Genomic DNA, 72,089 nt, shown 5'->3' with positions numbered 1-72,089 from the left:
GTATTCACACTTGCTTATTGTGTAAGGAACATACAGGTGAGAAAATAGGCAACTGCAATTCTCCTATGATTGCTCTTGATGGGGGAAATAAAAAGGGATCAGGACAATAAATAGGAGGAGTTAGGGGAGGCTCCTTGAAGGAAGGGACCTCAAAGCTCAGACCTGAAAGATGAGTGGAATTTTCCAGAGGAAGAGAGAAGGGGAATGCATTTGTTTTCTACCGCTGGGTGACAAACTACCACAGACTCAGTGGCTTAAAGCAACATTTATTAACTTGCAGTTTCCCTGAATCAGGAGTCAGTCCAACCTAGCTGGCTCCTCTGCTCAGGGTCTCACAAGGCTACAGTCAGGTTAGCTTCGCTGAATTTCATTTCTGGGTTCAGGGTTCTCTTTCCACCTCCTTCAGGCTGTTCGCAGAATTTAGTTCTTGTGGTTTTAGAACAGCCACTTTCTTGTTGGCTGTCAGCCTGGGGCAGCTCTCAGCTCCTAAAGGTCACCTGCAGTTCCTTACCCTCTTAGAGACCCCCTCACAACATGGCCTTCTTCAAGGCCAGCAGGAAAATGCTCCTCTTCAGGAAAGGCCTGATTCCTCTTTATGGGCTTTCTTCTAATTAAATCAGGCCCACCCAAGATAATCTCCTTTTTGGTTAACTCAAAAATCATCCGATTCAGGACCCTTCGTTACACTGACAGAATCCCTTCACCATCTCTATATAGCCTAACCTAACCATGGAGGTGACAGCTCACTGTGCACACAGGTAAGGCTCACAAGTAAGAGGAGGGGATTCCACAGGGACTGTACATAGGGGACTGGAATCTTGGGAGCCATCTAAAATCATGCCTACCATGAGGAAGCATGTTCCAAGCAGGAAGAACCAGGTGGTAAAAGAGGCCTCAACAAAAGTAGAGCAATTTCCAGTGTCCAAGGGAAAGGCTGGAGTGGTGACCAGACCAGACCGTGCACTGCTGGGCTTAATGGCCTTATATTTTCACTATTATGCAACTATTCAAAGACTACTAGAAAGAGTACTTGAAACACTGAAATATGGAAAACCTCATACAATAAAATATTACATGGGAAAAATCAAAATGTATACTTATATATCATAGTTTCAGTTTTGAAAATACATATGCATATTTTAAAAGACTAGAAGTAAATACATCTATTGGTTAGTCGTGGATATCTGAGTGGGAAATTGCAGATGATTTAGAGATTCTTTGTACTTTTTCTTGCTTCTAATACTCTCCACAGTAAATATATATTTCTCCTGTAATAATTAATTAAATATGATTCATGCTACTTGCAAAAACAAATGAACCCTAGTAGAGTTCTCTCTGAAATTGATTGCAAATTTGGTGCTCCAGGTGTTTTGACAGATTAAAAAGCAAGTTCAGGAATTAGTTACACGTGAGCTCTACAAAGATGAGGACCAGTGAGTTGAAATGAAGTCCAGGTTCAGGTGAGAGCGGTAAGGATACCAGACCTAACCAGGTGTGTCTCTTGACCAAACAATGGGTGGGAAACTCAGTCAGTTCCTCTTAATCAGTTCCTCTTTCCAAGTGCCCTCCAGACATGAAGTTCACAGTTAGGGAGAGGTGGCTGGAGGTGCCAAGTGCTGTTTCAGAGGTGGCATCACCTATATGTTCGGAGTTTTAAACATAGGGAACTCACCTATTGCCAAATTCATTGCAACTTTCAGAAGTGTTCACTTGGGAACAGAAGGGAAGAATCCTTTGCAAATCAGAAATAAGTAACATTGACAGCCAAATCCTTCAGGCACATCTTCAAGTTTCAAGAGAGCAGTTAACAGAAAAGAAAATGTATTTTTAGAAATTGTTTGGGAGGTGAAAGGATTTTTCTGGGGGGAGGAGGGCAGGGAATGGGTAGAGGAGATTTTTTTTTTTTTGGCACTGTAATTTCACAGAGATCTTTGAGTCAAAATATAGCGAAATGAGGCTTTTCATCTCTCTTGCTCCAAAAAATGAAAAGCAAGAAAACTAGAAAATGTCAGAGTTGACCACTGAACAGACCACATTTCTAATTCATGGCAATATGGCAAAAATAAAAATTCTTAAAATACACATTTTAAAATTAGGTTTTTGACCTTCGATGGGGCTTATCATACTTATTTATACGGTAGCAGAAGGAGCTGATTTTTCAGTAGTTGTCTCATCAAAGACATGACTCACATTTCCTTAAGCATTTACACCATATGTTTCCTGAGGCAAAAAAAAAAAAAAAAAGATATATTCTTTCCTTACAATTAGTGATATTTGAACAAAAAATTGTAAGAAATCATTTAAAAGAATACTTTTGGAGCATATGGTTTAGGAATGTTGATTTCTAGAAATTAAAATTATGTTAAATATTTGTCTGATGTAGCCATTAGGTACATTTATGAATATAAGTGAGAAGTAATATTGTGATGTTAGTTTCACCATTAATAACAAAAACAGAATTCAAAAAGAATTTAGCAATAAAGCACAGATACTAGTAAAACTCGCTTTATATTCTAAAATGTAAATTTTAGTTTAATAAAAGCTTTAGTTAGACTAACTGAAAAGAATTTGTTTTAACATTGAAAAAGAAAAATATTACTTTAATTGATATTTAGTTACATCGTTTCATGTGTACACGCTGTGACTGCAAGATAATGAGACAAATTATTTTGTAGCCAATAGAAATTAAAATGAATTTATTTTTTATAATTATTAACAATAGGGATCATTTTTATTCAAATATCTTTACATAATACAAAATTATTGTTATAAAATTCTTAGGAAAATTATATTCCATTTAACAAATGGGGAAGTATGTAGAGAGAAAATTATTAATATATGAAAATCAGGATCCCAACTAAGGAATCCCCAGTTTCCCACTTGGTGTTCAAATCACCTGACATTTTATCTCATTACTACTTTTTAAAAAAAACTTTTTTTATGCCGTAGTTGATTGTACGTATCCGTGGGGTACAGACTTGAATATCAATACCTGTGTGCAATGTGTGATGCTCAAATCAGGATAATTAGTATATTCGACATTACATAGTGTAATCATTTTTTGTGGCCCTTTGAAGTGGTAGATTCAGGAATAGAAAACAGGTTCTACATGTAACACATTTGCATTGAGGAGATGTGGTGTTTCTGTAACTCCCTGACCCAGGCTGTCCTTCCCTTTCCTGTTATGTAGCTTTGAAAAAGCATTGCCATCCATCCTGTCACCCAGGTCAGGAGCCTGGCGGCCACTCTGTCATCCCCAAGTCTTTTCACTTCTGCCTTCTCACAGACACACAGACATTCTCTAAGATGCCAGCCCTCATTATCTCTGCCTCCTAACCCACTTCCCTGCCTCCCAGTCTGGAAGCTCCTAACTCTCTTCACCAGTGTGTGCTCCACCTTGCAACCAGGGTGAGCTCTCTGAAATGCTCATCGGATCGGTCACTCCCCTACTTCTGAGCCTTCAATAGCTTCCTAGCACCTATTCCTATATACAGTCCCAACAGATCACCTTGGCAAATAACATCTTTTTCCTCCCTGGCTCTGCTCATCCCTCCAGACTCATGTTTGGGTACCCGCCCCCCATCTTTCTGCAGCCCCCTTCCTGCCAGGCACGCAGGGAGTTTCAAACTCCTTGCCAAACTCCTGGCAGCTTCTTGAGTGGACCTTCCTCTCTAGACTTCAATTCCCTTCTGCCTAGAGACTCTTTTACCTCCCACCCCTCCCCCACCTGGTTAACCTCTACTTTTCATTTAAGTCTCAGCTCTAAGCAGATGTCATCTCCTGAGGATGCCATCTCTGTCTCTCTCCCACTTCGGAACTTGGGCTACTCTGTTGTCCTGGTATCCTGTGTATCCCTTGGTCATACCCCTTATCTCAATGAGTTGTAATCATGTATTCAAGTGTTTCTTTGTTAGCAGAATAGATTTTTGTGTGTCCAGAGACCCCAACAAATTCCCTAGGACCTGGCACTGTGTCTGGAACACTGTAGGCATTTAATAATAGCTGACAAATTAGTAAGGATATCTAATGAAAAATCTACCTGTCTGAGTATTAGGAAATATAAAATTAGTCTCAATTCTGCCACTTCCTATAATATCTGTGCCTCAGTCAGAAATGCTTTTGGCGGCAAGAAAACCATACTAACAGTCTCTTAAACAGGTAAGGAAATCTGAAAAGAGTCATCTGCAGGCCTTGGTTCAGTCAGGGCCAGCATCTCTGGGCTTCTCTTAGTTCTCTTTTAGTGCTCACAAAATGGCAACTGTAGCTCCATCCCTCACATCCATTTTCAGTTCAAGAAGAAGGGGAAAGAAAAGCAACTTCTGTCCCCTTCATCAAGAAAGCAAAGCTATCCTGGAAGTCTCTGCCGTCCTTCACTTAACTTCTCGTTGGCTACAACTATGTGGCCACCCAAACTGCAAGGGAAGCTAGAGAAATTAGTTCCCAGCATTCCTCTACGTTGAATGAGTAGGAGACAATAAGATTGGGAATAAGTGCGGGATTAGTCAGCTACCAGTGTCTGCTACACCTTGGGACAAAGCATGTTACCTCTCTTACCCTTGGGTTCTTCTTTTCAGAATAAAGAAGTGGAATAAATGATCTTTCTTTCAGGATCAACGTTCTCTCATTCTACGATTCCCGTATATTCTCCTGTCCAGAGTGGAATTACCTTCCACACCACATAGTTACCCTAAGTTTTTCCCAAAATACTCCCTGTTTAGAGAAAGCCATATCTTACAAAGAAGCTCATCCTTTTCAAGAGTTCTCGTTGTCATAATGTTCTCCCTAACAAAGGTGGAATCACACACACCCAGATTTCTTGCCTGTGACCTTACCAATTCCTCTTCTGTGTGGCCATCCCTCAGATTGCTTATGACAATCATCATGGCCTCTCTAAATCTCCCCTTTCTCAGGCTCAAATTCCCCTTGCTTCAGTAGTTTTTCAGATAACCCCTTTCTGTTCCCTCACTACCCTGGTCAGCTGGCACCAAACATACTTTCTTCATTTATTTAGGATCCGTTGAACAGATACTTACTGAGTTCTTGCCATGTGCCAGCACTGTTCTAGGGGCTGGGATATAGTGGCGAGCAGGGCAAATAAGGCCCCTCCTGTCACATTGCTTACAGAGGAGTGGAGGAAGGCACATGATAAAGCCACTGCACACACACACACGCACACACACTGGGTCATTTCAGAGTGACTAGCGCCAAGATGAGAGCAACACCGGGACGATGGGAGAGTGACAAGGGGTACATGTGCATACACACGTGTGTGTGTGCATGTGTGTAAAGGTGAAGGACGAGCCTTCAGATTTGGTGTTCAGTGAAGGTCTCCCTAAGTCTTGAATGAGGAGAAATAGGAAGAGGTCTTGAGGCCAGGGGAACTGTAAGCATAAGGTGCTGGGTAGAATGAGCCTGAGCTAGGATCAAAAAAACGCTCAGAGGAGGAGAGTGTTGAGAGATGAGTCTGCTAAAGCACACAAGCAGCCCATTACACGACATCCTGTAGGCCAGGGCAGGGATGCAAATCATATTCTTAAATTCTTAAGATCCATCTTAAAATGTGTCCGGACAAAACTGGACATGTGGATGCCATATAGTCAGACTGGAGCAGTTAGATTTCCAACGTCTCCTTACAATGGGCTCTGTCTTTCTATCAATGCAGGCTACAGTTGCATGACCTTTTTGGAAGCCGTGTCATTCCTCCGGTTCCCACTGTGGTTTCCTATACACTCTTTGATGCACACTGCTCACGTGCCAATATTACTTGCACAAAGAGAGGGCGTAGGTGGACGTAATGCAAGAGTTATTAAACTGATTCACCTCACACTTCCACCATATGAAAAATAATATATCGGCAAAAGCAATACTGCATCGCATCATCGAGCAGCTTGAGGAAGCCTAAATTATATGTTTGAAACTCAGTCAGTCACTGAAATGAGATATCTGGACAGTCCTGAAAATGTATTTCTTGAAACCTTTCCTCCAAAAGCAAAATTGAACGGTAAGGACAAAATGAAGTCTAACAAAAAAAGATAGAAATACACTAAAAAAGAATTATAACTGCAACCAGGCAGAAGTTGGAAGAGAAGAGCCTGTTAGTACTTAACTTGGCATGAGCCAATTAAATGTTCGTTTCCATCTTCTGAAGGCCTTTTTCTGCAGTAGCTGTGGGCCCTGGGTTTATCCTGGATTGTGGAAGTCAGACATCAGAGCTGACAGCTCCGGTGACCATGGGGCTCTATGTTAACGTGGAGCTGGGAGCAGAGCTGGGGGCACAGCTGCTCCCCATGGCTGCCGTGCGAGCTCCTCCCCTCCACTGGCTCCATGGTCACCCTGTAGATGGCATCTGCTGATCAGTCACACAGGCAGCGGGGCTCCTGAGGACTCTCCTGTCCCATATGGCACTGAGTTTGATTTATCCTTTTCCTCTTCTCTATCAGTAGGTATTCTAGAAGACAGCTTTATGGTGACATTCGCAGCTAGCATTAAAACCAGATAAAAATAAAACAGGATGTCAATGAAGAATTAATGATGTGTGTCTGTGTAAATGTATAATAATAATAAAAAGAATAGACATCTGTTTGCAAAGGTAACATTTTAAAGCTACGGGGCTTTAAATGAAGCCACTTTATAAATAGGCTGACATATGTGAATGTTTGCCTATGTCTTTCAGCCATGAAAATTGCCCTGTAGACAGTTGACTTTGAGGTGAAAAGCACTCTGTAGGCACTAAATAGTTTACTAGAACACCTTCTCTAAGTATTAACCTAACTAACTTCATGACGAAAGTTCAGGGGGAACAGCTGGAAGCCAATTAGGGGTCGTGGAAAGAAATTGTTGAACAGGTTGGCAATCTGGCATTTTTTAAAAATTAGATTCAAAAACTAAAGGAAAATAGAGAGAGAAATCAAAGTAAGCCTTGTAGGAGAGAAGTAGGCCTACTTCTGGAGGTCCAGAAATGCCTGAAAAGATTTAGGTGAGAATGCGATTGTCAGCAATGATCTTGGTTTGGGGGCAGGACTGTAGGTGGAAACACTCCTGGGCTGGAGGTCAGGAATTCCTCATGGCCCAGCTACTGCCAAGCTGAGCCATATTTGGAACTCTTCGAAGGTTGTACAGTTTTTTGGTCATTCTGGAAAGACCCATCATTAATGTTAAACACTGAGTTATCTAGGTATTGACTAAAAGCACATAATATGTGTTCAGCATCCCACCAACTTCTGAGGGAGATTCATTCATTCATTCATTCAGCAAATGTTTCCTGGGCACTTACTGTGTAATAGACACATTCCCAGCACTTAGCTTCATCGTTGAACAAAACAACACTCATCCCTACCCTAGTGGAGTGTAAATTCTAGATGATAGATTGAAGACTTAGATATATGCTACATAGCTCATTCTTGCAAGGAGCTTATAGTCCAGTTGAAAAAAATAAAATGGCAACACATGCAAAAACAGAGGCTAAAAGAGCTGGTGTGGATCCTAGGTGCTACAGCAGTTTCAGAGGAGGCAGATAGTTGGACTTGACTAGACCCTGGACAGGGGGTAGACTTGGATAGATAGTTCCTGACTTAGTGCCTGGCACATAGTAGTTGCTCAATAAATAATTTTTTGGGTAAATGAAAAGCTGGGACTGACTGTATAGGCAGTTCATACATTTAACTAAGAAGAAAGTAATTTGGGGAGGTTAGAATGAACATAGGCGAAGAAAGCCTTGAATAATGAGAGACTGATAACTGTCCATGGTAAAGGTTTTGGAGTTGGGAGTAAGGGAGTGAAGGGAGACCCAGCACAGAGAAGCAAGAGTATGAATCCTTCCCAAGATGGCTTGACACCATGATAAATGAGTCTTGAGAGATAGTTTAGGGGGAGATTGATGAGAGGGCAGAAGAGCCTCTGAGAGCAAGAGGACCAAAGAGAAACAAGGATGTACTATGGAAATTCATCATGGAGTTGTACGATGTGACTCCTCTTCCCCATATCAACACAAAACCCTTAGCAAAACTGAATTATTCCATCCTGTTTTGGGTGCATCTATCTCTCTGCCATTCACGTATGTACAGACACACAAACACACACGTTTGTGTATATGTGTATGTGTATATATATATTTTATGCCTCTCACATATAGACACACACACATATGTTTTCTCTCTGTCTCTCTCTCTATAAAATGTTGATACATATATATATGTGCACACAGAGAGAGAATATATATGTGTGTGGGTCTACATGTGAGTGGCATAATATATATATATATATACACATACACATATATACAAGCATGTGTATTTGTGTATATTTATGTGTGTGTGTGTGTGTGTGTGTGTCAGAAGTAGTGGACAATGACAAAATACTGAGTGTGGCCTCAGGATGGATTCATGGTAAGGGAAGAGGCAGAGTTAAGACTTAAACCCAATTCCCCTGTTTACACTCTCCCTATTCCTGTTTATAATATGCTCTGACTCCCCATCTACGTATTCGCATCCTTGATGGAAGAGATTATTTCTGATATCCGTTTGTCTTTATTTCTTAGCACCAAGGTAATTTAAACCATTATTTGACTATTATAACTTCTATATTTTCTCATTCCAAAGAAATACGTATTCATTGCAGAGAATTTAAGCAATGCAGATAAGCTAGGAAAACAATAACATTAGAAATGAGGGCTATTGTTGAGAACACAGTCACATAAATAATAAATAATGTGCTAAGTATTATAATGATGCTGATGCTAGTTGTAATAATAATAATGATGGTTATGATGGTGATGATGATGACCGTGATGACAAACACATGCATCTGACTATGCAAGGCAGTGTTCTAAGCATTTATATAAATTAACACACGTAATCTTCACAACAGCCTCAAGAGGTATTATTCTTTCCCCTCCTATTTATTTTGTATTATTTTTTATATGCGGTATTTGAGACAGAGGGATAAGCGACCTGATCTGGGTGATACGATGGAAAGTGGCAGAGGTGGGATGTGACCCAGGGGTTTAGACTCTAGACTTATGGGCACTGCTGAGTTACAACTCTATAGCAGGCCTAGGGAAAGGGCACTGTTTTCCTCCCTGTTGCCCAGTTATAGAATATTTTCTATAATAAGTCACTCGCATAGATGTCAAGCCCAGGACTATCTACTCTGAACAGGAACTGCAAACCTTAAGGTTCCTAACCAAAACCTGACACCGCTGAAGATAATCAACATTGACCTTTCTGTAGGTGATAAGGAACCCACCTCCGTGGTCACCTACCCTGAGAAAGGTAGTCACCCCGCTCAGTGCCCCGTGGCACTGCTGCAGAGTATTCCTGCTGCTAAAACTGCCCTTCCTGAGGGGTGTGTAGCCCCTCAACAGGGGGCGATGGGAAAGGACAGCCCAGAACGGGGACGGGGAAGGGCTGATTTTCGTAACATTTGAACCCCTGCTATGGCTACTGCCCTGAAGTAGCTGATGAGCTGTGTATATTTAAAAGTAAGTGGACTGAGGAGCTCTTTGCGTTACAGAGCACGCTGTTTGTCTCCTTTGCAATGAAAAAGAGTCCCTTTTGATTTGCAGGATTACAAGGCACCCTGGGACAAATGAAAATTCATAACTGGGTGACATATTGTCAGTCAAGTAAAGACTAAATAAACTGCTTTCCACGTGTCTTGAGCATCATCAAAAGTTATTCAAGCACTCAGCATTATTATCAGGTCCTATCGTGAGTGTTATCTGTGTAGTTTCTAAAATTTTACTTAAAAAATGAAACCCTTCAGTTGTTAAGAATGATAAGAGAATGCTTCTGCGTAGACCAGATGGAACATTTTGGGGTAAACAGGTTAAATACTGCCTGCCGAGCTAATGCTCTTTTAGGAACTGGCCAGCCCAGAAGGAGGAGCCCTACACACCAGGTAACCTTCATCTCTCCTACCCCACCCTGATTGTCCTTTAATCCCCAGCCATGGTGGGTTGGACCAGGGATGAACATAAACTCAAATCTGCAAAGTCTTGTATAAGATGCTGAGGATACAAAATCGCTCTGGTAAATGAATTTAGAACCCGTTTCAGATCCATGACTGGAAAAGAGAGAGGCATTTTTATGCTAGAAAAAGTGGAACAGAGTTTGCCATTGAAATGTTATTAATGCATTTGCTAGAGCTTTCAACAAAGGGTCATTTGTTGTGATTCCAGCATTTGAATTCAGAAAAACCAATTATGCAAACAAATGACTAGAAGAATCAATAGTGCAAATATATATTAAAGGAATATTTCTCTCCCATAATCTCTTCTTATTTGAAATATGTTTTATTCCATGAATTGAGCTGAGCAGGTCTGTTGACAACATTACTGCTGCAAGGTTAGTTTTACCAGGTTTTCTGTCCAGACTCTGATGCTCAACTGGTCATTTGCCTGACAGAAAATTCACAGAGCCAGCCGAGATAATCCTTTCCCATTTACCATGTGTAAATGGAACCTGAATTCAGATGCTATTACATTGAGTGTCATCATTTCTCAACTTAATATTTTTCTTGTCATTAAAAACACTTTATTATTACATCTGATTTATACAATACTGGGTATTACATTTAAAAAATATTAATAGTGTTGAGGACCTTGCTGGGAGGAAGAAAAATAAAAGCAGATCTTGATTTTCATCCTGTGAAACCCTGAGAGCGTTTCTCCGTATTATTCATTCAAAGTTTAGTAGGATACAAATTATAGAAATGTATATGACTTTATATTTGTCTTAGAATTATTTTCAGCTGGTGCAAACCTCCTGCGATTTTGTAAGAATCTTCAGTTTTCTAAAGTTGGCAAATTTCAGCTTGAAATCCTTGAAGTCTCCATTCCACTGAACTAATCATAGTTGTGTGTGTGTGTGTGTGTGTGTGTGTGTGCACCTGCGTGTTTATATTCTTAGCAGATAGCTAAAATTCTTTTATTTTCTCCTTTGTAACATTCTGCAAAATAAGGCTGTTCATGTTCTCCCAGGAAGCAAGCCTTTTGTCCAAGCGCAAGAGTGTGTGGTATAGAAAATGCAAGTGGGTTTGCAGTTCGGTCTTCTCTCCCTGTCTGGTGTCGCCATTCTTCAGTGACAAATATGTACCTACCAGTGAATAATGAGTTGCGAGTAAGGCAGAGGCCCCGAGTACTGGTCTCCACCTGGAAGAGCCCTCAGCACCCCATAGCACTCTGCTGGCAGGAAGGACAGTGTATGTTCTACTTTTCTCTGTGAAGATACGTGTTTTGTCACATTATGGCCTCAAAGTGAATTAACTGTATTCTTAGAATAGAGAAAAATATGCTGACTCTAGTGAGATTTACTACATTGTAAGCATTGGCTAGAACAGACAGAGTTCCTGGGAAAGGGATGTACTCTGTTAAATTCATAACCTTAATTTATTGATTTTCCTTTTGTTCATAGACACAAAGTAGCAGACAAGCAACTGCACATATCTACGTTTTTCTTATGGAATTTTCTGCCAAAATTATCCTGAAGCACACTAGGCAGGACTATGTCTGTGTTCTCTGGTTTACATACATTAAATATATGCAAAATGATTCAGATGATTTAAGTTGGGAATTGCTTTCTCCACAAAACCTCAACATTTTAAATACATTTATTATTATTTACTAATTAATTATTAATATAAATCTATTATTATTTATCCAACTTATTAAGTGAGTGTGTATGCATGTAGGTGTGCGTAATGATGAAATAAAAGCTGGAAGGACGGTAAAAAAAAAGTTTTGAAAAAGTTAGTAGCGTTTGAACCATAGGCCCTGTGTTGTCATGTTCACACATACTATTTCCTTTAATTTTCATTAAAGTCCGTCAAAGTAACTACCGTCAGGGCTGTCATGTACAGTGGTGCTGTCTGTGCACTTAATAGAGGCATTTGGCTGAGGGGGAGAATAGGGTCAAATCCAGGCTGCACTCCTCTTGATAATCCACAGACCCAAGTGGGTGCATCTTCCCACAGGAGAGGCTTTTTCTAATGTGTACAAAGTTCCCACATACGTTAGTGTTGCCTGGGAAAGATGGTCTTTATTTTATAGGTGAGGAAATTAAAGATCAGAGAGATCTGAGTTATTTCTTAAGAACATGTTTCTAGTAAATAACAAAGCAAGGACTCAAATCTAGGCCAATATAGCTGCAAAGACTCCCACCCCTAAACCTTCACCACCTTTTTCAAGTAAACTGCATTGCTTCATTCCCTGATATAAGGCTTGTTGTGCCATTTGAAATGCAAGGACCATCTGGTTCTTTATTATATTTTTAGATCCTTTCCTGAAAGCGGATTTTAATGAAGAGGTAGAAAGGGACAACTGGAAGAGAGTTTTGAGATGGTAGATGGTAAAAAGTGCAAAACTTGCCCCAACGAACTGGGGACATAGACTTTACGTCCTTTAGAATTTTTGAGAGGAGAACCCTAGCACCAAGCTTTTGCTGAAATTTAAAAGTGGCCTGTTTACTTAATAGCCTGTTCCTTGATTACAAATTATTAGTGACAACCAACCTATGAAATTGTATTTACAGTTCACAAAAAAGTATTTGGTTTTCACAAGCCTTACTGGGGAACAACGCTCAATCAACACTTTCTTTGCCAAAAGGGTGTGATCAAAGAGCATGAAGCATGACAAATGAATATTTAGCCTTTGAATTTGGAGTTGACAAAGGATAATAATTCACAGGTTGGTGTATACATCTTCCCCACTGCTCCGCACAGCCTCTGAAATCCATTTACAACTTTGCATGATCAGATGTCAAATTAAAATCTAATCATTCCATTTCAAATGGTTTCCTGTACAATCGCCTCATTTTAAAACTCTCATTAATGTGGTTATCCGGTGTGACTCTCATCATCATTTTATGTATGTAAAAATGTCAATACTGTCCAGCTGATAGTATTGTAGCAAAACACGGTCCCTTCCCACAGAGCATTGCACTTCCGGTGGATAAGAGAGGAGGTGGGAGTAGGGGGAACACAGCAGTACAGGAAGTTGAGTACGATAGATGTTCAATAAAGTCATCATTTTGGGGTATTTATGGCATAGCTTTGTTATTTTGTTTCCTTTTGCACTGGATGGATTTGCTTATACAGGGAAATGTGGCAGAGGAAGACTGAATGTGTATTTGGTCTTTTGGAGAAATTCATCTTGGTATTATGAATCTTTAATTCTGTAGGACAGTCTCCAGATCATTTTGATGTGGAACTTTGTCATGAAAAACTACTGATCCCCCCAATTATAAACACTTGCTGGTTTCTTGTCAGTTAAGAACTGACATAAAGTTTTTTCAGACTACTCACTTAGAGCTCTGTTGTATGTCTCTCTTGACTGAAATTATTGCCTTAATGTATCCATTGGCATATAAAAGAAAAATCAAATTATCTGTATTTATCATATGAATACCGAGTATCTATATTCAGTAGGCTTGGGCATAGTTTCTATAATCCTTCAAGTGATTTTTCTTTAGAAGATTGCATCTGACCTCCTCTACCGTACCCCCGTCCCACCACACATACCCCACCACCACCACCACCACCCTGGCAGTATGCTAAGATTTCTGAACAGTGGAGTCTGACCCAACTATAAATCTTAAACTTGTTGATACTGGACAATGTCTAAAGGAGAAACACAGCTGATGTTTAATAATTCTAGAAAGAATTTCTTCCATAGAATAAACTTCTGTTTATGTCTCCAATGGCTTCTCAGAAAGTTCTCTCTAAATTTTCTGATTTGAAATCTGATACTCATTTGAAGTTTGACTTAACTAAAACTACGTGTCCCTCTTCTAGCTCTCTGGGTGATTACTGTTTACTCTTTCAAATCCCACTCACCTCAGGGTTGGGGGATGGAGTAACCGTCTACTTTGTTGTCATTTCCAGATTATTCCCTCTCCTCCTTTGGGGCTGATGCTAAATTGACCTCCCTCTCTCCCTTCTTGTGCTGTTACTCACTGCCTTTCCAGAATCTTCCACATTAGCGCAGTCTCCCTTTCTAACTTAACTCATCCCACACGTCCACCCATTCATCGCTGGAGCCACTTGGTTTTCTGGGCCCTTCACAGGAAGTGCCTTCTTCTATCCACCACAGCTGCCAGTATTTTTGGTCCTTGCCATAAATGTTGTAATGCAAAACCACTCTGCTTCCAAAATCTCTAGTTCAGACAGCCTGCCCTCCACTTGCCACCCCCTAGTTTCTGGTTGAACTATGCCTCTTCCCACTGAGACTTCTCTTCCACTCATCAAGACCTTCACTAACTTCCCCATTTCCCCAGTGCATCCACCTCGGCCTTCATTTCTTCAGGACCCTACCTTTGTTTCAGTCTAATGGACCCATTTTATCTGTTCTCAGATTTCCTTGGAATTGAGTTCCTTTACAAAAATACTCAGTCTGCCTGTCTCATTTTAGAAGCAAAGAAATAGGTCTGGCCAGTTCACTCAGTTGGTTAGAGATGGCGCTGATAACACCAAGGTCCAGGGTTCAATTCCCTGCACTGGCCAGCTGCTAGGGAAAAAAAAAAAAAAAGTGAAGAAATGGAAACAGAGAATTGAGGTGATCTTTGTTCAATATTAGTGAATGGCAGAAATCTCTTGGTAGCCAATCATAGTAATACAAACTGCCAAACTTTAAAAATGAGATAAGAAGCCATCTTTACATGAATATTTAGGCTTCTGACATTTCAGGCCTGCTTTTGTAAAATGCTAGTTTTAAGAATTATCATTAAATTGTTGAAAATTTCATCAGTTACATGTCTACATCGTGCCTGAGTCTACACATATTCTGTAGAAGCAATGGAGACTCATGGCTATGAAAAGAACACCCAGCTGGTTTAGGTGGTATATCATCCTAGGCGCAGGGAGCTGAGGCTGCTGATGTTTTAATGTGCTTTTAATTCTTTCATCCTGGTGTCATAAAATAGCTTCTTAAAAAAGAAAATTGTAATCATGACTCATTTTCCAATTTCTCTCCTCCATGTTCCAACATCTTTCTGAGAAATTTGCTGTGTGCCTTGGTTTTGAGCAAAAGTAATCTTCGCCACGGCACTAAAGTGCATTCCTTTGAGTCTAGGCAAGTTCAGGAGTTTCTGTTTGAGAAGTAGCCACAAATGACCAGAGCTGACTTCAGGCTTTGTACTTGAACTTCTTAATGTCTTTTGTCACACTTAATGTCATTTCCCACACTTTTCCCTGCCAGATTAATGGTCTTTTCTAGCAGTAAAATCTCTAGAATAGGTAGGCTACCATCACTCTTTGGGCTGCCCCTGTGTTCACTTAGGTTGAAACTCAGGCATATACTTTCTTCTATACGAATGGCTGCCACCAGTGCCATTCCACTGTGCCCATGTTTCTGTTTTTCATTCATCTCTGGCTTGTCTCACAGTGCCCTTACCTGTGCTGATTTATGCTGCCGAGGAAAAGGCTTGCTAATCAAGGGTCTTCTTTTTATCTCATATATTTTGCTGTTTGCTGCACTGCGTTAACTCTACAGAGATAATTTTTTCCTTGAGGCTGTCGGGCAACCTGTGCTTTCTTCTTCCACTGCTTTTTGCAAGTGTTTCTTAAGATTTCACTTTCATTTTAAGTTAGTAGATGGCTCAGAAAATGTGGAACAATATGTAAAACATATCCAGGAGCTTTAGAGTCAAAGGTGAGTTCAAATTCTGTTTCCGACACAGGATGTAACCAAGGTCAAACTATATAACCTTGCTAAGCCTCAGTTTTCCCATATTTAAGAGGAGACTATAATGTTTATAATTCTACCACTACATCAGATTGGTGTGGTGATTACATGAGATAATGTGCATAAAACCCTTGGCACTGAGCCTGGTGCATTTGAAGCATTTAATACGAATTACTGTTGTTGCTGTTATCATTATTAAAAGTAGCCCTTGGCCACAAGGCCTGAAAGGCAGTAATATTGCTCATCTCATTTGTTTAGTTTTTATGACGACTGTGACAACCAGTCTGGCCTCATCTTGACCATTCTATCTGCATGTACTAACTTTTCAGTTTTATTGACCCTGTGAGTTTTCCTCCCAATAAGCTAAAAGTGCTATTTTTCTATTCTAGTGGGGGTTTTTTTGACATAAATAAAATGTCACTTCTAAAACAATTTCTTTAAAAAAAATAGATTATTTCTGTTTCTGACCTTTTCTCATTCCACTTCAGAAACTAAACTTTTCTCTTTCTTTAAGCAAGTTGTAACACCTCCTATTTTTAATATGCTGAGGCTTCTAGTTAAACTATTATTGTTCCAAAAGAAAAGCCCTTTTAGTACGATTCCACTCTTGCTATGTGTGCCCAAACAAAATTGTGCTGCAGGAATGGTTTCTTAATCATTAAAATGATACATGAACACAATTTAATTTTGAAGGATTACTAAGAGATTTTTAAAATTTCTGTAGTTATAAAAGAAAAACTGTTTAGCTGCAATTTGAACCCATCAAAATAAGCAATTCGCACTATTCCACATCTTGTAACACTTTACTATATATAAAAAATGAAAATGTAGGGCCGACCCCGTGGCGCACTTGGGAGAGTGCGGCGCTAGGAGCGCAGCAGTGCTCCCGCCCGCGGGTTCGGATCCTATATAAGGATGGCCGGTGCGCTGCTCACTGGCTGAGCGCGGTGCGGCCGGTCACAAAAAGACAAAAAAAAAAAAAAAAAAAATGAAAATGTACTCTTTACCTTTTTGATCCATATGTTTGATGTTTTTCAGTTCCCTGTATGCTCTTTATGTCTCTGTCAGCGTGGAATATTCTAATTTGCTAGTGCCCAAAGGGCAAAACCTGTCTATTAACGAAATGTGCAAAAAGTATTTGGTAAATGCTACCTGAAGAAGATGATGGTGATAATGACAGAATAACTGTAGATGGTTCAAAGTAATCATATTCGGTAAAGGGACACAAAAATCAGCTACATTGCATATTGATGAAATAAAATTAAATTAAAAAAAAGAAAGTTGCCGCATAGAAAGATGTTTGGAAGGAACACAGCAAACTAATAACTGGTTACTTTAAATAGGTGACCAAGGGAAACATTCCACAAAATAAATAAATAAATAAAGTAATCTTTATCTCTTAACCTTCTGCCAAAATGTCTCCTATTAGATATACATTTTTTAAAAGTTGCAGACATTGCTTCATTGGATGAGGATTGAAAGATCAGTCTGGAATTAATAGATTAATTTTTCTATGATTGATTCATGGATTTTTTAGAAATCACTAATTTTGAAAACCAAAGTTTGTTTTTCAGCCTTTTATTTTGAGCTTTATGTTTCTTTGTTTTAGGTTTAAAAATAACACAGAAGTTACAGAAAACTCAAAAGATATTAATTCTGTTATATCCGTAATGGTAAGGAGTGAAGTAGCTTAAATGATGGGCTGGAACACCAGCAGGAAAGACTTTCTCTCCTCTGATACTTTTTTGGTCCAATCACAGGTGAAAAGATGCTGTCAGCCTGTCATTTAAATTTAAATATAGAAAAGGTCTGTCAGTTCTCTTTTATGTACTTCTTGCCCATAATATGAGAGAGTCCCATACTGACTCTTATATTGATGGTTCTACTAAAGCTTCCTGTACTTGTCAACAGCATACTTGTCAGGTAATGGTACAGGGACAAGCAGGTAATACCGGAGTGACACTGAGCATTTCAGATAGATGTCCTCTTACCTCAGGATTTTAAGAAGAAACAAACACTAAAGGAGATTTTTAAGACTGAAAACAAAAACCATCTTCCCAGGGTATTTTAAAGACAGAATGCATTCCAATTGTATGTGTGTCCATTAGGTATATGTGACACCAGGTTTATTAGTAGACCCTTTTGTCCTATTACTTTTTAATTAATAAGGGAAATGTAAATAATAAATAGAAAACAACTTAAATAGATTGGTCAAAGACTGAGCCATTAAGGATAATTGTGTAATTAGATTATAATAGTGATTTTTGTGAAGGGTTTTAAAATGTCTTAACATAGGCACTGACAAAACGTTTGTAGATATAACTGATGATTTTGGATTCTTTTTCAATGAAAGGTGCATCACAATAAGGTCATTAGTTTTTGTGGTTAACCAGACCTCAAGATTTCTTGCAAAGAAAGTTACTTTTCTTTCTTTGTGGTATCCCTGACGAACTGGAGGATAGTGCTGCTGGAATGGGAGAAAAACAATTGTGATATAACAGGAGGTGCCAGCCCCCCCCCCCCACAGCTGGCTTCAGAGAGAATTAACTGTGAAGAGAGTAAGGAAGTAATCCACATAATTGTGTAACTGTTAGGTCCTTTATATAATTGGGCATATACACAAATGGATTTCTTCCCTAAATTATTCTTTTAGTGTAGAAAAATCGAATCTACCAGCAGTTGACGATTCAATAGAGAACCCGATTTTTAAGTAAGCCAAAAAATGTCTGTGTTTGAATGTGAGCTGTTCTTCAAAATAGTGTTCTTCTGTGATGATGTCCCTCATCCCTTGTTACGGCTGCTTTATGTAGGTGGTATGCGTGTGCAGACATGTGCAGAATGTCTTTCTGGCACTCTCTGCTTCATCTCTTGCTGCAATTGCTTTAGGGTCACTCCATGAACAGCAAGAGAAAATCTCTCTATGTATTCTATATCGGGGTGACAAATACGTGCCAATGTGACTTCTATTAACCCCACATTATAAGTTTATTTATTCCAGTATTTTTTGCCTTTGATCTGAGACTTTGCCTCGGAATCTTTCCCAAAGAAATGCTCCAGACAGCTGCCATGAATGAAGCAGAGCTGGCACTTGAAGCCTCTTTTCCGACCCTTTTACAGACATTACTTACTTCTTACCCCACATGTGTCACTTGGTGCTGTATCTCCTAGGGCTCATGGGATGAAAACTTCATATTGTTTTCTTTCTTTGGAATCCCTATTAGAGTTTTATTCTCTTACTTGTATATAGTAGGAGGTAGGATGGGGTTAGGCCAACGTATTTGGGCTCTTAAGGGACTCTTGCTGAGGTCTGCCAATATCTGCTGATCTGTACCTCCTCCAGCTTTGTGAACAGTGATGTGAGTTTTGAGTCAGCCCCAAGTTTAAAGAACCACACATGTAAAAAATAACATGCAGCAAGCAGACTCTGAAGACAAGTCTTAAGGAGGATTCCATAACTCTTTTCAGGCATAGATACATCCTTAAAATAAGGGTCCACCTTCTTTAGGTCATTACTTTGAAACATTTAAAAAAGGATAATCAAAAAAATTCTCTTTTTATGCCCCATTTTTTTTTAGTCATCTTTAGTTTTGTTTAGGGTATGATTACCCTCCACAACCAGATCCTTAGCTCTTTTATAAAAAGGGAAAAATATTTTCTATAACATATATCTAGAAGTTTTAATTTTAGATTTACAGTTTTACATTTTCATGCTAGTATTTTTCTAGTTCCATTTTGCTCTATTTCTAGATTCTTCCTTTTTATTTTTTCTAACTCTTTTTTCTCTTAGGTTTTGAAATTGTTTTAGAGCTTTAAAGAGCCATCCACCAGATTTCCTTTTTTTTTATTTGGACTGAAATCATTTTTATAAATTGTTTTCTTTGATGCATTTTTTTCTCCTTCCCATTTGTTCTGTTACTTTCCTTTCTACAAACCCTCTACTATCAAGCAAGCATTTATGTTTTCTAAGTATATAGTTTCCTCCAATCTCTATAAACATTATGAGAAAGTGATAAGTTAACAAACACAATAAGACTTCAATTAACTGTCCTAATACAACTGGAAATGGCAGAGTTAATTCCAAGAGCCTAATTTTTATTTTAATGTGTTTTTCATTTGTACGTTTTAATGTGAGTCTTAATAATATGATTTTCCAGTGACAGTATTCCAACAAAACAATGAAGGCATTTTGTGAAGATCAATTTAGGTTGAGCTATTTGGACCCTCAGCTGCCCCAGTTTTTCATCGCGCCCTCATGAGCACCAGCGTCATCTCTCACAATGAGACCCTAACTAGTCCTGACCTGAACTAACTCTTCTGTCCCTGGTCTTCTCTTTGTAAATCATATTTTCCTGATGAGTATTTTATGTTTCGAAATTTGCCTCCTCCTGTTGGGTAGGAAAATTGAATGAGGGTCAGACAGAATTGTGAAATGTGTAAACAGATATTGGATGGCTTAATCAGCAAGATGCTGTGCAGTTGAACTTGAAAGTAAAACGTGTGCATGATAACCCTGAAGATGACTGAAGGTTAGTTTTAGCATCTTGTGATCAGATAAAGACACATTTCAATGATGCTACAATGTTGAACACTTCCAGACTACGGTAATAGAATACCTCTTCAGGATCCTGAAATCATTTTTGTTTTCCAAAACACTGAGTAGTTGAATGCCTTAGGAGACTCTGGCTCACAAACTATCTTTGTTTGTTGACTCATGCCTTCTCTTTTTACAGGATAGGAAAAATTAGGCTCTTGGAATTAACTCTGCCATTTCCACTTGTGTTTTAGTTGTTAGGCTGATATTCAACCAGTCTTAACTATTTTTGCTCACCTTGTTTTCTGTTTACCAGTATGTCTTGGGCCTGCCTGGGCAGCAACTGACCCTTTTTGAAAAAAGGCTAAAAATGAATTTGACCACAGAGGCTATCAAAACCGTTTATCTGACCATAAGTTCAAAGTTCAAATCAGATAATTTACCTTAAACCTGAAGTGGGAATTAACCATCTCCCCAGTTTTGACTTGGGTAACATTCTAGATGTTTTTGTTTGTTTGTTTGTTTGGACTCAGCTCCATTAGTCCTCTCCCTTGTTATCTGTGACCGTCTTGTAGAATATTCCTGTTAAATGGCAGTTGTTCATAAGTTTCATGTCAGAAAGAGCTCTTAGATATCCTATCAGTCCGATTATCCAAGTAATTTCTCCATCGTTTATTCTTCTTTGGCACTAATTGGTAGTAGCTTTTTCTTATGTGGCTATTTTCCCTTTTTCTATTAAAAAAAAAAAAGCTGCAGCTGTTTCATTCATTTTCCCAGTTTCTGCCCCCTTGCTTGGAATTGACTTCCATGTTAAGTGCTATACAGACTTCAAGAAACTGGTCTTTATGATTCCCAAAACATTTGGCTTTTGTGTGAAATTACAAAAATTGAAATAGCCTCTTTAGTACTTGGTACTTTTCAAAATGTTCTCAATCTTCCAACACTAACTATATTTCTGACCTCAGAGACCAATAAGAACATGAGTGAGATTAATTTTGCATGAATCTTTTTTATGTACACAACTTGGAGGTCTTCAGAGGAAAGAAGCAATATAAATCTCATATTATATACATAATTTTTGCATGACTTCTGCTGTAAACTTTAGTAAAGTCTAAAACTTTTTAACAAGATTTGTAGAGTGTAGAAATTGAGGGTTGATGATTGATTGTTGTTCATTTTAAATCCGTTTATTCATTGAAATTATTTCTCCTTGAGTCCTTGGTACTCCACCAACAGCTAGGAATACCGAAGTGAACAAAGGCCTAGACTTCAAGGAGTGAGCATTCTAGTGGAGACAGAGGCACGCTTGCAAAATGTTAGTCGGCCCATGTTCTTTGTTCTCTCTCTTTTAAATTTATGTCAGAGAAACACAAATTCTCTCTACCCCGAGTCAGTCCTCTCTGTGGAAAAAAGATTGATTGATTTAATTGACTGGTAAAGTGGAAAGGATTTGGTAGCCATTGGTTCAAGTATTCCAACTGAGTAAAATTTGTAGCCTCCTCTGGGCTGCTGTGTCTCAGGACCAAGACTTGAGGGTGGGTATTAGACAGCCTGATTCTGGCTGCAGGTTTATGTCCTGATACAGGGTTGTTAGAGTATCAGAGTATGTTTGAGTCACAAACTCACAAGACACAATAAGCTCTAACCTAGTAGTACATTTGCTGAGCTTTATAGAAGGATACAAGACAAGAGACAGAGTTGGTAAAGCATCTTCATGTCATCTGGTGACCCAGAACCTACCCAGGTACATAGCTTCTACTGTCCCCTTATACGGTGTACAGTTGCCATGGACAAAAGCTACATACATGGGGTCACCTGAACACAGAAGAGCTGTCCTCAGTTTCCAGCTAAGCTTTCAGAATGGTCCTGGTTATGGAAGCTCAGGTCTGTAGGCCACCCTGTAGCTTCTCCACCCAGGTGCAGCACCACCAGCAGAGAAGGCAGACCAGCATGCCACATTCATCTTAACTCTGTAGTTTCTAAGCTAAGAGTGCTAAGAAAAGGTCTCTTTGAGATGGTTCTCCCAGGCAGACCTGGATCAGCCCAGATCTGATGTTAACTCTTTACTTACAATGCCCAATCCAGTTTTACCAACAACAAAAATGATATTTTGATCCTTATTTGATGCTTTTGTATGTTTAACATTTCCTAACCAATGCATCACCTGTGGAGGGCTCTGAGGATCCAGTCACACTCCTTTCCCTCTGAGTTCAGGACATTGCACACAATTGACACACACAGACCAGTGTATGTCACACTTTTTCCATCTTGCCAATCAGGTAAATTAAGTGACTTCCTGTCGGGAGGTGTAGTGTTACTGTAATACTATCACCAACCGAAGAGTGGAATCGGAGATCTCCTCACAGAAACTAAGACAAAGACATAGGACGCTTCTCTATTAACAGGACAGGTTTGATGTTATAATAGAGCACCATCCAAAGTGCAGTGGAATCCCAAGGGAAGGTGTGTCTGAGTCTGCCTGCAGGAGACCCTCTTCCCATTGAAATGAGAATAAGCATGCGTAGAATTTTCTAGTGAGAATTTTCTAGCAGAGAGAAGGCATTCAATGTAAGAGTTTAGTAGGTACCAAAGGGGAGCAGGGCAATATCTTGGAGACTGTGAAGAATATAAAAGACTGGGACCTTTCACCCAAATCCATGCTTACATTATTAAATCAGTACCTTTCTCACCCAAGATAACTAATTGATTTATTTAGGTTTTTTTTAAGCCCTTGAAATTGTGTGTAAAGATAGGTATTCAATCTTAAGAATTCTACTAATATCTCAAAATTCTTTAAACTATTCTGTCACTCAACAAATATTTATTGACTGCTTACTATGTGCCAGGCACTGTTCTTTCTATAAATACAAGGACTGCAACAGTGAACAAGACAGGCAAGGTCTGTGCTCGCACGGAGCTTCCATTCTAGAGCTATGCTGTCCAATGCAGTAAACACCAGCCACATGCAGCCAGTAAGCAATCGAAATGTGGCCAGTTCCAATGGAGATGTGAGAGGTGAGCAAAGTCACACCAGATTTCAAAGATTCTGTATGAATGAGAAGAATGTAAAATAGCTCATTAATAAAACGTTAATATTGATTGCATATTAAAATGGTAATATTTTGGTTGTATTGGGTTAAATAAAATACATTATTTATTTTTAATATTTTAGATTTTTATTAGCATATTCATTGTTACAAATCATGCTTATTCTTTATGCCCCTTATCCAGTCTCTCACCTTTCCGCTCCCTCTTCCCCCTCTAATAACCATAGATTTGTTCTCTCCATCTGATAGGTTAACTGTTCCTCTGTTGGTTTGTTGCCTAGATCATCTGTCCAGTACTGAGACAGGCGTGACCACGTCCTCCCCTATTATTGTAAATCAGATGCTTCTTCTATTACCCTGGAGTGTGCTTTGTGAAGAGAGAGGACCTCTTCTTTTTTTTATTCTTTTATTTTTGGTCTCCCCTGGTGCCTATCCTTGTGTCAATGAAGTTGAGAGTCTGGCGTGCCATCTGCACAGTGGCTGTGACTGTTGCTATAGAGACTAGCCGCTTTTGTGGCAGCCGTGGCAATTGTGGTGGCTGTGGAGGGCTACCCGTGTGAAGGTGGTGTTTTTGGTGTGCTCTTTACCTGGTTGAGGCTGGGTTCAGCTCCCCCCGGCTCCATGCCTCAGGGCTCTGTTGGGGCCCTGGGGTGGTTTTATTTGTTTCTTTTACTTTTATATTGTGGTTCCAGAAAATTTACAATCACATAGGTGGCTTGCATTCCTATTGCGCAGTGCTGCTCTCCAGAAAAGAGTCAAAAAATAAACTGGTGCACAAATAAATGAACATCTTGTTCTCCCATAGTGAGAAGTGCTATAAAGAAAATAAAACTGGGGGATGGGATGGAGAGTGGCAGGGACTACATTAAATCAATCAGCCAAGGAAGGCTTGTCTGAAACACAATTTTGCTGACATGGGTGACACGCAAGAGCCAGCCAGGTGAATTTCTGTGGCAAGAGCGGCATTCTAGATAGAGAGATAGCAAAGTCTCAAGGAATGGCTTGTCATCTTAAAAAAAACAGAAGTCCAGTAAGGTGACGTAGTAATGAGCCCGAGGGAGGGTAGTGGGAGATGAGTTCAGGCAGGGAGGCAGGGCCAGTTCCTCCCGGAGCTTACAGACCTGGAAATGGGATGGGATATGCATTCAAAGTGCAGTGGGAAACCACAGAAGGGTTCCTTGAGAATGACATGAACTGATTTACATTTTTAGAAAGACCTCTCTATCTGCTTTGTGCAGAATCAAATGCACATGGGCAAGAAGAGAAGCAGGGAGACCAGAGTCCATTCTGCTAGTGCTGGCAAAAGATACTGGTGGCTTGGACTGAGAGTAGCAGGGTTGATGCTAAAAAGTAAACAGGCAAATATTTTAAACATACTTTCACCTTCTAGCTTTCAGATTCTTGCTGATGGTTTGGATATGGGAAGGAAAGGATGGAGATGGATGAGGGGTTGCTCCTGGGTTTGTGGCTTGAGGTGTAAGTGGGTGTTTTTTTTTTTTTTTTTCACCGAGATGAAGACATTAAGAGAAGAGCAGTTTGGGGAGGGAATAGGTATTCTATTTTGCTCATGTTAAGACCGAAATTCCTGTTGAAAAATTAAGTTACAAGTTGTATTTGTAAGTCTAAAGTTTGCTGTAGAAATCAGAGCAAGAAATATAAATTTGGGAAACAGCTTATGTTACTGGAGTGAAAATAAATCACACCATGATGAGGTAGGGTCAGAAAAGTGCATACATAAGGTCCTAATGTTGAATAGAGAAAGGGATTCAGGAGGCTGCTCAAGGCTTTTGAATGGAGCCCCTGGGGAATATGAGAGGCCACCAAACTGGTTGACGCCTTTCTTGGCTAAAGCTTTGCTGTACAAGTTTGTGTCCTTCCTTCCATTCTTGCTTTCTGCAGACAATTGGGGATAAACTAAAAGCATCATTGTTAATGTTGTTTTTCAAACGATGGAAAAAAAGAAAGCATTTATAAGCAGGAAATCATGAAATGTGGGGGAAATTGCTTTATCGGCTCTTGGCTGGAGTCTACAAATTGGAGAATTACACAGGAAGGCATTAAACAGGGGCGCAAGAGGGACGAGATTGATTTTGTTAGTCTTAGCTGAGAGATGAAACTCTTCTTGAAAGCTCTGAGATCCTGGGGGCCTGAGTCAAGAAAGACACAACCTAGAGCAGGAGAAATCCTCTGAAGCTTCCACTAGTTTTGAAGAGTAGAAGACACAGCAGTTTTATAGCAAAGAAAATCAAGCATGCTTTGTTAAAAACACTTATCTGTAAGGATGGTTGCCCATCCTGTAAACCCAAGGCACAACTATTTTAGGTGACAAGGCCATTAGGAAAAATGGTAACTAGATGAGCCAGGATTTCAGTAGTCTACAGCTAAGGAAAGCATTTTCTGTCCCGAAGGCTGAGTGATGTCTTTTGGGGATCAGGATGATGCTATGAGAGGGCCTTCGTCTCAGACAGTTGCTGTACCTTGACTGTGATAACTTGCAGCTTCCAAGCAGTCAATTGACCAGCGTTTGGGGGGGGGGGGTCTGCATCGCATCAGGCCCTGTAGTAGGTACTGAATAGGACATGCACACGCAGATTGGCTTCCACTCACAGCTAAGCCAGCTATGGCTTCAGTAGTCCTTGTAAAATATCTAACTTGGGAGAAGGATCTTCAAGTTGGGGTGGCAAAAAATAAACCTGTTTAATAGCAACACCTTAGACATCACATTTGATCAGGTATTGAGTATGCTAGAGCTTGGCATTTTATTCAGTCTACTCTTCCCTCCCTATTGTACTCTCACTCCCCCCCACCTCCAAGGGAAATTTTATTGATGGCTTTAGTTTATTCCCTCCCAAAAGACCAACTGTTACCAAATGAAGTGAACATAACCTCAAGATTTTATTGTCTTCACAATAAAACAAATGACGAAGCTTAGAACTGGATCACTTGGCCCTTTCTCTTCTTATCTCCTCCCAGTTCAAAATGCTTGCATCTCTTACTAGCCAGCATTCTCTTAGATCTGCAGTTAGGGTCAATGCTCTCAAGCCTCAGCACAATCTTCTTTGTAGTTTTAGCCTTTTTCTGGAAAATTGGCTTAGTCTGCCCACCATAGCCACTCTGCTTCCTGTCATAACACCACTTTCCCTGAGCATACAGAGAATCCTTGCCCTTCTTGTACTGTGTCACTTTGTGGGGTTGTTGTTTGCCACACTTCTTACAGAAAGTCCGGCGAGTTTTAGGAACATTCGCTATGTTCGCAGGAGTGCTATGGGCATGGAAAGAAAGAGCTCACTTCTTTTTTTAAAAATTGAACATATCACTTTGATTTTTTTTAAAAAGGGGGTGTGATATAAAGTATGAATGAAATGAAATATAACAAATTCTGGTGTAATAAAAATTCTAATACAAAATCATTCCCCTTCATACAATGTGAGATCTACCTACTTCAGTGTGTAATGAATATAGAAAACAAAATAGGAAAATATAATATAATAGTTCTACTCATCCAAGGTCATCAAAGTATGTTTCAATAAAGGGAGTTGTCTGCATTTACGTGGATGATCATAAAAGTGTGTTTCTGTATTTCTGATTCTTTGAATATAAAGGTTAGAAATCCATGCCCTTTCTAATAACATATAAATAACAAAAATAAAGTTAGATCCATTATATTGCATGTGAATGGACCCATTTCTCCTACTCAATATCAGGTTGAATTTAAAAAAACAAACAAACATGCAAATACATAAGGCTGTCACTCTAAAACACATGGGGGCCGAGCCCGTGGCGCCAGGAGAGTGCGGCACTGGGAGCGCGGCGGCGCTCCCGCCGCGGGTTCGGATCCTATATGGGAATGGCCGGTGCACTCACTGGCTGAGTGCCGGTCACGAAAAAAGACGAAATAAATAAATAAATAAATAAATAAATAAATAAAACACATGGGCATGCAAATCACTATATACAATTTATGGGAAACAAACTTAAAATTTATTGATGTAGAATGGAAATAAAGAAATATACAAAGACATGCAAAGCAAATGTGAACCAAAACAATGCAGAAGCAACAATATTAATATTAGACAAGGTAAAATATAAAGTTTAAACACCAACAGGATAAAGAGGAAACTTACATAGTGAAAAAAGATAAAAATCAGGGGTGTTGTGGAGTTGGCTGGTACCAGCTGGTAAGAACCTATTGTCAGCATTTATTCCTAGCTCTGTGTTCAATGACATCACATTGAAATTGGTCACCATGTGATATTATACACCATGGAAATTGAAAATTTACAGAACAGGGCTTTCTTCCTCCCTTCCTCTAAAGCCAATTGCTAACCATTTACCAGCACGCCACTGGAAACAATTGATTAAGTTAAAATTATCCCAAATGGATACGTGCTAAACGATATTGCAACTAAAACTGTAAAACAAAGACCAATAGAAATGTTAGGAAGCTTTATTTAAATATATAATCATGTTGGTACATTTTAGTTCACTACTTCAGAATTGCACAGATCCAAAAAATATAAAGTAACAACACAAAGAAATTAAATTATGTAATCCATAAATGTGATAAATGAAATATATATTTATACAATGCAAATGCGTAAATAGATGTATCCGTTTAAAAGTGCAAACCATAATTGATTCAAAATGTAGCTATTTTAGCATCACTAACTGATGCTAAAATGGTATGATAGAGTAATCATGTAAATTTCCTCCTAAATTTTGTATTTTTGTCAAATATCAATTTTTGTATACATCATTTGCTAAAAATTTGATTCAGTACAAGAGAATGGTGTCTTAGATGTTCTTGGCATATTTTACAAATAACTATAAGCCCTAACTAAATTATGGGTAGTTATCTCTCACTGAGACCTTAAGCAAAAACTGAAACTTAGTATTTCAATGTTAATTTAGTGATCTAATAAAATATATAGACACGTATATTGGCAGTTGAGTACTACTGAGTCAGTAGGAAGAAGCCCATAAAAATGAGTGATTTTTTTTTTCCTTTTTTACAAAGGAACTGCAACATCCCATTAAGACTCTTTGTGGATGTTCCCGTCAGAGGAAGAAAAGCATTTTCCATTGACACCCTTAATTGTTAGCTGGTCCCATGGTTACTCTTCAAGAAACACTAGAGACCCTTCTGAAAGCAGAGTGAGAAGATTTCACGCAGCTTCCTGCTTAGAAACCGAGACTGCTTATAACAAGCTCCATCTGATTCCTTCAACATCTAGCATCCAGGCAGTTTCCTCTCTGTAAACTTCACCTATAGGAGAGAAATGAAAGGAAAGTATGAGAAGAGGGGTCTAAAATACAGAGAATGTTACCCTCATCTGAGCTGACTTGTCCTGATTTGGGGATACCCTGAAGAGAGTGTTCATGCACCTAGCAGAGTAGCCCCTAGTATCCATTCAAATAAATGAATAAATAGATAATAAATGGCAGGAGTGGGAAGAGGGTCGGAATGGAGGATACACATGCTAAGAAATGATAACGTTGTCGTGGAGATTTTAGAAAACAGAAAATGCAAGAAAATGAAATATAGACCTGAGTGCTGGAAAAGATTTTTAAATATTGTTTGATCATTCACAAAGCACTCGCCCACAGCATGCTACCCACCCCTGTGGGACACAAATATTGTTCTCATTATATACACAAGGACAGGCCAAGGGACTGTTCAAGGTCAAGTGACTATTGAAGGTAAAGCCTTTAGCATGCAGCAGTAGCAGAAAATGAACGCATGTCTTCTGATTATAAATCCAATGGTCTTTTCAAATCATCACTGTTATCTCCAGGGAAATTACCTCAAACAGAAATCAACACATTCTAGTGCAGTTCTGATTTGCACACACTTGCTTTAAAACTCTCTAATTCTTAGTTCTCTGTTACCACCTCCACTCCCACCCTTAGTTTTATAGTTATTGAGGGGAAAGCTAGCTACTGTCCAAATATTCTTGCTAAAGAATATCACTTAAACAATGCTTTTCCCCTTTAGGTTTTCATTTGACTCATGGTAACTACATTAGCGAGAAAGATTTTGTACATTTATACCTAATTCCTAACATCAAATTTTCCCTGAAAATGCAAAATAAAATGATGTGTAGACCACCTGGTTTCTACAGATTAGTATAAAAATCAAGGGGGAAAAATTCTGATAATATCGGAATAATGTCAGTATTTATGAGTGATAAACCTATTTGACAGGTAGTGTTGTGATGTGTACAGTTCTGATGACAACGTGTTAAAAGTAAATAATTATCTAGCATAATGGGAAATAAAAAGCAAAAGTCTGTGGAAACTAGTGGGTTTGGAGTCTTAAGGAGAACATGGAAAAAAACTGCTAGAGAACTGCCAGACAGCCAGCTGTTGACCATCCTTGCACCCAGTTTTACCAGGCATTAAGAAGGAGAGAGTAATCAAAAGAAAATCATGTGCATAGATTCTGCTTAGGAAACTTAAAGCTTGGTAGGTTCGAAACAATTTCACTTCATTTTATGCAATTGTAAAAATGCCTCCATAAAAGCAAAGCCTACATGAAAACATTTGTCAATATTATTTACTCATTTTAATGCACTCAAATAAACTTTGTACAAAGTAACTTCTTTAAATGTCTACCAATATGAGACAAGTGTAGATCCAAGTAGACAATGTCTGCCTGTATGATCACTTTTTCCAGCTCCTTTTTCATTGCTTATGCTCACAGTGAAGGCCACAGTAAATTAATAATCATCTTTACGATTTCCCCCATATTTATCTCTTTCTTTTCAGTTTTTCTCTTTCACTCCTGCTTTTCTGTTTCTTATTTTCTTTCTTTTCCATCTGCTTTTTCTCACTCTTCCCCAGGGAAACCGGAGGGAAATTCTTCATGCTGCTAACAGTTTGTGGTGCTGAAAGGATGTTTCATCTGCACTCTGACCTGAATGGAGTGAGAGAACCAGAACAGGTCTCCATGAGTGTTCTGGGATCAACAAGCAGAAAGAATTAGTTCAATCAGGAGAAAGCCTTTGTCACTGATGGCCTTGAAATCATGCAAAAGACTTCCAAGTTCACAACACGTGGGCTTTATCAGTGGTTTGGCTGCTCTGATGGAGCTCGGAGAGACAGACAAGCAAAGTTAGTTTCCCAGAGTTCGTCTGTGCCAACATGCTCAGAGAAGATTGAATCGAAAGATACCATTGCTGAAATTCCTTTTTTAATATTCTGTTTATGGTTTTCCAATAATAGTAGTAGTAGTAGTTGTAATAGTAGCGATAATAATAATATTGGTTGTAATAATAATAGCTACTGTTTATTGAGCACTGACTATGTGTCAGGCATTGGTCCATGCAGTTTACATGTATTAACCATTAAACCTCCCAACAACCCAATGAGGTTAAGATGAATTTTTTAAATTATTTTTTTATTTTATTTATTTACTTAGATGATAGCTATCCCATTTCACAACTGAGAAAACTGGGGTTTAAGGAATTTGCCCAAGCTCACATAGCTAGTCAGTTATCAGTTACACATTTCCTTCCTGCAAGAGAACATTCTATTTCTCAAAAATATCCTGATGGAGCAGTGGTCTAATTTGCTACTGAAGACAAACCCTGCTGTATCCTGATTGTTATCACTTGTAAACCTGAGACCAGGGGTTGCCTTTGAACAAGTGTTGGTTTTATTCAGCTCTCTGCTCAATGTTTCCTCCTCAGAGGGTTCCCTAACCACCTCTACCCCTTTATTGCTCTTGGTTTTACTTCAGAGCACGTATCACTACCTGACTGTATTAGTCAGCTAGGGCTGCCAAGACAAAATAGCAGACTGGATGGCTTAAACAACAGACATTTATTTTCTCACAGTTCTGGAGGCTGGAAGTTCAAGGTCAGGGTGCCAGCCGGGTTGAGTTCTGGGAAGGGCTCTCTTCCTGGCTTGCAGACAGCCACCTTCTCACTGTGTCCTCACATGACCTTTCCTCGTGCGTGTGTGTGTGTGTGTGTGTGTGTGTGTGTGTGTGTGTGTGTGTGTGTGTGTGTGTGTGTGTGTGTGTGTAGAGAGAGAGAGAGAGCCCAGGATCTGGTGACATAAGGGTAACTTCTCCCACCCATGGTACTTATAGACTCAGGCCTCTGTGTAGGAGGGGAGGAGTGTTTGGCAGCAAAACTGGATATTTCTTAGGAAGAAAATCCTTCTAAATGTTATGGAAATCCTAGGGTTTCTTCCCTACCTCTTCGAGTATAGAGCAGAGTATCTATTTACATGATAGTGGTAGTGCTGGCTATGATGCTAGAGTACAGCTTAGGTAACAACCAGAATCTACATTGACTGTCTCCAAGAAGATTGCCAAAGACTCATGAGCCATGTTTATATTGTTAGACATGAGGATCACAGCTTCCATTGATATCCACATATTAATATTAACTACCTGATTTTTATCTTCCAGTTAATGTAAGAGGACAGACTCTTCTCTCATTCACTTCTTCCCAAGAGACTAGCACAAAGTAATAAATACTTGTTGAATGGATGAATGATCCTAAAAATTAAGAGAGAGTATTATTACCATTTTATAGATGAGAAAAAATTGATGAGCTTATCAATTTTGTGTATAGTCAGTGGCAAACCTTAAAATAATACCAAGTTCTCATGATTTATAGAACCTTCTCTTTAGCAAGTGACTCACCTGAATGTAAGTTCCACAAAAGCAGGTTATTTATTTTGTTTACATAATTTTCAATTACCCAGGACAGTGCCTAACATCTAGCATTAATACTGAATAAACGTGAGTGAATGAATAGAATTTTCAAAGGTTGTCTCAAGTTATGCCTCATGTGACACTCTGCCACCCCTTCACTAAGAATCTCTCAGTCTTTATTTGAATATTTTCAGTAAGAAAGAAATTACTTGTGCTTTATTTAAGTATGGCATTGTCATATTTTTGTCAGTTCTAAATGTTAAAAGTTATTTTTGTGTCCTTGGAATATTTCATAATTTTCACAATAAAATAAAGTTATTCCAGCTCTTCTTATTGATGAAAAATGTGGAACAGGACAGGGCTGAAGATAATCCCAGGGCTTGAAATTAGGGAGGTTTCCTCAAGCTGAAGTAAACTACAGATGTGAACTACAGATGTGCAACCAGATATGGGTCTGTTTATCTGCGATCTCCTTCCACCTCCTTTTCAGCCGGTCCTCAGTTATATCATGCGAGAACCTGTGAAATGCTTTGTTGAAGTTCAGTTTCAGCCAGGTCTGTAGCATTCTCCTGGCCACAGGTCTGAGAGTTGTATCGATAATAATAGCTGACAATTACATAACACTAATCTCAGGTCTAAACCCTTTATATTCATTAACTTGTTTAATTCGTACAACCACCCCATTCCATTTTTATGCCCACTTGACAACTGAAAAAACCGAGGGACAGGGAAGTTAAGTAACTTGCCCAAGGTCACACAGCTAGGAAGTGGCAGAGCCAACTCAGACCTCAGCAGTTTAGCTCCTGGTAAACTAACTCCCCCAGTAGTCTAACTCTACACATTTAACCTCTGTGCTACACAGTGCAGTCTATGCTCATGAATCATGCTGGCTCCCAGAGCACAGCTTCACCCTCTAGTGCCCAAAATCCATGTGATAATTAGTCAGATCTGAAATGTTTTCAGGAACCAACATCACCCGTGATATAGTTTCAGAGATTGATCTTTCTCTCCTTTTGGGAAGCAGATTTTTCCCAGCTGAGGTCCTTCATCAGCTCTCTCCTGTTCCCGCAGCCTGAGTCACCTGCTCAGCTTCTGTCCCTTCCCTGGAATGTGACACACATGAAGACCAGGAGACTCCCACCTCTTATTTCTGTCCTTTTCATTATTCTTTATCCACAGATCTCTCCTCTACCACAATTCTCTCTCACATTGACAATTTCCCAACAGCTATTTCCTTCATATATACATACAGCATTATTGTGCGAAAATCGCTCTTGTGTGTTATTAGCCAGACTCTATGCAAAAATCTGTAGATACCTGAGCCTAAATGTATTGTTCTTAGCCACCTTCCCAGTCCTTTCTTATGTAAATTACTAGGGCATTTCCCACCCACGTTTGTTATTATAGTTATTCTCTCCCTTTTTCTTTTTCTGCTATAAAATCCTCCCTCTTACCCATTTATCTGAACGTTTTTCTCTTCCTCACCACATTTGCAGCTTTGAACTCTTGTAATCAGACTGGGAATTCCATCTCTGAACAAATGCAGGCTTTGTGGCATTGTAAAGGGCAGGCTGTCCAGCAGAGAGCCCTAAGCACCCGCCTGAAGCCAAACCCCCTTCTGTGGCAAAAGGTCACGATTATTTTTTTCCTTTGGCATAACTCTCAATTGGAAGCAGAGATGAAAACACCACTTATGTCCCCCCAAGGCTTGTGCCTGGTACTTTATAGTCTCTGGGTATGCTTCCTAGGTTTCTTCTGTTGGTATCGCTTGCCTGCACGTGGCTCATAAGAAATGGCTGGAAGATGGTGATTTCATCACATTCCAGACGTGGGCTTTAGGAAGCTGGCCCCTCTCCTGGCTGGCCAGACACATATTAAGTTCCTTATAACTCCCACTGTCACCTCTGTATCCCTTGTTGAAAATTACTATAGATCTAGTGCAAGGGTTGGCCACTTTGTTCTGAAAGGGCCTGACAGTAAATATTTTAGGCTTTGTGTATCATAACAGTCACTGCTGCAGCTACTCAACTTTGATGCAGCATCAGAACAGCCACAGACAATACCAAGTGGGCATGGTTGTGTTCCAATAAAACTTTACTTACAAAAGCAGACTGCAGGATAGATTTGGTCCTTGGATCCATAGTGTGCCACTCTCTAATGTCAGAAAGGAAGAAGGAGGAAATAAGGAAAAGGCCCAGAGAAGGAGAAACGCGTTCCCAACCACTTTGCCAAGTCCTGTGTGCATTTATTTATTTTAAGAGTCCAGCAACTAAAAAATCTGTTCCTAGAAGCTGTGAATCTCTTGCATCAACTTTGGGCCAGAATATCTAGTTTTATGTTACCTTCTGAGTTATTTATACATTTTGTCATATTTCAGACTTTTAGTGATAATTTGGGGGGGGGGGGGGTGGCCAGTATGGGGATCCAAACCCTTTACCTTGGTATTTCCAGCACCATGCTATACTGAGTAACCTAACCAGCCAGCCCTGAAGGTAATTTTTAAATATTTCAGCTGTGCCTTAGATACATTAAGGGACCTACAGTGCCCCCGTGAGGTTAGGATGATGGTTGCAGTCATAGAGAGTGAACCATCTGAGTCAGAGTTGAGGCTGGGAAGAACAGATCACCCCACCCGGATAGTGATGTACCATCTGCAATTTGATTTTACAGAAAGGTTTCCTTGCACAGGCCTGAGGTTTTTCCACATTGCTTTTATGAGTACAGTATTTTTCTCCCTGTTAGACCCTTCGTCAAATGATCTGGCCGTTGTATAGGAAGAAAATAATAAAAATAATTTCTTATTGACTTAGGAATTCTTTTAATATTTGCCTGTTAACAGCAAAGAAATCTACCTTACTGAATCATTGTTAAAATAGATTTTAATTCCCCAGGCAAAAAGTAACCAATGACAGGTACATTTGTGTGTGTGTGTGTGTGTGTGTGTGTGTACATATGTGTGCATGTGTAAGTTGGACAGCAAAAGGAAATTAGTTGGGGAGGAAAACATTAAAGTTGACAATGGTAGGTAATCATTATCTGACATGGTCTACACACACATATGCCATCCAAGATGTGTAATAAAGAGACACCAACAATTGTTGTTGGCATTAATGTCAATGAAAAGTTGACCCACATAGCAATCTTTGCCAAAACTCTCTGATGGTTCTAAAGAAGACAAGAATGATAGGCTTACTTAACAAGAAGAGCAAGTAGGCATCCAAACAGACTGCCCTTGGATTGCAAATGTTCAGAAAATAGTCACTTGCATATGGAGATGAAATGCCTAGAAACAAATCAGAGAAAGTCTTAGCAGCAAGCCTCACAGGTGTAGAAGAGATAAACAGGCCCATTGGTACCAGAACTTAGGAACATTACTTTGTGTCTCAGTTTAAATGGAACACAGCAACCTGACCTGGCAGAAAATGGGGAAACAGTGTTCCTTTTGCCCTACCTGATTTAGCGCTTGTTCTGTGGCCTCCCTTCTATTGCGTACATTATTGCCAGTGAGAGCCATTGAGCTGCTAATGAGAAGACTGCAAAATAGTATCAGCTTGTGCTTCAGCCTGAAGGTAAAAGATAACATCCCATTGTCTGTAGGAACGGCTTTCCTATAAACTAGATTCTTTCAAAAATTTCTTTCACTTGCTAAAATAGAGGATATCCTAATGTCTTGAGATTGAGTGTAAATTTATAAACAGGGCTACGACTACCCTTCAGGTGTGCCTTCCTAACAGTGAGGAATCAAGACCACCTGAAAGCATCTCACTGCAGGTGTCCAAAAGATGAGAAAAGGTGCCTTCCAGGGTTTGAGACGTGAACCTCATTCATCTTCAAGGTTAAAATGATCACAGTGCATGGGATTATCAAAGAATGGACGTGTAGAGGAGAAGGGAACGCAAAGAACAGAATCCTGGAGAATGTTTGAACTAATGCTCAGGAGAAAAGAGAAGAGCCTAAAAGTGAGAAAGAAATGGTGCTCTCAGAAAAGGTGGCGGTGGTGGGGACATAAGAGAGGGTAAGGTCACGGATTTGGTGATTGGGAAAGTATTGCACTTTCTGGGCTTAAAATTCCTTCAATTTCAAAGTCAATAGGTTGTGATCTAAGGGAATTTATTGTTAAGTAGTATAAAAAGTGCTTTCACAAATAACATATAGGCAATTTCCAAATCATTGCAGTGAGGTTGTATTATTACCGTTTTACAGATGACAAAAAGGATTCTTGGAAAAGTCATGTACCTTGCGCAGGGACACATATGTAGGGAGTAGCAGCATCAGGATTCAAACCCCAAACCTCTGAGTCTAAATTTCACACAGGTTTTGTTCTGTTCTGCTGCCTCCTGTGGCTGGATAGGAGGTAAGCCTGAGACAGGAGGAGGGTCGTCTGGGAGGGAGGAAAGGAGGGGCGTGACTGCCCCCTGGAAATTTGAGCTCAGGGAGAGTGCTGAGGGTCAGGAAAGTAGTTTCCAGAATCATCTAATGAGAGTGAAGGTACAGCCAGGTCAGGGATTTGGAAAGAGTGAAAGGGTTTTGAAACATCATTCTTGAAGAGAGAATAAGGGTGACAAAAATTATGACTAAGGACATAGCTAAAGGGAGACAGAATGTATCTGTAGCAGCTTTGTGTATTTTTGGTGTGTCTTGCAGAAATCAACTGAACAGGGCAGAGCCCGTGGCGCACTCTGGAGAGTGCGGCGCTGGGAGCGCGGCGACGCTCCCGCCGCGGGTACGGATCCTACATAGGAATGGCCGGTGCACTCACTGGCTGAGTGCCGGTCATGAAAAAGACAAAAAAAAAAAAAAAAAAAAAAGAAAGAAAGAAATCAACTGAACAGAAATGGGACATGTAGATTGGTGGCTAACAGGGAAGAGTAGAAAACTGGGAAGACAAGGGCTTAGGAAGCTTTCTGATCAGTCTAAAATTCAGGGGAAAACATGCTTCTTTCCATAGATTAGATATAGTCAATGCCAAAGACTTGTCCCACAGCACAAAGTTTTCAGGACACTCTGGGACAGATTTCCCTGATGTCAATTCCCTTTGCCTCTGTTCTATTACTTTGCCTCTCTCTTCCTTCTCCTCGGGTTACTTGCCCTAGCTCTTCACCTCCAGCCACATTCTGCAGTGTCTATTTAATCACTTTAGACCTTCCTCCAAATTCTTCCTAACTTATTTTACCACTTTCTCATGTCAATCTTTGTCTCATTGTGTATTCAGGAAAAGAGGCCCACACGAAAAGTGAGTCCATTTGCTGGATATGTCCATCTTACAGCTTTCCTTCAAGGTTAATAAACACAGCAGTCATTCTGGTTTTTCCACTCTTGCCCAAACCCACAAGTACACAAATGAAAATGCACTGATTTTTTAAAATATCCAAATAACCATTAAAGTCTGAGTTGTTTTATTTTTTAAATAATCCAGAAAAATGGGAATACGGAGAAAAGAGGGAAATGGCAAAAAGGGCAGGGGCCTCTGCCCACCAGGTGGTCTGGGACAGTGGTGACCCTCAGGCTGGTGGACTTGGAAGGGGATAGGGTGAGCAGGGGTGGAATCCCACAGGGGGAGAGCAAAAGCGTGATCCAAGGTTCTGACGGGCTGAGCAAGACCACAGAGATGCCCCTAGAGGTTTTGTCTTTTTTCTTTTTTTAAAAAAATATTCGTACATATTTATGGGGTACAATGTGTTGTTTCAATATACTGTATATATTGATTCACTTAGAATAGATAGCATAGGTTTGTACCTGTTAATCCATCATCTATCAGGCCACCTTTTCATTATAAGTTCCCAGTAGGAAGGAATCATCATTTTAAATTCAGTGCAGCACTTAACACAATAAAGAATCAATATATGTTAATTTACTTATAGTATTTAAAGAAAAAATAAAAAGTAAAAATGAGCAGGAACCATTCTGTTCCGTAGCGGCTTTACAATTGCCAGCAACTGTATACACTGCTGAACGTCACTGTTCATGTGCATAATGGATGTTTGTAACCCTGTGAAGACCGACTGATCTTTTTTATTCAAAGACGTTTTGGTGTTAGACTGTTCACTTCCCCAATTTTCCGGCATCACGTTTTGATATTTCTAAAAAGTGAGCGCCACCTTTTGGCCGCTGAGAGGATTGCTGAGCAGTCTGATAACGTAGGATGAGTCATTCTTAACCAGGCTGTGGAATTAAAGTTATCTTTCCATTTCTAAAGCATAGCAATTACCTAGTGATCCATGTGACTTCTGGGAAGTCCTTTTCTTGCCTTCCAAGCAGTATACAATTTTTATTCAATATGCGAATTATCCTTATAATAATAAACAATACCCTAAGCACAACCGAGCCATTCCCACATGCTTTTCTAACCCAGGTGGCAGGTTAATAGTTTGCAGGGAATACTAACCCTGGTTCTCTGACTCTGAATCTGAATCTGAGGTGGAACAAAGCTGTACAAAGAAGCCCTGTTGGTAGAATTGAATTTTTTCCCTTTCCTTAATGTGGGAAAATAAAGTACAATTCACATCAATAGGTTAATGACTAAAATCGGGCCCTGATGCAAAATCCAGCATAGGTCCCACCTGCATAGTCGTTAGATGTCCACGTGAGACACACATTCAACCTCTTAGCACATTGTTGTAATCCAGGCAGTACTGTATCCTAAAAGTGCTCCTCTTTGATGAAATTGAGAAAATAGGAATTGCACAGGGTCAATGTGACAAATGGTATAATTTATTGTAGTATTGTCTTTTCTACTTATTTTATTTTATTCTTTACTTTGTACTTGAAAGCTGCTTCAACAATTAAAAAAATAGGAGGCCAGATTTAAAAGTGCTCCCATAACTAATGAAATTTTCTTTAAAAAAATTGTTTTTATTGTCTAGTAACAATAAAGACTTTTAAATCTCAACTTAGGTGAGTTCATATCAGTTGCTTTGGCTTAATTTAGATATGATTTTTTTCCTTATTAATTTTGTAAATGATGGCGCTATATACCAAGTAGCTAGAAAAGGAATTGCCTTGACAGTACCTAACTGATACAAGCATCTCAGATCACTTTCCTTAATGGGTGTGAATGGGACGTCATTAGCAATGATCAACTCTCTAGGCATATAGGCACTTACCAAGTCATTGTATTTTAATTTTATGCACAACTCTTTATCTTCCATAACATACAGGTACACATTAAATTTCTAAATTACAGGGTGTGGACTGAATATGTCACTGGAATGTTTTAGAGCAGTGTTCCCCCCCCACCCCCCGCCCCACCAGCCAATAAAAAGCATGGACACTCTCCTAACCAAGAACTAAGAGGTCCTGGGAGTTTTAACTAAACTCAGCCTTTCAGCCTCCATTTAAAGCTCAGAAGGCAGTGTCAATGCTGTCATGGCCATGAGACATCTTTACAGAAGATCTTGGGGTGCATTTTGGTAGAAGGCCACCCTTATGGGCTGCATTTGCAGATGTTAATAGGATGCACAGACTTAGATGAACTGCGATTATAACCAGTGATTATAACTCTCATAACCAGTGTTTGTTTAATGCTGTAAAAATACTAACAGAATAGTCAAAGATATCTGGATATCTAGCGGAAAAGGATTCTTTGAAATTTTTGATGTGTGAGCAGAATTATGGCAAGTCATCTGTTCCCCATACTTTTATCTCTCTCTCTCTCCCACACACATAAACACACACAAGCATTACATGTCATAGATCAAGATTTAGCTGGTTGGAGTGGGCCCGGGCTTGGGAATTTTTTAAGGTTACCTAGGTGATCCTAATTTGCTAGGGGGATTAACAAACTCTTTGCAAACAAGAGGTATTTCTCACCTGCCAGAAGAGGTTAAAGGGCTCTGGGTTAGACAATTGGCTGCTAAATTAAAAATTCTAGGCACTGAGGAGCAGAGGAGTGAGGGAAAGAATATAGATATTAGGTCAAAGAATTAGCTTCAAGAACCAGTACGAAAGTATTAAAAATTAAAAATTAGAAATCTTAAAAATTAGAAAATTCCATTGATAAGGGAAAATGATCTGATCTGGAGTGACTATTGACAGGGCCATCACAGTTCTCCCCAGAATGTCCTTGGACTGAGAAAACTCAGAATGGAAGCCATAAGCTCATGGGGCTCAGTAAACCTGTTTCCTAATCAGAATGGCGTTGGCTTTGGTATGTACCTCGTGTTCCAGTGAAATCTGTTCTCTTTTTTCTGATTTCACTGCTTGCAGATGAATTATTCAACACTTCTTTGTTGACACACAGACTCAGTATAAAAAAAATGAGAGAGGAGAAAAGGGTCTTGGGTAGTAGCTGGCAAATGAATTGTGGGTATGAATCATGCACGGAGCTTGTAAAAATTCAGATTTACCAGCCTAACCAGAGACATTTTGGCTAGGTTGGGCTTCTGAAATTGATGAGGTTGCGAGGCATGAACACGTGTGGTTGGCTACATAACCACAAGTCTAAATGTTTAAGAGTTGTAAGTCATGCTAACTGTTAAATTAAGGAAGCTCTCACCCCCTTCCTTGACAAATAAGCCTATGCAATCACCTGGAAAGTCAAGTGCAAATGTAAAACTTTAGTGTTTAGGTTCTACCTGATACCTCACTGTCAAAGGTCTGTCCTCCTACCTTGACAAATATGCTTTCATAATAGCCTGGGAGGCCGGATTCCCAACAGCATTTTCGAATCCCTGTGTTGAGGGAAGGAGCCTGTGGCCCCCCACTCTTCTCTTTCCACCTGGCTCCTTCTGGAACCACGAGGCACCTCTGTGCATGCATGGGGCCATGCCCCACCCTCACACCCCTAGCAGCCACCCCTCAGGCCTGGTGCACACTGGTGACACGTTTGTCCCCTAGAGGGCAGATGGGGGACTGGGTGTGCACAAGCCTGGTTCACTGGTTTGGGCCATTTGGGCAGGCAATTCTAAGATCCCAGCTCCCAGTCATGGTCTGAAAGGAGGGTTGGGCTCTGTGTGGCCATATTCCTAGGGTCCCACAGATGCCTCCTTCCAGGGGAAGCCTCTAGGGCTGCCAGGGCAGGAGCTCCTTTGGTCTCATCTAAGGGGAGTATTGAACTCACGTGACTCAGATGCTGAAACCTGGGTCTTAGAACCCAGTGTTGAAAGCATTGATCTCCCAGTGCCAGCAAGACAGAAGCTTGTTGGTTGCCATTAGCAACTCCAGGGGCACTTGGGACAGTCAAGGGAATGCAGCTCAGGAGAGCTCTGCCTTTATGATCTCCCTTCCCACTCCCATAACTTTTCCCATGATATAAAACCAAGGAAAAATGCTTTTTCTCCTACTCCAAATGTTATTTAGAAGCTATGTGGGAATTTTATTTTCTTTTTTAAATGTGTGTATTTATCATATACAATATGTTGTTTTGAAATATGTATACATTGTGGAATTGCTAAATAGAGCTAATTAACATATGCATTACCTCACATACCTATATTTTGTTGTGAAAACTCTTAAAATCAACCCTTAGCAGTTTCCAAGAATACAATACATTCCTTTTAACTACAGCCCAATAACTATTTCCTGTTAACTATGGGAGAGTAGGAATTTTAATAGACATCTTCTTCACTCTTTTCTTGAGTTTTAGAGAATGGGAATAATAAACTTGAATCAGAAAGATTAATTTCACACTAATGCAACACCTCTGTAAAACTTGACACCTTGTCGGCTGAGAACTTTACACATTGTTAAAAATCCATTAGAACAATGACCACACCATTAGCTCTTCAGAATATGCCTTGAAACCTTACTTGTTTATTTTATTTTTTTTCTTTTAAAAAATCTTTTTATTGAAAATAAAATAAAACCTTACTTGTTTAAAAGAAACATTGGTTTTGGCAGGCACTGCTTATGGTTAGTGGAGACTTGCTCCAGTATTAACCACTTCAGGGTCCCCAGAAGGAGGCCCGGGGTGTGTCTGTGACCACAGCTAGGTAGAGGCTGTCAGCCTTGTGCGACCCCTGCCCCACTAGGGAAGCCTGCTCCACAGGGCTGAAGACGGTGTGTTGAGTTAGTCCCTCCTTTCATGAAGCCCCTCAGGCCTCAGGAGAATCCAGGTATGGCTATAGGGAAGTGTATTAGTTCGTTTCTGTTGCTTATAACAAAATACCTGAAACTGGGTGATTTATAAAGAAAAATGAAATTGATTGCTTATAGTTTCTGAGGCTGGGAAGTCCAAAGTCCATTTGGTGGTGGCGACAGTGACCCAGGGGTCTCACATTACAAGATGGTGGAAGCAGAGAGAGAGAGAGAGAGAGAGAGAGACTTTCTTCTCTCTCCTTTTAAAGCCCTCAGAACCACACCCCTGACCACCATTATTAAACCATTCACTAAGGCATGGTCCACAATCCACTCACCTCTTCAAGGCTCCACCTTTCAATTACCATGATAGGGTTTCCCACCCTCTTAACAGTCACAGTGGAGAAGAAGTTTCTAATACACAAAACTTGGGGACACAATTCAAGCTTCAGTGAGTTTTGGGGGGACATAATTCAATCCACTACAGGAGGAATGATTCATGAGTGGTGCTCCCTCAATGCTGTGAGCCAACTAAGAGCTTCTCAACTGTGGCCTGCCTGTCACAGGGCTGGGGGGCTTATGAAAGTACCAAGGAGGTGGTGGGGTGGGAAGAACCTCCAGAGATTCCTGTGTGATTGGTCTGCAGTGGGCTTTTACAGATTTTCAGGGGATAGTAATGTGCAACCAGGAGTGAGGATCACTGGTTTAATGAGCTGACTGATAACAAAGATTCTAATAGAATAAAACAGAGAGCAGGCAGGTTTTGATGAGAAGGAAGGGGCAAAGGAGGAGCGGGGTAGGGACAAACAAGTGGAGATGGGCCAGGGGACATTAAATCAAGATTGAGGGTGTGGCTGGAAATGGTGGCAGAGACTTGATAGGAGTCTAGCCCTGAGAGACTGGGGGACAAATGTGCTTGCAGGCACAGACCACCCAATGCTTATTTAGAGGACAGTCCATAATCTCATCTAGTCCCCAGTTCTGTCTTGTCCTAACATTGAGACCAGAAGGGATTGCTCAGCACTGTTGGAAATTGACCATTCCAGTGGTCCTGTTTTGGATGTTAGAGTCCCAAGGACACAATGTCAGGGGGCTTTGCTCACTGTGGTGGAAGGCATGCCATCAACTGTCCCCAGCACTCACCAAGAGCTCCCCAACAGCCAACAAACACATCTTTAAATGACAAAGGAAAGTGGAGGTGTCCTGGCTTCTTAAATTTCTAACATAGCACCGATCCTATTCTTATGTTTTTAAAAAGTTTGTATCAAAGTATACATAAATAAAAGTGCACAAATTATAAGCATGAAGATCAATGAATTCTCGCAAAGTGAACTTACTGGGGTCACCAGCTCCTAGATCAAGAAACAGGACATTATTATTGCCCCAGAATCCCCCTGGTGTCCCCTTCCAGTTACCAACCCCCCAGGATAATCATTATTGGACTTCTAATGATGAAAACTAGGGAGTTCCCCTGTTTTTAAGCCTTATGAAAATAAAGTCATATTGTATGTTTTCCTTTGTGTCTGGCTTCTTTGTGTACATTGTGCTTGTGAGATTTATCCGTGGTGTTGTATATAGTTATGATTTGTTCATTCTTGAGGTTGGATGATATTTGTAGTTTAAAAATTAAGATGAAATGAAGAGTTAGGGATTAAAGAGAAATGGGGAAATGGTCATGTCAAATGTCTAAAATATTTTAAGCCTTATATGAAATACAAGTTTGTAAATATTTCTTTGTACCTACAGTCACCAAATCTGCGTTAATATCACTGTTCACTCAGTCCTGGTATTTTTTTGAGTAAATAGTTTTCCATTTGCTATTTTAAGAACTTACCTAAGATTGCTTTTTTCCTGAATGGTTCCCAGCAAAAGTGATGTTGTCAGTGTTGAAGTATGAGTGAATATATATCACCCTGTACAGGTATAATATTTCCATTGCAGTAAACGTGGATGATATCATGATTAATTGTATGGAATTCCATTTTAAGGACATCCTAGATCATAGAAGTTTATTCTCTAGAAAAACCTCAGAGCAATAGTTCTCAAAAAACTTGAGAGCATTAGAATCACCTGGAGCCCCAGAACTATCTGGAGTGCTTGTGAAAACTTACTGCTGGGCCTGATCCCCAGAGTTTCTGACTTAGTGGGTCTGTGGTGGGGTCCAACTGTGTTCCTTTCTAACAAGCTCCCAGTTGATGCTGATGCTGCAGCTCTGGGGACCACATTTTGAGGACCACTGTCTTGGAGCTTGCAAATGAAGTTATGTTTATATTCCTTCCCCATATCCCACTGGGAGGATTCCTCTTGTTGTGCTTTTTCAAAATCCTTGGAATCAGCCAGGTAGAGAATGTTGTCATATTTACCTTACTAAATTGTTGACACCTGTTATCTTGCTCTTCCCTACAACTTAACTCTGTTTGTAACCCATTTGGAGCATGTGTCCATTTGTTCTTGGTTTTTGCACAATTGTCAGCTCCTTAAAGGCATCAGGCCACATATTAGTCTATATCTCTACAGTTGTTAGCAGGGAGCACTGCATGAACTACTCAACTAACTCACTGTATTCACTGCTGGTTATTGATTTTAACTATATAGACCCTGCTTCTCACCTTAGGTGCTATAGTCACAGTTTACATACCTATAAAATGAAGCTTTGCTTCTTGCTGTTATAAGAATAGGGAGTTGTAGGGAAAGTGAAGGAAAATGGTCAGGGCCCCACAGATGTTCAGAATCTTGCTGAGCATTTGATGTAAATATGCACCTGCACCCAGGTGTTCCTTGGCTACTGTCTGATGTAGATGTGCATGGGCACTTAGGTGTTCCTGGGTAGTCTGACTCACACCTAGGTGTCCTGGGTTATCAGACTTAAGTATAAAGGATGAGTGGCTCTGATCCACAGGGCCCCCTACCCCCAGGATGACTGTGTCGGGGGGGTAATACCACAGGGAGACTGCTACTGCTGCTGGAGACTGTTGCTGCAAGCTGTTGCTGCCAGGCCTCCCAGGACCCTCTGGGAGGCCACCGCCGCTCCTGCTGGAGGCTGCTGTAAGCTGCTGAAAGCTGCTGCTGCTGCTGCTACTGCTGAGGAAGCTGAGGACTGAGCTCGTGTCATCCCAGATCTTTCCTAATTACCTAGCTCATGGACCTGTATATGGAGGGGTCTGGTGACCCAGCCTGTATATGAGGGGTTTGTGACCCAGTCTTTACAATGGGTTTGAAGGGTCCAAGCCCTAACCCAACAATACAGGAGTTCATAAGAATAATTTGTGATCATATAATGATGGATCAAAAAAAAAAAAAAAAAGCATTGCTTTTATTCTTTAAAGTATGTGTTTCTTAACTAGAGTGAGGTGTTTCTCAGACTTGGCTACACATTGGCATCACCTAGAGAACTTTTTAAAAATATACTGATGTCTCGGTCCCACCCCAGATGTTCTCTTTTAATTGATGTGAGCTGTGAACTGGGCATAGTGGCAGGAGCTCCCAGGTGATTCTAATATCCTGATAAACCCATTGTCAAGTTGAAAAATCATATGGTGAATCATCATAAGCTGAAACCATCTGTATCTTTTTCTCTTTATGAGTTTCAAGAGAGCCACATTTTTTCTGGAGGATTATTTTCAGAAACCTTTTCTGCTTTATTTCTGTGCTTTCTGTAGATGTTTTCCCTTTAAATTTTGTTTTCTGAAGCAAGAAAATGTAATGAACTATTTATGTGTTGTACAAAGCAGTGACTTCATTCTGAGTCTTGGATAAACCTGCTCTAAGCTAGAATGAAAAATAGTGAACTGCTGAGTTTTGCATTTCCTGTTTTAATTTAGCTACTCCATTTGGCAGGTAAGAGTTTGTTCTTGTAATTAATGGCTAAAACAGAGTTGTTTGGAATAAATAATTCATTTTGAAATAGCCCTCTAATTGTGTGGGACATTTTCCCACTACAAAACAATTATACATAAAAGTACCACTTAAATACTAAGATTTAGAACAATGCCATGCCATTTTGAATGCAATGACCTTGTGTCTACTATTCCACTGGTTTGGAAAATAAGCAGATTGATTTCAGTCACTTGCAGCTACTTGAAAATAGGTTACATTTAATCATTTAGAAACTAATTGTTTCTAACCTAACTGATGTGGTAAAAAGAATCAATTGATTTCCACCCCACCCTGTAAGTTAGTAGACAGATACCACCAGATAAAACACAGTTGGTCCCTAGAATATACCTAGGAAATAGCTCTTTCTCAAATAATGCTGGTGTTACTAGGTCTAATCTACTAAAGCCCTCTATTTGACCCTTTCTTCAGAGTCCACCCTTGTATTGCAGAATAATAAAACATGGAATAAAACTTAACTATATGATTTATCCATAGCCATTTTAATTATTTAGATTCATCAGTCTACATTACTTACTAATCCTACTGGCAAAATACAAGATAATAGGATTTCTAGAGTGATAAACTTCAGCACACAAGATCTGATGGTTGTTCCGGGTTCAGTCATTGATTCAATATATAAATTTGAACAAACAATCATCTTTCTTTTGCATCTACAGGTGCAAGATACACTTGAGAATTCAGACAATCACTCAACCCACCTCAAACCTACTTGTCTCAGGAGATGAACAATGGTAGGACAAATGGCTTTTAAAAATATTTTTAAATAAATTTAAATAGTACCTTCAAATATCAGAGTCACCAATGTGATCATCCTCACCTATTAGATTAGACTAATAGCAGCTAATATTGACGTAGCACATTGGCATACACAAAGTACTTTTGTATATATTTCATTATATATTTCCCCAAAACCCAGAGAGACTGGAAGAGCAACAATTTAAATATTTGCATATTTTAAAAAAGTGACTCTCAAGTTAAATGAATAACATAGCACCAAACAGCCAGAAGTCTGTGAAACTAGAGAGCCATCCAGATTTTCTGGCTCTGAATTACCAGCTATCCCAGTTACCTATAGAGCAGCTAGTTGAGAAGGAAGTGAGGGATAGTGAAAAAACATAAAATTCTCAGACTTGTATTTTCATCACTTTTATAAAGGATTTTGCGTCTTACAGCCGATTCATTATTGGGAGAAATGTCCCTGTACTGGTGCTGTAATAAGTTAACAGCAAAACTGGGCATGCATTTGGAACTACCTGCAACCTCCTCCAGGTTTTAAGAGTGATTTAGAGCAGGAACACTTGCCATATGTATCTGCATTTACTATATAGAGCGATCAATTATTTTCCCTGATACTAAGGGAAGATTAAACAGATCTTTTCATTGGATATCACATTTCTTTCACAGTATTTATTCTGCACTTTGCCAATCTTTGTAGTTCTCCCAATTGTCCACTAGAGGGTAGTCTTTAGTTGGCATTGTCACGTATGCTCCATGGTGGGAACTTTGATTCTAATTTGGAAACATTTTGTGTACTGTTTTTGGAGCTGTTTTTCCCAAGTGGGTGAGGCACAGAGAAAAGATTCTACGTGGTTTAAGAGTCTTCTTTTTGTTTTTTTAATGACTAAATCTCCCTTTGTCCTGCACAGACCGTGCTTCCAGGTACTACTTACTGAACAATTCATTTTTGCTCCGTCCTAGCCTTATTTAAGGGATGGAGTGTTATGAGCGGTGCCTTTCGTAGAGGTTTAGTCTAAAGTTCTGAGAGGTAAAGCGGATCTGATGCAAAAATGGTGTATTTTGGTTGGAGAAGTACAAGGACAATAGGTGTAGAGACCTGTGCTGCCAACTTAAGGAACAATTGGGAATTTATATCTAGAAGTAAATTTCAGAGTATTTCTGTACTTTCTTTGATATCCAAATCATACAAGACAATAGGTATAGTTGCCTGGTACTGATACCATGATACCACATTGCCAAACGTTTACAAAGTCACTCCACTGCAGATAATCCAATAGCTCTCTTCTCTCTGCTTTTTCTAAGCTCTCTGATTTCCCTAGCAAAAACAAAACAAACAAAAATTAATTCACACAGGCCTTTTGCATGATATGGTCCAAGGGTCTGCTATATTATATTTGTCATTAGTCACCCAGGCATAGAACCTAAAAGTCACCTACAACCATTTCCTGTTCTTCGTCCTCCCCCCAGTGATTGTTGATTCTTCTAATACCATAAATTTCCTCTACTAATTCACTTTAATAACCAAACCTGCATTTCAGGTTGTCAGTCTTTACACACCCAGTAAAAAATAAGATGTTATTCCTCATTTTATTCAGTAAGTCAAGTCCTTGTACTTCTCACGTTCTCCAGGAATCCTTCCTGTACAATCTCATCGTGTGTTCCTACTTCACTTAAGTTCTCTTATGGGTGAATGTAAGCATTTAAATGACACATCCTTATAAAATCCTTTCCAGTCACTCTGCAAGTAATAGATCTCCAAGATTCAGACTGACTCCAAACTTATCAATTGAACTGTTCACCTGCCCAATGTGGGTGGAGAGAAGGGAGTGGTTACTTGGGTGTGTGAATATGAACTTTCAGTTGCTTGAGGACAACAGGAAGCTCAGTCTCTAGTTGCTATCACATTAAACTTTAGTTAAGGTTTTTATTGTTCGTGGGATATAGAAATTTTCCTCATTAGGGGTAAATTGGGTTCACTCTATTTCCTAAGGTCTAGATAAAATTGGCTCAAATCTCCATCGTACAGATTGTGACAGGTTCTGTGTTCTCTCCAAAGCTTTGAAGAATTCTCAGGGGATGTATAGCCTGTCTCCTGATCATACTAGGCCTCAAGTCTCTGCTTCAGCAGAATTCATTCAGTTTAGGAGTTATCTCAAGGTCACTGTCATGATCTCCCTTTTCCACCCCACAGACGCCAAAGGAGGAATTGAACCGCTCCCTTGATTTTCCCAGCCGCTAGCCTTCCCTCTCCCCCCATAAAAGAAAACTTGTTCACACGTGATATTTATGTATGTATTAGAATTTATTGATAGTTTGAGGAAATGAAAGCAACTAATATTCACAAATGATGTGAAATAGAAAATACTTAGATATTCATATTCTTACACAGGAAGTTACCCAGTCGTTTCTACAATGGAGGAGTTAGCCTATTTTGATTGGCTCTCTTCTGTCATCTCTACCCTTCTATATCTCTCCTCACCCAAAAATTGCTCAAAGGAACTCCAGATTTTTCTCACTTAATGATATTTAGCACTTACTGTCTCTCCTGCTCCATCCACCTTTTAACTCCGAGACCTACACAGGTGCCCAGCAGAATAAAATGGCCTTTCATTTAATAGTGCCCCCCTTTAGAGGAGATAATTTTGGTTCTAAATAGCTTCTTTTTTCCCTTCCCCTCCCCTTTTTGTGTGTGTGTGTGCTTACATGGGAGTAGGACGACCACATTGAATGTTACCATTCAGCTCATATTTGATCTAGAAATATTGAACATCTACTTGCAAAAAGAAATGCAGTTCCCTCCTTGTTGAAGCTGGAGCTGACAGTCTAGTGAATAACCAAAAATCACAACTGTCAGGCTGGCAGGTGAGCTCAGTTAGTTAGAGTGTGGTGCGGATAATATCAAGATCAAGGGTTTGGATACCCATACCAGCCAGCCGCCCGAAACAAAACAAAAGAAAAGAAAACAACACAAGTGTCCATGTATACTTCCAAGCCCTAATAATCCTATGAAGGAAGGGTATGCAGTGCTTTGAGAAACTACAAGTGGAAATGTTTGGTCTGCTTGAGCTGCCATAAGAAAATACCATAGACTAGGTCGCTTCAACAAGAGACATTTATGTCTCCCTGTTCTGGAGGCTGGCAGTCTGAGGTCAGGGTGCCAGCATGCCAGAGTTCTGGCGATAGCTGGCATCCTCTATGTCCTCACTCTTGGAGCTCCCATAGGTGAGTCTGTCTTATTAGCAGTCTCTCTGTCTCTGGATGTCTATCTCTTGGTGCATTATAGGATGTTTCCTCTAAAGTTAAAGAGTGATCCTCAAGAACTCAGCTTTTACGTTGCTAAAAGCCCCATTTAAAAAGGCTATTCAATATTTCATGTAGCAAGGAGGACTTAATGGCTCTAGTACAACAAAATAACTCCTCACACGTTTTCATTTGCCAAAGGAATCCAACTAGCTGCCCTCTTGAGCCTGCAGGTGGTATCCCGTGAGCCGGTTCCTGATGTTTTCTTAGTGCAGAGCAAACAATACTCAGCACATTTCCTTCACTCACCTTTGGCATGTCCATGACCATAATACATCTGATCTAATTTCTAGGTTTTCTCATAACAAAGATTCCATTTCCCACAAGCAACAGGAGCTCCGATTTCCCTGCTTAGAGTGTTTGTCTACTTGACTTTTTTCAGCAGCTTCAGAATTTCTGACTTGGTTGATTTTTTTTTTTTTTTTAATGACAATGCTTCCCCGGCTTTTGCCAAGTACTTTTCTGGGTTTGAGCATGACTAGTCAGCTTAGTGGGATATCCATATTCTCGCATTTCATGTCCACATTTGGTATCTAAGTATTGCACTGCTTCCAAAGGAATGAGATACTCCAGAATAAGAGATGAATCATGTAAAAATTTACCCAAAATAAACATCATCTAAAAAGATAAAAAGCAAACAAATAAAACCATGTTTTTAACTTTTGGGTGTTTGCCTTTGATTTTTTTAAAGAAGATAAAGCAACTACCTGCCGTTAGTCATCATCATAATAGTAAAAATTTAGTTAATAATCACCTTGTATGAAACCCTGCGGGGAGTGCCTCTGTGCATCACCTCCCAGCATCTGTGCAACAATCGTCTTGGAGGAAATCGAGGATCTCTTTTGCTGAAAGTCACACACCCAGCAAGTGGAAGACTCAAACCCTCACACCTGCAACTGAGTTTCTATTGCTGTGCTTCACAATTTCTAGAGCCCTGTTTAGTTTTCCAGACATAAACTCTGCTTAAATTTCTATAAATAGTAATCTAATTTTTTTCTTCTGTAAGACTGTAAGTTTGTATGATTGAATTTCTACAGACTTATGCACTACTGGTAATGTTTGAAACGCATTTGTTTTTCTAAGTGATGATATTGAGTGACTCCTATAATTGAAAAACTCCTCCCAAGAAACCAAACCCTCCTTCCCGATATTTTACTTCATTAAAAAATCAGATTGTCAACTGTATGAGTTTTCTAGGGCTGCCATAACGAAGTACAGCAAACTGAGTGGCTTAGAACAACAGGAATATATTGTTCTCATTGTTGTGGAGGCCAGAAGTCCAAAGTCAAGGCGTCTGCAAGGTTGGTTCCTTCTGAGGACTGTGAGGGAAAGATCTGTTCCGAGCCTCTCTCCTTGCTTTGTGGGTGGCCGTCTTCTCCCTGTCTCTATTCTCAGCATCCCTCCCTCTGTGCATATCTGTGTTCAAATTTCCCCTTTTCATAAGAATGAACACCAGTCATATTGGATTAGGGCCTGCCCTAATGACCTTATTTAAACTTGATTTACCTCTCTGAATACCCTGTTTCCAAGTAAAGTCACATTCTGACTCTAGGGTTAGGGCTTCGACATATTTTGGGTGGCATGAGGAGAGCACGACAATCTGACCCATAACACTAGCTTCTGTACCAGCTTAATGCATGAGCTACAGACCCGGTGCTGTGACGGGGATCCCTTCCAGCAGTGTGGCCTGGGGCTAGTTTCCCTTCTACTAAATAGCAGATTGATTTCTACTCTTAATATTTACATGGAATGTGGGAATTCTACTTTATAGAATGGATGTAGTGTATCGGATAGATGTCCTCCTTGAAGAAATTTCCTAAAAGTTTTTGGAAAGGTGGCTTCGTCTTTTCACCTCCTCACATTTGCCACGGAGGTAAGTGTCTACCCAGGTCTTCTTTCAGAGGGACCAGTTTGGGGGAAAGCATCTTTCTGCTTTTCTTTTCCTTCTGAGACCTCTGCATCTTTCCTGTTCTGTACCTCCTAAGTCTATCTTCTCTGACAGAGCCTCTTGCAAGACAGATGTCCAGGGAAAACAAAAATTGTTAGATTTCAAAGGACCTGCCTATTGTAGACTATAGATGCTTAATCAATATTCACTGCTAAAGAGGTCGACCATATACTTTGGCCTCTGTGACTTCACCGGCTTTTACCAACAGCAAACATTCTTCCCACGCATGTGGCAAAGCCTACCTTACCTGGTCTTGCTTGCATGGCCCCCTAGGATTTGAGCCCTGGTGTTGCACATGAGGAAACTGAGTCTCACAGCCACACTCCTCGGAGTGGACGTAGGGAGTGGGAGGAGATGGATCGGGTCTGAACTCGGGCAGTCTCTCCAGAACCCACCCTTAGCAGTGAAGCGATTCCACTGTGGGCTGTGGGGAGCTGTGCAGCCCCCCAGCTGCACCCATCCAGGTTGTTAACTCATTCTCGGATTTTTCCAGCTGAGGAAATTTATATGAAGGATTAGAAATGACGTCTTTCACATTTTTTGCATCATTAGTCAGTAATGCACTCTAGTTTCAAAAGTATTAATACTAAGAGTTTTAAATGCCTGAAGTACGTCTTGTTTATTTTACCATATGCCTCTCTTGAGGTTTCCACTATAAAGCATAGTGTATTGAAAACAGGATTTTAGAACCTAGAGAAGGGCAAGAGGAGAGGTGAACAAAGCAGGAGGCAGGCGAAAATCGGTGTGCTGACAGCGAACATTTGTAGGTCAGTGGAGCAGGAGCCCTGGGGGGACCGAGCCAGCGGGCTCACAGGAGGCAGGGAGGGACAGAGGCAGGGAGCGCCACGGCAGCCTCGCAGATGGCGGCCCGGAGAGGCGGTCGTTCCCTTGTCCTCTGTTTATGAACATCTTGGAGAAGCACATTTATGTGCCTGTTCCACCTACAAGTTTGTGCCTCGGTGTGACTCCTTTCCTCTCTTCCTCGGATAGGATTGCTCTTCAGGAAAGAGAAAACCAGTTCTGACAATGCAGAGGAGACCTGCTGCAGGGCTTGCTGAATCACCTCGGGGACAGCTAGGGGTGTGTGTGTGCACATCTGTGTGTGTCTCTGTGTGTGTCTGCGTGTGTGTTTGTGTGTATGTCTGTGTGTGTACCTGTGTGTATGTCTCTGTGTTAGTGTGTCTCTGTATCTGTGTGTGTATATATGTGTGTGTATCTGTGGGTGTGTCTGTGTCTGTATTTCTGTGCATGTGTGTGCAGTGTCCGACACTGGCAGACACCATGTGGTAACCCCCTGCACACCACATGAGTTTAGATTCCTGTATTTTCATGTCCACAGGGATAGGGATTAGATCAGATTATATCTAAGCAGTAACATTTTAAAAATATAATTGCTCTCTGTCACCACAGTTTAATCTATGAGCCCCTAAGGAAAAAAAACCCCTCATATATTAAAAAAACTAACCCATGATTAATTGCTAAATAGGCAGATGTTGGCCAGAAGGTGTGGCATCCACACAAAGTGAACAGGTTGAGTGGTTAATTATCTGACTAGAACTTTCCCTTGCCATTAAAGGTACTTGGAATCCATTTCTAAAGACTATTCTTTTATTTTAGGTAATGAGCCATTATGAATGAATCTTCAATCCTTAAAAGGCTAGATGTTCATGCTCAACTGTGTTGGCAACTGACCTAAACCAATAGGATTATGAACATATTTGGGTTTTTTTGGTCAGACATTTGTAACTGCCAGTGAAGTTTGAGTTGGAGTTAGCTACTTGCCTATAATTTCACCACCTGGTTAGAAGGAAAGCGAGCCTCAGATTAAATTCTGATTTACATAAGGCCATTTATTAACTAAACATTTATTATGAAGGAAGCATGAAATAAACAAATCATAAGACTAGTTCTGTTTCTTTAGATGTCTGGGCTCCATTTGCAAGTTTTACTTGAGGCAAAAAAAAAAACAAAACAAAATTCCAGAGTCAATATGTTGTCATCACTAGAGACAAGTTTTCAGTATTCACAGCTGGACACTGGATGTTTCCCAAGGCGTGGCTCTTGCATGGTTCTGTCTCAGAGTGGCCGCTCCCATGGACATTGTGCACGTCCACAGCATTAACCAGGACTCCTCAGAGACTCCAGAGTCTGTAGCCAGATACCTTGTCCTACTCCAGCTGCCTGCTTCTGAGGCGTTCATGTGACTGTCTTGTCACTTTAACTCAATGTGTGTAAGCAGACACTGCTTCCTACAAAGTTAGCACCCTCCTGATTTCCCCATTTCTGTAAATGTGGTCATCACTCTCTCTGCCATCAAAGCTTGAAGCCGACATTCTTGTTGCAACACAGCCACCTCCTTCAATTCCAATTTCAACCAGTCACTACATTTTCTCAGTTCTGCCTTACTACCAGTTCTTTTCCTTTTGTCTCCTCCACCCTAAGCCAGAGCCACATCACTGCACACCAACAGCCCTTCTGTCTCTCTGCCTCTTCCCCATTCAGTTATTTCACATGAGGCCTAAACGTCTTCCTAAAACCACCTGGATTAGATCTCTCCGCATTTAAAGACTTTTAGTGATACCGCATTTCATAGTGGAAAATGTCCAGACTTATTTGCATACTTACTCAGTCCCAATACACCTTTACTTCTTTGTGTCCTCCTTTACTGTGCAAACCTCCATGCCGGATGGACTTTCTATGCATCGCACTCCAAATACGTCACATGCATCAGGCGTCCCTTGTCAGTACTCTTTTCCCCATGATGTTCTTGCTGTCCTTTACTCCATGGTCATTTCTCCAACACACACACACACACACACACACACACACGCACACACACACACGCACACACGCACACACATAGACACACACACGGGCACAGACACACATACAGACACACATAGACACACGCACACACACAGGCACAGACAAACAAACACACACACAGGCACAGACACACATACAGACACACACACAGACTCACACACACACACACAGAGCCTCTTTGGGCCTCAAAGCTTTTTGCTAGTATTTTAAGTGTTTGGACAATGTAATTAAAAAATAAGTAAACTGGTTTTAAATGTAGCTGTTGCCACTTATCGGTTCTAGTGCGGCCCCCGGGCTTGTTATGTAACGTTTCGGAGCTCCAGTTACCACATCAGTACAGTGGGAATAATGCCTACCAGCCTACCGCCCATTGTCAGTTAATCTTAGTTCCCTTTCTCTGCCACCTTTCCTCCCAGGAAAGTCCTGCATGACCTCACCAGTCACAAGTTTCCCTCTCTTCTGAGCCCATAGCACTGATTTCTTGTCTCACTACTTTGGAAAAATCACTGTTTGCTTCTTTGAGGTACCTCTTGTATTTATTTATTTATTTATTTTTATTTGATTGTGTCCTGGGACCATACATTGGAACCTACACTAGATTGTGTAAGTACTTTGGCTGCAGTGCTTTACATTTGTGTAGTCATGGTACCCAGGGCACTCTCTCATGCCTTCTCTCATTTATCCTCACAACATCATGAGAGGTAGATACAATCCCTGTTTTGTAGAAGAGGAGAGTCAGAGGCTTAAGTGAGCCGCCTAAGATCATTGAGAGAGCAAGTGGAAGCACAGGACTTGAATCCAAGTCATGTGACCCTAAGCCCAGGGCTCTCTCTTCCTTCCTAAAGCTGTAAACTTAGGAGCGGGAATTTAGTTTTTATTGCTTATATTTCAGTATTTAATTGTATAATCCTTGTGGGGCTCAGCCCTGTGAATGACTGTAATTGAGAAGGCACTCTATAAATACTGTTGAAGGAGTAAATAAAACGAATACTACAGACCATATTAATAATGCAAAATAACACTGGGAGTTTGAGGGATAATTCTGTGTATATGGGGGAGGGGCGGCGCCTTGTGCCTGGCCTCTCCCCCATCTACCCTGTCCCTATAAGGGTAAGCAGCACAATGTCCTCATTCTAAAACACAAAATCATGAGTTTAAAGGAAACATTCAAGCCATCAGCTGAGAAGATGCAGGATTCACATTGCAGGTTCTCTAAAGTGGCTTTGTGTTGCTCTGAGCACTGTGAACTCACATCATAATGTTCATAGCTTTTTAGCCTTTGGCTAAGATCAAGGAGACTGTTCTTGTGGCTTTTAATAACTGATGTGTTCTTCTTCCAAGGACAACATATTTAGACTGTATGTGCATTACAAAGTATTAAGCTCCTTTTAACAGCAAATTTTTAAACAAGAGATTTATTTGAATTCTCTTGGATGCTGTTCTTCTATTGACACTCTTCCTATAAAATACCATAGAGGCTCATTCTGTGACGCTAGGCTTACTGAAATGACTCTGCGGCTGCACACCAGGAAGTGTTCCTCAGACAGGGGTAAGGAACATGTCTCTTTGTCATGAAAAGTATTAACCGTGCAATCTTGGCCCCCTGTCCCCACCACACGCACACATTCCAGGAGTGGGGGAGGGGGGTCGCTCAGAAGAACCATTGTGTGGAGCACAATGAAAGTAAAATTATTACCAGAGAAAGAAACAGATCGCACCTACCCGGGTTTGGAATGAAGCATAATAGACAGAAGTTTTTCATGATCTATAACAAATTTTCAGATTAGGGTCATATTCGTTTCATAATATGAGTTTCATATTAGGCTCACTTTTAAAAAAGATAAAGGAGGAAGATAAGAGGACAGAAAGCATAGGAGAGGAAGGAGCAGAATTGAGGCACAGGGTGGAATGAAAAACAAGCACAAAGAGAGGAAGAGGAAAGAGAAAGAAAAAGAGAAGTCACGTCAGAGGCTCTGCAGGCTCTGAGGTGAGTTAGCTGGTCATAGGTCAGCAGCTTTAGTCACGCATCCTGTTATTCACTTTGGGCATCAGAACACATTTTCACTACCCTTTGAAATTTCCATACCACTCTGCAACGAGTTTGCAGCAACCTTTCTTTGGGGGGAAATCATTCATCTGCTTTTCTCTTCAATCTTTGAGGTCAATTTTTTAAGACTTTATTTTCACATGAAGTCCTGAATGTTTTGAAAGGAGAAAAAATAATGCATTTGGTCTTAAATGTTTTCATTTTAATCTTAATTTTCAGTCTACTTTAATAATTCCAAAATGAAGTGGAATGGTTTCTTTCTCCGATAACTGACATATAGCATTTAAAAATATTCGTATCATTATTTTGTTAGCTTTGGTTTGCCAGAGCTGTTTTCACCTGGGCTTTACAGCTTACTAAATGACTCTCCCTTGTAAGCCCCTGTTCCCTTGTCTACATGAGAGATACTTGGTGCCTCTCCAGTCCTGCCGAGGACACCCAGGCTCTATGTGCCTCTGGAACAGGTCTGGCATAAAGTAGACAGGAATGGTGTCAGTTCCTCCCCCACCCTCACCCCCACAATGGCACTCCCACCAAGTGAAAAAAAAAATGCATAAAACTCTTCCTGCCTTTTAATTTCCATTGATCACGCCGAATGGAATATCACATTAACCCATAAGGCACAAACTTATTTTCAGGGCCGCAGCTCTGTGTACTCTGAGCTCACAGCAACATAACTTTGGTTCTGGGTGAGATTTAATCTGGATCTGACTCTGCTCCTGGAAGGATGCTGACCCCAAACTCCTGTTTTGCAGAACCCTGAATGACCAGGTAAAGATGCAGCCACTGAATATGAACTTCCAGGGATCTGTAACTGAAGGAACTAAATCAAGGGTTTCAGTTATACCCTAGATTAAAATAGCAGTTATATCTGCTCAGAGCTTGTTTTTTACTCCCATTGGGAATAGATTCATACTTGTAGAAAGCTTAAAATATAATGACTAATTAAATACACTGTATGACTTCAAGGAAGCCAAGAAAATTACAGTAATTCCAGGTAATATTGGTTTTCACTGGACAAAAATTAGAGAATCTTGACTCTTAGCACTAAAAGGAATATAGACGTCATGTAGCCTAATCACTCATCCAGCAGTGAACTTGCCTTGACTGTCTGTCCGATAGCTTCTTCCTGGGAATATAGAATGACATAACACATACTGCCTTTCCAGGAAGCCTGAGCTATCATGAGACAGCTCTGGTCATTTAGAAACAAGTCCTGATAATGAACCATTTGTCTGCCTTTCTGAACTGCCCATCTCTTGCCCTTAATTCTGAGTAAAAGATTTCTATTCATTTTCTTCCTGGAAATGGTCTTTAGTAATGTAACAACCATCTTGCCCATTTTAAGGGTATTCTTCTTTACGTGAGGCTTCCCAGGTTTGGAACCCTCTCTCTCTTTCTAGACTCAGCAACATCCCTGTTCCTATTAAAACTGTGGTTATCTACTTCTGGCAAATCCTAACTGGGCTCAGAGAACAGTAAACTGATTGTCTCCAGTGAAACAGTATTTTTATTGCTGAGGTTAAAGAGGTATAAAATTACATTGTGTTTATTTTGGATTTTGTATTATTATTTTTATTTTTTTTTTACTTTATTATTTTTTGTAAAACCCACATCATTACCTATAACAAGTTTATGATAGATGAATATTCTAAATATTTCTCTCCTATACCCATGGAATAAATTTTTTAAAAGAATTTTTATCTTAACTTTTGCTAGACCTTACCAGCCTATAGTAACAAAGGAGGTTACATTAACTGTAATAATTCAAATTTCACTAGCTGTTCCCTACATTTGATGAAGCAGTTCTCCTATGCAATCCATATAATTATTTCTTAGCATTCCCAAGGGTGTCTCAGAAGAACAAGTCCCCCTTCTTTGGGGTCACTGCTCTTCTACCAGACCCAGCAGCTCCCTGGACTCCCCAAGGCTAAGCAGGTCACATTGTTACCCAGGCAGTCAAGCAACTACCACAAGACGAAGCTTTTACTTTGTAGCCGCTCCAATGGAGGTTAAAATTTCTCCCTTTGTTCCTGATAGTGTACAGAATTAGATGAAACATCTTTTTACTTAAAGCTCTCCAGTCTTTCCAGGACCTAGAGAGTCATCCCTGGGAATGCATTCACGTCATAGCTGCCATGGTCCATTCAGAATGGCTCTTCCCCTCAGACAGCCAAGCCTTTGTTATTGTGCTAAGCTCCATGCACCAACTCCTTCCTCTATACAAGGAGCTCTCTCCAAAGAGACCACTAAGCCTCCTGAAAATAGTCCTTCACTACCTTTTCAAACCCTGTCTTTTTTTTCTTCTTGAAATGAACATTGCACCTTGAACATTTTTACCAAATCATTAAACATTCCTTAAAGCTACCATTTTTAAGTCTTCTGCAATATTCATCTTACAGATATACCATACTAGAATGCATTTCCCCATTTTTCTATTGCTGAGAATGTTGGGTTTTATACATAGCTCATTATTTTAAGCAAATGTAGTACTTTACCTTATACTTTTAATTCAGCTCACTGTTTAACATATGTGGATAATTTCATATCTTAATATGTCTTTCAATATATTAGCATCATTCCAGCTTTTGGCTTTACATATGCATTTTTAAGATGAATCTAAAACTTTTTAACCATTCAATCAGGTTTTAGTTGCTTAAAGATCCAACTTTTATATTTTAGTATATGGAGTTTCTATGGCCCTTGTAGTGAGATGCCTGTATAAAAAGGACACATACATATGCAAGGGGTGAATTAAAATCTCACTTGTAATTTCAAATGTTGCTAAATATTAATTCTAGCTAACTGGTATATTCCTGTACAGTCAGCCCTCTATATCCGGGTTCCACATTTGTGTATTCAACCAACCACAGAGCGAAAATAATTGAAAAATTAAAAAAAAAAATGTACAAAAATAAAAATAATACAAATAGAACAACACAATATAACAACTATTAGCATAGCATTTACATTGTATTAGGTATTATAACTAATTAGGTATTATAAGAGATGATTTAAAGTATGCAGGAGAACTGCATAGGTTATATGCAAACAGGGGTACTCTGCCATTTTATGTAAGGGACTTGAATATCCTCAGATTTTGTTATCCACAAGGGTCCTGGAACTAATCCCCAGCAAATAGCAAGGAACGGCTATAATCACTTCAAACCCTCCTCATTAAAAATAAATCAAATAAAAATAAATTATAGAATTAAAAGAACCTTTAGGTGTATGATCTAGTTCAACGCTCTAATTCCATCCACTCACCCATCCATCTATCCATTTCCTTCAACCAGTCATTCATTACTTTCCTTCTGTATATACAGGCAATATAAACCTTGGGGACAAAGGTAAGTCACAGACCTATCTTTGTGATATGAGTGACACAGGAGTGACTAGAAATGATAGAGGGTGTGGTTCCTTCAGTTTGACAAGTGAAGACAGGATTCCCAAAGCAACTGACATTTAAGCAGCACCTTAAGAAAGTACAAAGAATTCGTTAGAAAGAGACAAGCAATTAGGTAGATTTATTTGGTAATAGGCTTGAAAGGGCACAGCATATTGGGAACTAAATTTCTGTAGCTACAGCATGTATATGATATTCTCCCTTGTACCCTGAGATGAAGTTACAAAGACGTGAGTCTGACAGTGAAGGCCTTGGTATAAAGAATATAAGAAATGTATATATTATCTACCATGAAACAGAAAAAAAAAAAAAAATTAAGGTTATTCAAGTAGGGGAATGACATATTCTAGAAAGACATTTCTGATAACATTATGGAAGATGGATTATAGGCTAGAGGCAAGAGATAAGAATTTTCTTTGTCAATGTGACATTATTTTATGAATAAAACACAACGTACTCAGATCTATGTGAGATGAAACTGGTTCATTTCACCTTGTCCAAGGTTTTTGGAAAAAATGGTAAGATTTTTGTTATTGCTTTTTGTATTTACCTGTGATATAGTAGACTAGCCCTCTGTTTCTCCTGGTGAAATCTTTAAATAGGTAGAAAAAAGAAAAAGTTGAAAAAGGGCATTAACTACCTCCTTTACCTTGGTTTTATCTGCCTTTTGGAAGATAGCTGATCCAAAGCTATGAAACTCAACCTCTCACCAGTCCACTTGGTTGGAAGATGTGTCAAGAGAATGCCTCAGGCCTCCTTTGTCCATTAACAGACCAGTTGTGAGTCACAGTCTGAACATGAGGAAATGTTAATTTACTTTTTCACAGTCATGGCTGTAAGATTTTTTGTGCCCAAAGTACTATCCTTGCCTTAAGAAGGTTATCTTCTGCCCCAGGCAGGGAGCCGAATGTCAAAATACAATTCCAAGTGCTCGATCATCATTCTGATAGCCTCAGGAAGCTGAGCTTTACAGCTGCCTGGGACCCACATGCTTCTTATGATGAAGATCAGCTTTGGTAATGAGCTGTTTCAGGATTCTTAATGCCCCATGGCTTTGGAAACTCTTGTTAACTCACAGAGGGAGAGGAGGAGCTGGAAGCAATTGGACTACAGCCTGAATTTATTATAATCAATTCAATAACCCCCTTATCTTTCCAAATCCCTGTTCAGAATCTGTTGAAAATTATAGTTGATTTAAGCTGTTCTCAGTGATGCATCCTGAGAGAAGAGGGAGAGTGCTGTTCAAGGTTTCTTGAAGCCACAGAAACTGATCGATGGAACTTTACAGACACACGTATGCAATTTTCCAGAGGCTAGAAAACAGATGCCAGGGTGGAGGAGAGGAGAAGCCAGTGGATGTGGAAAGGCTCACACAGAGTGCCCAGGAGCCTGGTTTCTGTTCTCCCGCCAGAAGAAACGTTGCCAGCTCCACCTGCCCACCCCGCCCTTCTTACTGCACCAAGCTGGCGCTCAACACACCCATAATTCTTCTCGGTATCATTCTCATGACATAACCTGACCAACCACATGAAGCCTAATTGTCACTGGCAACCAATGCAGGCGTTGTGTTGTCATTGGCAACCAATGCAGGAGTTGCGTCACAAGTAAAGCACATACTCCACAGACCAGAATGTTAGAGTACAACCTGCAAAAATGTGGCACTAGCCTTTGTTAGGTATGTGATATCATGAACAAGACAAAAAAAAAAAAAAAAAAAAAAAAAACTTTATAAGAAAGTCTACATTAAATTTTTTAAAATGCATGCAAAAATTGATTGTGTTCACATCTTCCCCATAAAAGCTATTGCAAATTATTTTATCTGAAGGTGGCTATACATCTTTGTGGCATTTGCACATACTACATTCCTGGAGTACAGTAGGTGCTCAATAATTGTTTGTTGGATAAATGAGTGAGTGAATCAATGAACTAAGTGCTATTTTATAGAATTTTTTTTTTTTTTTTTTTTTTTTTGGCGGCTGGCCATACGCATACAGGGAACGAAACCCTTGACCTTGGTGTTTCAAGGCTCTGCTCTAACCAACTGAGCTAACCGACCAGCTGGAATATTCTTCTAGCAAGGATTTTACTAGGAGAAATTTGCTGGTAGTCACAAGTGAAAGCTAGATTTACTTAAATTTGGGGACAGCAGTCTTCCCATTTCCTATATGATAGGTATTCTTGTGCTTATAAAATGAGAGAACATGGATTAAGTTATACACTAATATATTTGTACATAGTTTTGCAAAATGCAAACATCATGCTAGTTTTGAGACCAGAATGTCTTTGTAGTGAATAAAATTTACCAAAATATTGTGTCCATTTAAAAGTAGGCTTAACTTAAGACATTAATTTGGTGCTAGAAATATAGAATTTGTATTTTGTTTTAAATATTCAATGACTAAGATCATATAACATTTTTTCCTTTGAAATAGGCTGCCAAAAATACTGCCTAATTTCTATTTTAATAATAACCCAAATGTGCTTCAAATATAAAAGGTGACACCTGGTTTACTACAGTACTTTAAAAGTGCATGTTTCAACATACTCCATACCATGTCCTCCATTACATCACTCTGTCAGGGCCTGTAAGATTTTACACTTTTTTTTTTTACTCTTTTCTTTCAGTCAGAAAGAACTGAGGGGAATTTGAGCCTCCTGCATATTTAGAGTATTATTTGCACTGATTTTGATCTTTAGTTCTTAATCCATGAATGCCTGAGGACTTTGATGATTTACAACCATAAATGTTAAAAAGCACAATCCTTATTTATTTATTTGTTTATTTATTTAATTTGGAAGTTCCTTCTGGGAATCACATTCCTCATTCTCTTGGAGAGTTGTGAGTTGTGGGAGGGAAATCCTCATTCCCTTGCCTGATTTGTAGTCACTTCTCTGTCACATGGATGAGTTCTAAAATCTTTCTGAGCTCAGACAAATTGCCTGGTACTTTTTGACTTATAACATGGAATGTTGGGAATAACTTTCTAACTAGTTCCAAGGTCATTTAAATGCAGCCAAATGTCCAATTGTGTTTTGTAAGTAAACATATATGAATTTCATCCTGCTCCAAATTAGTTAGAAATCGATATCTTCCCTTTTGTATAAAATGAATGTTTTGGACTAGAACCCCACAAATGAATTAGGCTAGCTACAGGAGCCTCTGGAAGGAAGTCTTAAGAGAGAGAAGACATGAGAGAGAAGCCTCAGAAAGAAAAGAATTTTTTAATAGATCTGATTAGCAGACAGCACTTCTTCGTAGTGGTGGAGAACAGAAGCTTATTTCACTCAGTGTAGAATGAATGATCTTCATTTATAGATGTGGGTACTGGTTCATATCAATATTCCTCAACCTGGGGTTACTCTCAAACTTGGAGTTCATATCAAACATTATATGTTTTATATGTGACATATACTGGTAAGGTGGAAGGGACCGATAGGCCTTAAATTCCATTACAATCCCAACAGTCTATGATTCCGAATTTCCAGATCTTGTAACTCTACAAAAGATAGAAATCACTAGGGTAGGCTTATTATGGGCCTATGAGATATGCTACAAAAGTAAAATGATGGACCTCCTCTGAAATGTTTCTATTTAAAAGCGGTATGTAGGGGCTGACCCCGTGGCTCACTCGGGAGAGTGCGGCGCTGGGAGCGCCGAGGCCGCGGGTTCGGATCCTATATAGAGATGGCCGGTGCGCTTACTGGCTGAGCGCGGTGTGGGCAACACCAAGCCAAGGGTTACGATCCCCTTACTGGTCACACACACACACACAAAAAAAGGGGGTGTGTAGTTTAATGATCTGGTAGCCCACTGAAATCTTTATATGTCAGTATCTCTTTTGGGGACTTATTTAATCAAACATTTATTGAACAGTTATTATGTGCTACACTAAAACCTCAGATTTGTCAAGTTGTGAGAAAGATATTAGCAATATATATATCTGATAAAGGCCTCATATTTAGAAAGTATAAGAAAAACTTCTAAAAATCAATCAAAACGACACAGTTTTTAGAAAATCACGAAAGAATAGGCACTTCAAATTAGATGTCCAAATGGCCAGTAAGCAGCAGTGCTCTAGAGCTGGCCTGTACTGGCTCACAAGTACCTATTTCTAAATGTTCAGGAATTTGGTAAGCTAATTGTTAAACCCATCGATTATTTATAATTTAATTACATAAACTTTCAGTTAAGTAAATTATATTAAAAGCAAGGGTAATACATACTCAAAACTCATCACTTAATTATTTTAGTACCTTCTGTTATCTATGTTCTTGAAGTTTGTTTATTGCACCTGTATAATGCAAACACTACATAATCATGTGCCACTGTACATCTCTTCCAACTTTGCACTCACTGGTGTCACAAGGGTAGCTTGAAATCAACTTTGGTGGGGGTATTTATACCATGGAAGTCAGCAAATGCTACAAATCAGGGATTAATTTTTTATTTCATTTTGCTGATTATCTAGACTTAACGTGATGGAGAAAATATTAATAATGTAAGTTAAAGTTAAGTGTGTCATATCTGTAGCTATTAAACTGTAAATAGCACAAAAAATTGAGAAAGCAATCTTCTAGAATTTTAAAACTGTTATCTTTTGCAGCAGAGAAATTTCCCTGATGCATGACAAATGAGTGAAATCCAATTGTTTCACTTTTGTCTTACTTGTTAACGTAAACCAAAATATCATCCAGCAGTCAGGTAGAAACTACACTCCTTTGTCAATTGCAACTTTAGCTGGGCTACTTCAGTGGTCATCTATTCTATCACCATCATTTTCAGAAAAGGAAACTGAGATCTAGAGAGTGGTTGGTTGGCCTCAGCTACGGGGTGACCATGGCGTAGTCAGGACTAGATTCCTAGTAGTATTCTTTTAATCACACAGTATGATTGATCTAAGAATGCTGCAGCAACACTACTGTCAGACCAGGATCAAATGGGTTTATGGGTTCAGTTTATATCTAAGACCATTGATTTTTCTCAAGGAAAAATTCCACAAAATGGTAATAGAGTCCTGGACAGGTATTACAGATTCTCCCCTGATATGAAATAAGGGACTAGGCAAGAAGGATAAATGCTCAGCACAATCTATATTATAGAAAAAGAAATTTGAAATATATTCTTCTGAGTAGTGTGAGAACATGACTAAAAAAGAAAGTTAATGCTTTTTCTTCTCAGAAGAAATGTGTTGGTATTGTCATATTAGAGACACTCCTGGGAAATGCATGGCCACCTAAAATTGTTAAAGAGCTAAAATTGAACATTGGGCCGAGCCTGTGGCGCACTCGGTAGAGTGCGGCGCTGGGAGCGCCGCGACGCTCCCGCCGCGGGTTCGGATCCTATATAGGAATGACCGGTGCACTCACTGGCTGAGTGCCTGTCACGAAAAACCAACAACAACAACAAAAAATAAATTAGAAATAAAAAAAAATAAATAAAATAAAATTGAACATTGACTTGGAAGCAGACTGAAATATATCTTCCCACTTCTGTGAATTTTAATGGTAGCCACTGATGCTTTTCTTTATTCCTTCTAAAAAATAGAAGATATTCTTAAGGGAAAATAGGCTTTGACAACTAGTTCAGGGAAATTGATGGTAACATAAGGCTGTTTGAGGAAAAAAATGTGGGAACTCAAATACTGTTGGTGGGAGTGTAAACTGAATCATCCACTTTGGAGAACAATTTGGCAGTTTCTATTAAAATTTAAAAATACTGATAACTTACCACTTAACAATCCTACTTCTAAGTATCTATTATTTTAAAAATACTTGGAATTTATGCCCCACAACTTTTGCAAGGCTGTTTTCTATGTAATAGTGAGAAATTGGAAGCTTGAATGCCCTTCAATAGGGACATGGCTAAATAAATTATGAAATAGTCACATTGTGGAATGCTATGGGTCAGCTAAAAATAGCAAAAGAGATCTTTGTTGAATAAAAAAAAGCAAGTTGCTGAATGATCATTAAATATGGCACTATGTTTTTAAAAAAACCTCAGAAAACCATAATGTATGTTCCTATAGGCACACAACTGTTCATGAAATCCCATGGAGATCTAAAATTTACTGTCCAATATGGTAGCCACTAGCCACATAAGGCTATTTAAATTCAAATTAATAAAACTAAATAAAAATAAAAATTCACTCCCTCAGTTGTACTAGCTTCATCTCAAGTACTCATAGCCACATTTGGCTAGTGGCCACTGAAATGGGGAACAGAAATCTAGAAAGATAAACACAGTTGATAACAGGATTACCTATGGAGAGGGCCATGTTTGGGGATGTTGGTCTATATTATATGGATAATTTAAAATGAACACATTGTAATATTAAAAGCACAACTAGCAATAGGATTTCTAAAACATTTTAGACTTAACAGATATATCTCAGTGTAAACTGATTTGGATATCCTATCCTTTTAGCCTGTTAATTATCTAAAAGAACACAAAAAATACTATAACAAACTGTTCAAAACCATTTTGTCTCTCCTTCCCTACATTTAACAAGTGTCTACTGAGCACTTATTATATTCCAGACACTTAAAATATAAGGATCATAAGGCAATTGCTGTTTAGACTGAAGTGTTTTCTCCATGGATGCCATAAGAGGATTGCTTTGTCATACATTGTTTTTCCTTTGTAACTGATTAAATAATTACTGATTGGCTTTATTCAATTTATATATAAATACAGTTGTGTTCCTATAGGCACACAATTATTCATGAAATCCCATGGAGATCTAAAACTTACTGTCCAATATGGTAGCCACTAGCCACATAAGGCTATTTAAATTCAAATTAATAAAACTAAATAAAAATAAAAATTCACTCCCTCAGTTGTACTAACTATATAAATATATATAAATATATAATATATACATAATATATATATAATATATAAAGGGTGGTTCTTAGACTCACTAGAATATATATCCTTATCATATTAGTGTAATAGGCATTTGCATTTACTTTATTAGGGCTTAAAATAATAATTTCAGAAAAAATTCAGATTAGTGTACATAATTAGCAAACATATGAGAACTTCCAGGTCAAAGTAACTTCTTTGAAACCATCAGAAAGAAAAGCAAATCCTACTTTTACAGTCACCTACAGACCAACTATGAGACTAGATGTCATAGAGTTGATGGATGTACACTTTCTTGATTAATTCTTTAGATAATGGATCAATAGCATGGTAGTGAATCTTGATGGTAAGTGTCCTCGGCCAGGCTTCATACTACGCTGTTGATTAAACTGAAAGTCTCAGCTGACTGTGAGCACAGCAAAGAAGGACTCTTGTGTCCCCAGGTACAAAAAGATCAGTATCTCCAATGTACCCATAGAACCCAGCACATAGTGTTTGTCCTATTGATGCTTGTAGAATAATTAAATAAATTGCATCCAGGAAACAGTCCATGAATCTTAACGTTTGCCTTTCACCTAAATATTAATTTCAATTAGGAGTATAGAAACACACAGAGAATGTCACCACATTTGCAAGAGTTCGTTTCACCTTTTAAGTCCAGATTTCATATAGCAAAGTTTGCTTCTAGAATTGAATCTTTCAGTGTGTGTGTGTTTTGAAAAAATGGTTTATAATTTTATTGTGTAATATTGTTATGTAATAAAAGTTACTTTAAAAAATGCATTGTTAGGGCCGACCCCGTGGCTCACTCGGGTGAGTGCGGCGCTGGGAGTGCAGCGGAGCTGGGAGCGCCGAGGCCACGGGTTAAGCGTGGTGCGGATCGCACCGTGCTGAAAGCTGCGATCCCCTTACTGGTCAAACACACACACACACACAAAAATGCATTGTTAAAATATTTAAACACTGCACAAATGGCTGAACATAAAGAAATAGCATCACCTGGGTCCAGGTTAATTACCTTCATTCCCTAGACTTCACTAGCCATCAATCCCTACATTCTATAGTGCTGGGATACTCACAACCAGCAATAGCATCAGCTGGGAGCTCTGGAAATTCAGAATCTTGAGCCTTACCCCAGACATATTAAATCAGAATCTGCACTGTAGTGTGGTCTCTAGGCGGTCCTTAGGTACATCAAAGTTTGAAAAGCATTGGTCTCACCTTCAGTTGCCTTTATGCATATTCTCACCAATAGTGCATGTAGTCTGATATTTCTCTGTTCCCTTAATCTGTCCATAGCCTTCCACCCAGCATGCTGTTCACAACATTGTCATTTAGACTCATGACCCCAGCTGTCTCCTAGCCTCTGCTAAGGTTATGGCTTTCACAGGTGGAGATGTACCAATTGCTGAGGAGGGTGGAATTTGCCCGAAAATAGGAGCATAATAATAACCTTGAGTATCAGGGCTGCACCTGGACTAATTTGTCCTTCTGTTGGAAGCATTCTGTTTGACTGCAGTTCAATAGAAAAAAACAAACAAACAAAAAAGCACATCAGAAAACCAGGAGGGTTCACATTATCTTTCAGCTATGTTCAAAGAAATGTTTGTACTATGTCGAGTTAAGAGTTCCTGGAAACATGCAGATGGATTGACAGCCAAGCAACTCTGCATTCACAAATCATATTTACATATTGAAAGACTGAGAGATCTTATTGTAAGGAAATCCCTTTAATTGCATTCAACCCCCCCAACATATTTCTTTTTTTAATCACAAAATCCTTTCTTTAAAAAAAAAATTTATTTAATACTCACTAAAATTGGGCAAAATTAGTCTTTGGTGAAACATGTTTTGTGAAATGTGAGTGCAGAGGTTCCTCTCCTTGCCTAAAAGTTAAGTTAAGCCCTGATATTTTATAAAATCTGGCTTATTATGTAACAGTGAATATACCTATCTGTGTAGTTTCACTATTTTAGAAGTAAAACAACGCTTTGATTCCAAATATTAAATTAACTTAGGCATTGCTCTCCCACTCTGTCTCCCAAGCTGTGACTCAGAAGTCAGAACAATTTTTTTTTACCTAGTTAGGGAAGGAATTTTCACAAGTTTCAGAACCATAAAGGCATCAGTAAGGCACATATTTAGTGCAGTATTCTTTTGTTTTACATCTTAAACATTGAATATATCTTTTCCATTTCTTTTCTTAAAGCATTTTCTTGGTATATACTAATCCCATGTGCGTGTGGAAGAGACCACATGGCCTCAGGATGCACTTGATAATGGTTTTTCTTAAATGGCAATTGAAAGTTGTCATCAAAGACTAGGAGCTGATTTTTTTTTTTTTTAAAGTTATAAAACCGTAGTAAATGTATAGGACTTTAGACTGAAAAATTGAGTTTCATAAAAGTTGCATGAACTTGTTCAAGGTGACTTAGCTAGTTGATTACAGAATTCGGATAAAACTCTGGTTTCTCTAATGCCTTTTGTAAAGCATCCCACATAAATGACTAGGTTTCAGGAGGTTCTTTATGGTTAGGTATGAAAAATGTTATTCCTGAAAGTATGCTTTTCTTATGAGAAATTATTGTTTAGATATATTAAGCTTTTAAAAAATTCCAACTATAATTATAAACTTCTGAATTATAGACACTTTAAGTGAAATACACTGTCTCATAAAAACTATATCCAAAAAACAGAATGACTAAAAGAGATGTTATGTGTGAGGGTCAGAGGGAAGTTTTCCACTTATATTATGTTAATTTGAGAAAGACTCTAAAAATCCTGTCCTGGGGTTGTTGGGGGTGGGTGGGGTGGTACAGAGAATGAAAGAGAGAGATGAGGAAATGGGTTGCTTGGTGTTTGAATAGATCACTATTGTGTTCTATTCCTCTGAGTTTAGGATGTATGTTGGATTTTGTCCATTATCATGTCTATTATTTGGGCAAAGACCACAAATGTCAATTCATCTTGTCAACTTTCACGATGAACAAAGACTCTGAAGGTCTACCCAAGTTCTTTTATGCACTAAATCTCTGCTCTTTGTAATACAATAAACAATTTGGGGGAGTTTAGAGAACTTTTGGTTACAACCTTGAGGAAGTTTGGTGATCTTTTGTTGTGTATCAACTTGAGGAAGTTATTTAACTTTTCCTTTGTATCTCAGTTTTCTCAATTTTAAAAAGTGGATGATAGTACCTACCTCATTAGAGTGATTGTGGTGCTCAAAGTAATAATGCAAAGTGCTTACACATAGTGCGCTTGTGTTTTGCACTTATGTTTAGTGTCTTTTTCAGCAATTCAGTAGACTAGGGATGATCTACTATAAAATAGTGTGTTATAGGATTTTTTTTTTGTCAGTAAATTTAAGGAAAAAATACTTGGCCTTTTTTACTTCTGAAAGAAGACCCAGAAATATAGGGTATTATGATATGTTAAAATTTTAGTGGCCATCAAAACCTATTGTCTTTACTGAAGTTTGACTAATATTTAGAGAGGGCATTCTGGGGTTTTAGCAAAGTAATTAAGAATAATTTCTGTTCAATTGCTGTTAAGTAATTAAGAATGATTTCTGTTTAATTCTGCTATTTTTTTTTTTTTTAATGAATGTAGCAAGAAAGGAAAGGTTCTTACCTAAGATGTATTGCATTTTTTCTCAGAAATAAAATGAACATATTACTGTTGCTGGTGTATGTTGTACCCTATTAAATATTAACTTTTCTTAAATGTTGACTTACTATTTAGAGATCTAACATTTAGTTTTAATCTTTAAAAAACCAATTTAGCTAGGTTTGATCTTTTTATTAAAACAAACTGAGCTTGGAAGAACACATTGTATGTGCTTTAAGATAAATCAAGACATATATTTGTTTTGTTCAATAAACTGTAGATCCTCTTTTTTTTTTGTCTTTTTCGTGACCGGCACTCAGCCAGTGAGTGCACCGGCCATTCCTATATAGGATCCGAACCCGCGGCAGTGGCGGCGGGAGCGTCACCGCCCTCCCAGCGCTGCACTCTCCCGAGTGCGCCACGGGCTCTGCCCTAGGTTCTCTCTTTTTAAAAAGCATTAACAAGCTTTTGGTGATTAAATACACGGGCCATACTTAATTAGATGGAATTTATAATTGATTTTGCTAAAAATTGACTGATTGATTTTTGACTTCTCCACTGACTTGCGCTCACATGAAGCCAATGAACAAATCCTTATAATTCTCACTTCGTTGGCCCCTCACTTTCTACACAGATTCATATTGAATAGGAACTGTGGAAACAAACAGCCTTCAGAATCATCCTCTTCCAAATTATAGTACCATATTGCCACCACATTAATCATGCTTAAATCTCTTTATATATATTTTAATCCACATATCAAGTAAATTTCGCTGATTTTTCCATAGTAATGAGTCTAAAAATCCAACATCGTTTACCTCCCCCAAACTATCTTATTATTATCCTTCCACATGTACCTTTCTTCAAGACTTAATTCAAGCCTCCTTCTTCTTTGAGTTATTCCCCATCTATCTAGATACTTATTGGTCATTCCTTTTAACCCTTGAGGTAATGATTTTTTCTATTATTAATTTGATGTTTAGTATTTGTGGTCTTTGTTCCATTTTCAAGAAGATATTTTACTTTTTTATTTTTAATCTCTGCCAACTAGTACAGTACCTAATAAAAGTTCAATGTTGATGATGATAACTTAAAAAGCTGTGTTCTACAATGTTCAGATATACTTATAGATATAGAGATGATATAATTTTACCATCCGAATTTGTAATAATATAAATTCTAAATGAAAAGTGATTGTGATAAAATTTAAGGTAACATAATTTTAAAATATATTATTTGGCAGAGCGGAAAACTACCATGGGGTTAATTAAAACCCCTTCATTTCAAAGGAGTACAGGCATATAGATGGAAAACAAAAACAAAAAACAGCCCCTCAGGAATTCCACTTCCAGGTGCCCTTACTTCAATACTAGGCTCTGTAAGAACTTCATGACTTGGCAGGCTTCACAGGTTGTCACGGTATATGTTCTGAGTGCAGCCAAGGACATAATTTAGTGTTAACAGAACCCAAATCAAGGCACTCAGGTGTCTAGTATTTTCCAGAAAAATAACCATAATCA

The 72,089-nt window shown here is 39.3% G+C and overlaps 1 protein-coding gene across 1 annotated transcript; it reads right to left on the bottom strand.

The window, feature by feature from the left end:
- Nucleotides 1-26,142: 26,142 nt before the first annotated feature.
- Nucleotides 26,143-56,309, bottom strand: LOC134370497 (large ribosomal subunit protein eL42-like). The gene is made up of 2 exons (XM_063087595.1): nt 56,116-56,309; nt 26,143-26,516 (listed from the first exon to the last, which is right to left on the bottom strand). Exons 1-2 carry the CDS (start codon nt 56,307-56,309, stop codon nt 26,183-26,185), a joined length of 528 nt encoding a protein of 175 aa, XP_062943665.1. The 3' UTR covers nt 26,143-26,182.
- Nucleotides 56,310-72,089: the final 15,780 nt, after the last annotated feature.

The sequence above is a fragment of the Cynocephalus volans genome, chromosome 2 (genome assembly GCF_027409185.1).
Source record: "Cynocephalus volans isolate mCynVol1 chromosome 2, mCynVol1.pri, whole genome shotgun sequence".
Lineage (NCBI taxonomy): Eukaryota > Metazoa > Chordata > Mammalia > Dermoptera > Cynocephalidae > Cynocephalus > Cynocephalus volans.
This window is presented reverse-complemented; position numbering and strand designations above follow the sequence as displayed.

Excerpts from the sequence above, each read along its gene's own strand:
- LOC134370497 (XM_063087595.1), bottom strand. The coding sequence starts at position 56,309 with ATGGTTCTTCTGAGCGACCCCCCTCCCCCACTCCTGGAATGTGTGCGT. Across the intron at positions 26,517-56,115 it reads TCACAGAATGAGCCTCTATG|CACTCCTGCGAACATAGCGA; the intron begins GTATTTTATAGG and ends CCATGCCCATAG.